This window comes from Mya arenaria, chromosome 7 (assembly GCF_026914265.1).
Source record: "Mya arenaria isolate MELC-2E11 chromosome 7, ASM2691426v1".
Lineage (NCBI taxonomy): Eukaryota > Metazoa > Mollusca > Bivalvia > Myida > Myidae > Mya > Mya arenaria.
In genome coordinates, this window is record NC_069128.1 from 65,957,601 (window position 1) to 66,029,689 (window position 72,089).

At 33.0% G+C, this 72,089-nt stretch overlaps 2 protein-coding genes across 4 annotated transcripts in view; both read left to right on the forward strand.

Moving 5' to 3' along the window:
• The first annotated feature begins 13,818 nt into the window (after positions 1-13,818).
• Positions 13,819-50,971, forward strand: LOC128240804 (uncharacterized). 3 transcript variants are annotated; one of them, XM_052957691.1, is made up of 36 exons: positions 13,819-14,037; positions 28,022-28,594; positions 30,103-30,207; positions 30,900-31,083; positions 31,167-31,385; positions 31,699-31,806; positions 32,564-32,707; positions 33,070-33,171; positions 33,671-33,766; positions 34,426-34,530; positions 34,937-35,050; positions 37,202-37,249; positions 38,489-38,695; positions 38,855-38,917; positions 39,196-39,241; positions 39,392-39,459; positions 40,285-40,401; positions 41,065-41,127; positions 42,605-42,643; positions 42,846-42,884; positions 43,087-43,122; positions 43,323-43,361; positions 44,246-44,362; positions 45,026-45,088; positions 46,565-46,603; positions 46,806-46,844; positions 47,041-47,085; positions 47,286-47,324; positions 47,525-47,563; positions 47,760-47,804; positions 48,007-48,045; positions 48,248-48,283; positions 48,486-48,521; positions 48,724-48,759; positions 49,197-49,235; positions 49,590-50,971. In XM_052957691.1, exons 4-36 carry the CDS (start codon positions 30,942-30,944, stop codon positions 50,075-50,077), a joined length of 2,895 nt encoding a protein of 964 aa, XP_052813651.1. In that variant the 5' UTR covers positions 13,819-14,037; positions 28,022-28,594; positions 30,103-30,207; positions 30,900-30,941; the 3' UTR covers positions 50,078-50,971. The 3 variants fall into 3 exon arrangements, with proteins under 3 accessions (XP_052813651.1, XP_052813650.1, XP_052813652.1); XM_052957690.1 differs by lacking the exon at positions 13,819-14,037 and adding an exon at positions 19,847-20,170; XM_052957692.1 differs by lacking the exons at positions 13,819-14,037; positions 47,286-47,324 and adding an exon at positions 19,847-20,170.
• A 13,968-nt stretch (positions 50,972-64,939) lies between these two features.
• Positions 64,940-72,089, forward strand: part of LOC128240805 (uncharacterized) — an 8,143-nt gene continuing 993 nt past the window's right edge. The window contains exons 1-7 of the mRNA XM_052957693.1: positions 64,940-65,205; positions 65,711-65,785; positions 66,452-66,628; positions 66,904-67,062; positions 67,913-68,869; positions 69,262-69,814; positions 70,441-72,089. The exon at positions 70,441-72,089 is cut by the window's right edge and continues 993 nt beyond it. Coding sequence (XP_052813653.1) covers positions 65,755-65,785; positions 66,452-66,628; positions 66,904-67,062; positions 67,913-68,869; positions 69,262-69,764 — 1,827 coding nt within the window. The 5' untranslated portion in view covers positions 64,940-65,205; positions 65,711-65,754 and the 3' untranslated portion in view covers positions 69,765-69,814; positions 70,441-72,089. The remainder of the gene's footprint in view (positions 65,206-65,710; positions 65,786-66,451; positions 66,629-66,903; positions 67,063-67,912; positions 68,870-69,261; positions 69,815-70,440) is intronic.

Sequence of the window (72,089 nt, forward strand, 5' to 3'; positions counted from 1 at the left end):
TTAATAAAAGAAACGTCATTATATAACGCCTTTTTGTCTTGTATTGATGATGTTACGTCTAAGGTTATATTAAGAAATAGCTGTACAGGGCAATTACGACATACATTACTTATATGATTTGATATATACACGCATATACACATATCCTCATATATATTTATCACACACACACAACACACACACATCATATATATATACTTAAACTATATACTAAATGTATTATGTGTGTATGTGTGAATGAGCGTGTATTATGCTGCAACAACTCAATGTGTTCTAAAAACATCACAAATAAAGGATGGCCGCCCCGGATACCTACTTTTTATACGTTAACGCTATATTAGGCTTACCTTCATAATTGCGACTTTTCAAGTTACAGGATCGGTCTTTACGAACGGGGTTTTGCGAAGATTGAAAATGACTTCAATGGTGTTTGTGGCGATAACTGGGATAATACTGTCGATGTTCATATGTGCAAGTACTACTGGATTGCTTGAGACTGAACTTGGGTGGAAAATTATATTTCCTATGACGTTGTATGTAACGACACCGGGAATAGTTGTGTCGCTCTTTATCTGGCACATCTTTGGAACAGTGCTCGGAATAATCAAAACAATGTATTTCAAAATATATTTAGAACTATGCAGTATATCGAACGAGCTTTAGCTTATATCCCACTGATTTTGGAAAATATAGCTCCTATAGAATCTGCATATCGTATAAAATTAAGACGGATTGTCTTTAGTGACGCTATTTTAAATGCCGTAATTCTAAAAATGTTATACCATTGTTAAAATCAAGATAAACCATCAGAACAAGCAACTCTTAAAAATGATGTTTTTCAGAATAACACTTTTGATGGGATCCGAACGTCAGAAAAAGGAACAAAAATACCTGGCAGAATTAGGTAAATTACCGAATATCATTTCAGGATTGATGCTGCACATTTTGCGGACAATAAAGTGTTACAATTTCTATAATTTTGGTCACAATTTTTGTTTTGATTTCTAAACGCTAATGAATGCAGGATGGCTTGCAACAAAAATCTTTACATAAATATGTCTAATAATGGCGTCTACCGTGTAACATATTTTATCAATGTTTGAAGTTACAGTGCCGATTTAAACAATATGTAGTTAAACTTAGATGAAATACATTAACTACAACAATGTTATGTGATATCTAATGTTAACACGATAAATGCTCATAAACTTCATTATATGAGTTAGATTGAGTATAGACAGACAGTTAATAGAAAGAGAAAATTACTTGTGTTGTCATTAAATACGGGACTTATTATACGTCTTTTGATTTTTAATATTAATTTTAAACAATTTTAATGTATTTCGTATTGACATAGTATTACTGTAGTGATATATCCATATAAAAAATTATGACGTCATGTTATAGGTTATTTATCACGACATAAATAGCCAAAGTGTGCCATTTTTGCTATACATCTTCAATTAGACGATATATTTGAAACATTTTACAAACAAAATGTTTACCTTTTATAATCTAAAGTAAAGGATGGATCTCTTGATACGAACAGAATGATTATTTAACGTTATGTAAGGCTAAACCCCATTATTCCGTCTTTCATGGTTGCTTCACGGTTAAAGGTTCGTATAAGGAAAAATCATCTTTATTCTCTCCGACGTGGGCTTCAGGTGAATTGCCAGTGGTGCCTATTGGATAAGCGTCAGTAGCAATAAACGGGATTATGATGTCGATGGTCATCTGGTTAGTAAAGGGATTTATAGAGACTGCAAGTTGGTCAAAAGTGCAGCTGATTTTAAAGGCGTTCCTGGCGAATGTGGCGATATTGGCGTTACTTGTGTTGATGTACATCTGGATAATTGTATCAGAACCTACTGGATTCATTATATTTATTTGGTTGGTATTTTCAAAATGTCCAAAATTTAGACGAAGTGCGTGTATGTCTCGCACACTCTCAGTTGATATACATATTGCATTCTGTATTTCAAAAACATTGTTTACATAAAGAAAAGAAATATTATACCAGTACAAGCATCTTAAGTGACTGATATTTTCAGCGAAAGAGTATCGCCGGAATCGATTCCCTGGAAAATGATCAAAAAGGCCATAGCTGAAATAGGTAAAGTGCCTAGTTATTGCATAATTGGTCTTGCACCTTTTGAAGCTAAGAAGTAATAATTCCTTTATTTAAGTCCATATTTTATAACTCTTTTTTCGAAACACTATAGATCTGCAGAATACATGCAGAATGTTTTCAATGATCACTGTTGGCGTATGTATGTCTCATCTGCGAGAACGGTGTAATATAAGCAAGCAACAATCTTAATAGCAAATTGTTAATTAATATAAAATTACAATAATACATTAATGTATACGTATGCACTGACAAACCATTTCTGAAATTGATCAAAACGACGAGCTTTGGTGAGTTTTAAAATATATCATTGAACCAATTGAATACACAAGCTTAATGAAGTCCATATTGACATAAATTTGATATTATATTTCAAGTCATTAATGCTGATTTGTTTATTGATAGAGCTTTACACATGAACGTCGATCAAAAGCTCGTTGATTTTAACAGCTTTTGATTGATTACCTCACGTCAGAGGTTAATTAACCAGATTTTATTACTAAGATATGCTTAAATTTAACGTTATATATTAATTATGTTACAACAACTTCATCTGTTTAAAAAATTATAATATAGTAAAGGATGGTCATCCCTGATCCAAACACACATATTTTTAACGCTAGTTAACGATGCATTTCATGATTCTGTCTTTTACAGTTACAGTCTTGCACATGACGAGGGCTTCGTTAATCTCTCCGAATAGGGCTAGACTGAGAAGGAAAAACGTATCGATTGTGACTTTTCTTTATTTTACGGGGGTGATAATGGCGATTTCGACTACCACCTGGTATGAAGAAATACAGAATGCTAAAAATATGTTGCCGTTTGCGTTTTTGATCGTGATCATGAAGACAGTTTTGATAATGTTGTCGACTTTTACTGCGTTAACTTCGGATGGATACAAGTACGTGTATGTATTTCAAAATGTTTCCTAGATCGATTAGATGGATGGAAGATTCATGTTAATTACCGAATATATAACAACTGTATAATAAGCCTGATGTTTTGAAAGTTGACAAATTGTCTTAAGTCAATCTCAGTCACTGTTGATGAATAAAGATTGGATTCCGTATTTCTATTACAATGTTAAAATTACGGCAGCTGGATATATATCATTGGTACAACCAACTCTTGTGATTTTTGTATTTCAGGAATATGTTTTTGCCTGGACTTGAAGACCGGATAAAGATACTAAAAGATTCCATGGCACGAATAGGTAAATTGCCGAGTATGATTCCATTATTGTAACTGCACATTTTGTGGACAAGACAGTGTCATAAATATACTTATTAGGGCTTTACTTTGAAAACTTGAATAGCATATGTGGACCTGCAAAAAGACGCAGACAATTGTTTGCATATGCTTTATAACGACTCCGATTTACTATATTTAAAAATTGGTTGCAGCTAAAGGAAACTATTTTAATAGTTAAATTGATGTAGTATGACTAGTTAAAAGTGCTACCACCTGACTAAGTACATTTAAAAGCGACATACAGGCGCTATGTCAACCTGAATAATGCGACGTTGTAATATTGCCACGGTCTGAAATGACACATTAGGTCAGATAAAGTCAGCGTGCGTTGTAACACCTAAGTTTTACTGTTTTCACTTATTACAGAAGAACTGAATTATTCCTCATCTTTTTACCAAGAAATGGATTCTTGTTTTTCGGCCTTCGTGAGTGAAATCGACAAATTATTAGTTGCCTTTCTGGTTATCAGTTCTAAGTTCAATATTTATTATTTGATGTCGTATTTCTAAAACCAAGAAAGAATTTTGCCCATTGGTGGAAAATTATAAGAACATGCCAAATACGTTTTTTTTAATATTCTACGTATTTTTTATAACAATCAAATGCGTATTACTAAAGTGCTTGTCTGTGTGTTTATTTTTAGGACGTGAAGACAAGTACAGATGATATGGAAAAAGCACGAAGTCGCTTAAAGGACGTGAAGGTAAAATACTCCGAACCTTATTGCCTTATAAATTAGATAAGAGTTACTTCACGCAATGCCAGAATTCTTAGAAAGTTACACAATGATCGTAAAGGGTTTAGTGTAGTAACTAGTTTAGATAATATATATAAGTTTTCAATGGATTATGCCAGGTTCCAATATTAGAATAGTGCTGATTTAACCATTTGCTGCCTATTATAAGCACAATGTTTACTATGTTAACTGATACCCGTTCAGATACGAGCATTTATTCATATTTAAAAACGGAGACCAATATGGGACGGCGTGTTTTTATTCACAAGCATACATGATTATTTTGATCGATTATTTAAATCCACACGAACAACCGTGACGAAATCAATTCCTGTATACAACCGCCGACGTTCGTTGTTTTCCTTTGTTTAGGTAACGACGTTACAGTTAATACACATAGATAACTCAGAATTCATTGTGGGTATTCAAAAAAATATCATAAGTCTCTTTGGTAGAATGAGTTGGCAAAAATATAAATACAGTCAAACTGCAATTGCTCGCCGAGACCAAGCTAAAACTATGAGTGATCCGATGTTTCGAACGACCGAAAGTTCCAATTTATTCTGTTATGAAATGTCTAACAATGTATTTACAAAACTTGAAGTCGTATGATCACTGCTGAATAGATTATGTAGTGTGTTGTAGAAATCATATGTTCAAAAGCTGTCATATACTACAACTTCAAAAAATCCAATAACTGAATTATTAGCAAAGTTTTATCTTTACAAAAAACAACAACATCTTTTCTTAGCAAACGACATAAACATTTGATTAATTTTGTATCATAACGTTTGCACAATTATTTTCTCAAATGCCCTTATCAAGTATTAGCGGTCATTCGTAAATGGTTATATTCGTGTCTTTTTACACTTTTTCAAAATCCCTTTCATCTGTTTGCAATTGTTAAAACTTAAAACTATGTAAACACCTGCCCATTGTTTTCTTATTTTGGAAAATGCTATCGGGAAAATGTGTAGATTGATGACCTCGAGATATTCATGATTTGTGTATCTGGGACCGGCAATGATGCTCGACTCCTCGACTTATTTTGGTTTCGATATCGTGTCAGTATATTATATGTATAGAAGGAGTTTTGTTTAGTACCAAGCTTTGACCTTGACTGACCGCCGGTTGATGATTGATGTCTTCATTAGTCAAGATATTAATTTAAATTAGATATTGTAGGTAAGTAAGTTATTTGAAATAGTGATTGCAATTTGGTTAAAAGGAGAATAGGTCAGGCTGTTATGGAATGTTGTTAGCTTTGATAAGGGATTGTATTAAGCTTCGGCGGTCAAAAAGTTTTTGAATCTAATGTTGACATGGAATCAGGAAGTTTATATTTAATCTCTAAGATGGTGTTCAAATGGGCTATTTCTGAAGTTAAATGGTCTGAATTGGGACTCTGATGAATTAGGGTGAAATCTGCTATTGTGTTTCGATGTCTTGTGGCGTCTGATTTACACCATAGTTACGGCAAAGGTAAGTAGTATTAATAAGGGATCTTCTCTGCGAAAGTGCCGGGGAATCTTTAAACTATGAACTAGATACTGGTGGACATAAATAATAGGGCAAGTATCAATATACCACTGTCTCAATGTTTACTATATCCAAGTATATTTTACTAGACGGATAGCATTGAAGTATACTTGGGGCAGTAATAATTAGCCCCCATTAGGAAAATATGCTAGTTTAAAAATGCGTAAGTTGGATATTACTTTAGACTTTTAGGTTATATAGACCCATGGTGTTTTGCAAGTATCTGAACTTGTAGCTCAGTTCTGTTCACTACAAAAAGTGTATAAATGACTTGTCGTTAAAGTGTATAAGGTTGAAAAAATCTAGAGATGAAAAATTAATTCATTAAATTTATTTGATCAGGTAGGTAGCTTCAAATTTAAAGAATAACAGTTAGTTCTAAATGAAATTAATTATTGTTTTCAAATACAATCATTTGAGATATTAATTTGATAATCAGCGACCTAGGAAGTCCAGATGACTTAAAATTCAAGAAACTGTTATAACTGTATGTATTACCTTGATTCTTCCGAATCGAGCCTTTTGGTGACGCCATTTTTGACTGGAACCAATCACGAGGATTCCCCGTCGTGTTATTGTAATGTTTTATTATAGAATATATAACCAATCCATATAGATAAATGGATACACATTTTATTTCTTTTCAGAGGAGTTGGGAGGCACTGAAAGGGGCAAGTTCCCGGACGTGGTGAAATACAAACATTAACCAATGAATGGACCTTATTGCAATACGATTTCCTTTTAAACATGGTTTCATTCGATACAGGATTCATGACTATTACACAAAATGATAATATCGGGAATTAATAGTCATTTCTTATGAATATATAACAATTGCTAAATGCTCTCTTTGAATGTTAAAGTAATTGTACATTTTTTTTCTTGATTTTTTTATTTATCTGACACGTGGATGTTACTTTATTCATTGGTTGACGGTACATTTCCGAACACGGCACAAGTTCCGAATACCGCTTAAAACACGCGTTTGTATACCGTGATCGATTATTCGATGATCTAAATCAATAGAGAAGTCTGCCTTGGTCAGACTTGCGAAGTGCCAGCTTGTTGTGTTGAGTATTTTTAGTATTCTAAAAATGCCATTAAATGTTCTAATACGTTTTAAGATCAAAATATAGCACACGGAGGAATGCCGACAGAGGGCTTTTTGTGGCCTTGCAGTAATGTTGACCTACGATCAAGACATTTATAAATAGAAATCACGCTTTGCATTTAAATTGCATGTTTTGAAAACAGCGGAATAAATAACATTGCAGCTAAATGTGTATTTAATATACAATAATAATTAATTGCAATTGTATAGACTTTTTTTTAAGTGTTCGATATTAGTGCTCTCCATAGCATAAATTGAAGGATGATTATGCCCATAAAATGAACGATCTTCGACATAAAAACGATAGGATCGTAAATCTGTACTTTAACAAATGTTGTCACATTAACCAAAGATGTTTCCGAAAATTGAAATTACTACAACAAACTCTCCAAGATAATTGTAAAAAACCTTCTTAAAATGCCATTAAATGTTCTAATGCGCTTTAAGATAAAAATGTAACACACGGGGGAATGACGTCAGAGGGCGCATGCACATCTTTGAGGCCAAGATATTTATAAATAGGAATCACGCTTTGCATTTAAAATTCATGTTTTGAAAAACAGCGGAATAAATAACTTCGCAGATAAATATGTATTTAATATAGAATACTTATTATGTTATTGTATGACCATGTATTTTCTTTTTTGAAGGTTTCGGTACAAGGATGTTTCATACGAAATTTGAACTTACTTCAACAAAACTCTCCAAGATAATTGTAAAAAAACATCAAAGTTGTTCGAATTTGTGGCCTCCCAGTATATATACATATCATCATAGCCTTGTTGAATGTTATTTGTAAATTTAATGAAATACGAATACGTTCGTTGACAATATTTCTGTCTGTCTGTCTGTCTGTCTATCTGTTTGTCTGTCTGTTAAACATATATAATCATTTTCAATCACGTTTCTTATCAATTTACGCAATCAATTGTTGTTGTTTTCTTATTAACGTAAAAAATCAACTAAAAGTCAAGTGTTAGATAAAACAACGATATTGCTATTTTTCGATGTTCACTTTTTAAAATAAATACTTTTAATATGTTAATAACTATCAAGTCCTATTAAGAGTTGAAACCTTCAAAACTCAAGGCGTCAATATTTGTGCTGACTTTCGCTTCTTTCAAAGAGGATAATAAATTATTATCTTTATTCATTATTATAAATGGTTATAATTGAGTCAGCTTTTAATAAATCAGAGCAATTCTTTCTTTTATTCTTTAGTTTAATATCTTATTAGTGCACTGATTTTAGAATTCATGGATTTTATTAGATACGTTTTTATACTCACAGACAAAATTGCATCACTCAGTTTTGTAAAGTATTTGGTCAGGTGAATATATCTTCCATTTTTTATTTGACACATGTATTTTGCAGAATTGGATACTTTAAATCCTTTAAGTAAAATCGTCATTCTGTTTTCGATTTGTAAAAAGAACAGGTTTTGCTCTAAAGTGGATATCGGAAGTACTCTGGGAGGCAAGCATTCATTAACGATTTTAGTCGGACATTTAATCGATATATGTGATATGCATGAATAGTCAGTATTGCACCAGCAACCGATGAAAAAATATATATGGTGTAGGGGGTATATAAAAAAATTTAAATTTAAATTTTTGTGATCAGAACATTTATACATAGGCAGAATCTTAGCCTCTTTTAATGAAATTGGGAAATATCAGTATGTTAATTTCAATGACTGACGTAAATGAAATAGCAAAACATATTTTAGGATATAAGAACATATTCACTCTAGTTCTTTAGCAATCGACATATTAACTTATCAACGTAATTGTTAATCTCTATCGAAGTGACGTAGATCAAATTAAACATTTGATTATATTTAGTACCTATTGTGGATTATTATTACATTTCATTTATTAATAATTTGAGATACGCCAGTAAACAGTTGAATGGCCACATCTATGAATTGCTTATCGCCAAGAACATTTGTGCCGTTAATTGATTACTATAATTTTGGTAAACTTGCTTATTTGTCGTATCCTTCAGATGTGTGTTTTGGAAACTTTCACGTAATTTTGTATTTCCCTTGTTGCAGATACATCTTATCTTAAGGATTTTCCCCAATTGTTTGGGATTTCTTTGTGAGGAGATTAGCTACTGCAAGCCAATTGTGTTTGTTTAAAGCTTATTTAGAATAGAATAAGCGTATATGTCTCCAAAATGGGATGATATTCATTTTCATGTTAATCAATCACAATGTACGAATGTATAATATATAATGATTCTGGCGGATTGGATGACAAGCATTTTGAATGCTTGTATAAGTTCCTTTCCGTGTTGAAGTTAACATGTTCTAGATTTTAATGAAATTCGGTACAAAAAGCTAATAAGGATGTGGACTAGAATGTGTCGCAAAACTACAAAAGCATGCTTAGTGGCAGAAACGTGGTGAGTAATAAAAACAATATTTTTATGTGAGTGTACTATATGAGTTGATTCAGTATGCTTAACTTTAAAAAAAGAACAAAAATAAACGTTAAAAAGTAATAAATAATGTCACACATATTGACCGGCCGTTCGTAATCAAGGGTGAGCCCGCACAGCGCTCTCAACACCACACTTCAAACCGTTTGGTTGCAGCAATAAAGTTATGGACACGTTCAGTGTTCTTGCGTCAGGTTTGCAGCAGTGATAACGCCAGTACATATTTATGGTGTTAAAAAGTGAAAGTAATGTATGGATGGTGCCGAATGAGAAACAGCAAGGCGAATGAGTGAGAAACGGACGGAGTACCAAAAACATAGGCCGGTTATATATGTTAATCATTAATTTTATACATATGTAAAAAATATTACTCAGTAATTGAAACATAGATGATGAGATCAGCGCGTTATTTCAAGGAGCTTCAAATAATTTTGACAATTGATGTAATGTTATTATAATATAATTATGTTTAGCAAGGAAATTTTACCTTCAGAAGAGGCAGTATTTATATATTAAAAGTTCATACTAGCTGCGGTAGTTTTTGATGCATTGTGGATTGGTACAAAAAGTAGAATGGGAGACGTTGGTTTGTGTGTTTGCTAATGTGTGAGATTGACAGAATGGCACGCGTTATTTAATCAGTTAATTAATTCGGCGATTGTAAGGTTTATCATTTAGAATTGTTCGAATCTTGAAGAAAATTAGGGTTTATGTGTGTGTGTAAATACAGCAAGCGTATACTCGTTAATCCGAACAAAAACTCCATCATGAAATACGAGTGAGTTATTATGAATGATTGAGATAAGAATGAATATTTTGCGCGATATTCCTAACAGTAATGGCAATATTCCTTTTGAGGAAAGCAACAATAATTAGCAATGATCAACATTGAATATAATTACCCTATGCAAAGGTGAAACACCCAGCCTGATATAAGTTTAGTTAATCTTATTGTCATGTTGTATTTTTCAGAATAAGGTAAGTAAACGAAATTAACATGTAAAAGAATGGCAGAATATACACGGTGGGAGTTTCCTAGATATGTTTAAAAGCACCATGTACAAGTATAAGAAGTCAATATACAATAACCAATTGGTCAATGATTTTTTCTGGACGAGGCTCACAAATTAGGCAAAAAATAAGTGTGTAAATTGCGAATGTGAATATAGGCAAATTAGTGCAAAAATAACAATCAAGTGTATTCAAGACACCTAAAAACTATATAAATTAGATGAGATTTAAACTTATCCAGGTGTATCTCTAAGGCAAATAGAATGTGCAGATTGAGAATATTTGGGAATATTCATTAAATACAATGTGCAGAGTAGGTGTTTCGTATTGAGTAGTTTAGATATATTAACTACTTGAGGGTATTCATGACTACACGCAATCTGTTAATGAAAAAATGTTATTAAGAAATCAGGATAGGCAATAGAAAGCATAAACATGATAGCAATATGAGCGTTATTACCATTGACTGACAATGCGATATTTTCGATCGTTTTTTTTTTTTTGCGATATTGACGATGATAACGCCATCTGCGAAGATGAAGAAGAACTCTATAAGCTATGCTTTCGTTCCAATCCATATCAATATTATAGACAACTTGTGTATGTGTGCATATTGTGTGTAGTTTGTTTGTATATGTTAAATACAATATGTTTAAATCAACGCCATCTGCCGTCCATGCACCAGTGATTGATTTTTTCCTCAACATGTCACGTGCTTGAAAAAAGAGGTCACTGCGGGTGCGCGGCAAATCCTCATTTAGATAGCAAGCAGCATATCATGAGCCCTTAAGCTTGGTCTTCTGTTTGAAAAGTTTTTTTCTGGCGCGGTAACTCGTGAACTTGATAATGATGTCACATGGTTTCTGACGAGAGGGGCCCGCTGCTGGGCCACTGGGTGGTCGTCGCAGCTTTCCGAGTCAGTGCTACCTGTCCTTTTCATCGAGCGAAAGTTTCGCCCCAATAGCGTTAGCAAGTTCGATGATTTTCTGGTACGCCCGAAAGCCTGAGATTGTTTCGACTGCTATACTATTAGGCTTTGTCATGTTGATGGTATGAGTCATCAGCGGGGATTCTAATATATATAACTCTAGCCTTAAGTTGAGAGTTTTCTGTCTCAATGGCTTCCATTTCCTGTTGAATGCCTTGGACAACGCCATCAACTATACGTGTCACAAGTGACGACAACTGTACTTCAAATGTACCTTTTAATAGGTTCCCTATCTTGACTATAACTTCTTCTCGAAAATTGACGCTATGAGTGTTATCAAGTACGTCCGCGCCGTCCATTTCAGTTGTATCGGACGTAAAGGAAATTGAAACAGCCTTGGCATTCTTGAGATCGTTCGGGAAAATTGGGATGATAACTCCATCTTTTTGCTTGCGCCCTAAACTGGTGTTTCGACCTTATCCGTATTTGTATGACTCATAGCCCGCTTTCTTTTCTGTGCAGTGTATTTGTAATAAACTTGAGCGTGGGTGATTGACCGTTGATCGTTAATCCTTTAGGTTAAGTACTGGTAGTAATGGTATGTGACACTGTGCTCATTATTGCATAGACAGGTAAACAGGTATATGTTTTCGATACTTTAAACGTTAAAGTTCGATTGCAATTAAGTACATTTAGACGAACCTCTCAAACACCATCCGATATAGTCCATCTTGATAAACACAAATGAGTAATTTTATAAAATTCCTTGAATTGCAACTTATTAAATAACGCAAAATTAAAGCCCTCACAAAAACTCTTAACTCTTAAAAAAAACACTCTTAGTTTGCCATGTTACCGGAAGGTATTCGAATCAAATTAGATGTTCCTGATAACTATGTTAGTTATATCTTACCTCTGTATGTTATTTCTCTAATATGTTTAATACGCTAAACAAACTTTTTCTGTGATATTCCGTAGGTAAATTGTGTTTATAATGAAATGTGTAATGACGATGTCCTATTATATTAGTATGTAAAATAATGCAATCAAAACTACAAATCAACTAGTTACAAACGCAAGTATAGCACAAGAAGTAAGGACTCAAAAGACACAACATCAGATACTCTTAACGTACAAACACCACTACAAACAGACCACACACGCATCAACATAGCTTTTATCAATAATTAATGGGATGACCGCAATAGAACAGCCCGTGAAACAAGTCAAAATAAATACTTCGATCAATATGACTACTTAAGTAAAGTAAACGTACGAGTTGTTTATACGTATAAGCCTTGGTGTAAAAACTAATTTAAAGTAATTTTAAACATATGATTAATTACGACTCCATTTGATTCCAAACTTAATTGGGACAATTTAATAGTCATTTCATTTGGTCGTCGCAATTCAATTCTATTATTGCATAATTAAGAAATACTTTATTTTCTTACCGATTTATTTGATTTTGTTTTACAATTCCCTGGATAGTGAAACATGAACATCAATATGCAAATTTTTTCTGATGTCACTTTTAGTAAAACCTTTCACGCTGTTTCCATTACAAACGTATAAATAAAAGAACCTTGTACTTAAGGTCAATTTCATTTAAAAAAAAATGGGAAACGTTCCTGCTTTGCACTGGCCATTCCATGCAAGCAGAAGTGTTTTAGGAGCTAGCGATTAATCTACAAACTCTGTAATTTAACCAACAAAGACAGGATAAGGGACTTCAAAACTAAACTTACATAAATGATCTCAGATGTGGTCAGGATAAAATTGTATCTGTTTAACGCAGATAATGCAAGCAAACACGACGTGGAAGAAGGTAATGTTTCAACTAACAAGATGAACGAAATTCACTTAGAAAATGTTGTTGCTATTGAAAGTTTGAAAGCTATTTAAAATACTTAGATGTAATGAGATTTGTGATAACAATTTAATTTCAAGTAAATAATTTAAATAATAGTCATTTTATAGTTGATTAATTTGTCATGACTATAATCATGAAATTGGTAATGAATGAAAAGGCAAGGGAGATAAGCTTTCCCTTTCGCACACTGTTTATTTTCAGGTTTAGCCGTTCTTGGTGTGGGTATATGCATGATCATTCGGAACACCTCGGCCATACTTATCGAAAACAACCTCGGATGTTTGCAGGTAGATCAGTTGAAGTAGTTCGTTAACTTTTGAATTATATCATTAATTAAATGTAGTGTTTTAGAGTTGTATTTATTGATCTAAGTTTAGTTTGATTGTCAGTAAAGTGTACTATTGCAAACATAATTAAGATTCCCAAGAGTTAAGTCATAAAGTTTAACTGCTTAATAAATTTACTACACGATCTACTTGCAGCGGACTTAAACGTACAACTTTTTGAGTTTGTAAACCGTCCAAATACATCCGAGATTGTTTTCGATAAAAATTGCCGAGTAGTTCCGAATGAAGCATGATTCTAAGCGCTATAATTGAAGCTATCGAACGTGAACAAAGTTATCAATAATAAACGAGCTTCACAGAAATTTGTGCATTCATGCAAAATAAAAAAGTACAAAAAACGTCGAAACCATCTTCCTGATACGAGCGATTTAGATGTATTGGAAGATGATAATCAATATATTTGTCTAGATCATCATTAACGTATCCTGTCAATATAGCTTCTCTTTGGTTGTGATTGCGTTCATACAATAGGCTATGCAATAACATGCATTTGAGGGCTTTGAACATGACGTATGTAGCTTCTAGTTTAATGGATTTTCAAACGTCTTTCGCTAAGCCATCTATAGTTGTGTCTGCATATGTAGAAGCTTCAAAAACCAGCAAGAAAGCTAAATACACGTGTTATAAGAATAAAAGTACATACATTATGGATTCATGCTAATGTAAGTATATGTTATAGAAAGCAAATGTATGTATATTAGAATTTAATACCACGCTTAAATATCAGACGAACAATTTAAATCAGTATATCTAGGTCAATAGAAGGGAAACCAACGTTTCATTATTCTCTATTGAGTCATGCAAATTGTTATATATTTAAATCATTTTACGCGTTCTTTCAAATAGATTAATAAAAAAGTGACAAGAGTTTGTTTTTCTGATGTTTACAAATTGCATTAACATAATCGTTTAATTCGATGGTTATTATCTGTTATGCGTTGTTATTATTTGTAATAAGACTTGATATTCCCCTTTATTTTGAATAGTGTTTTACTTAAAACATAAACATAACATTTAAGATATTAACTCCGCTCTCATATTGTTAGCTATGCATTGCATTTTAATGAAAAGTTTGTTGAAGGTTATAGTGACCTACTTCCTATATATGACTTGTATATACCAGTTCAAATTTAGATTGTAGTGACTAATAAAGGAATGAATACTTTAGATTTTGTTTTTGTCATTTAAAACCTTCTGCTTGTATGGAACAAGCATGAGCTGGCAAAGCGATTACGCCCCATACCCCTCCCCAAACCACCCAGATACACACACTTAAAAGTTGAAGTGACTTCAGAAGCTGTAAATAATCCATATACTGATAAAAACTAATGTTCCGACTATGTTATCTGTTTTTATATATAGGTATGTGCCCTGTGTCCCTTTATTCAATATTATATATACAGAATATGTTGAGTTGAGTGAAATAAATGCTTAACACATATTTATGTTTATTTGGTAATATACAAAATAAAACACTTCTTAAAAATCTTTGACGCTTGATTTAAGCAAAGGATTTGTGGAAGCAATCGTTTCCTTTTTAATTGCTTAATCAAATTAGAGCCACCGGTATACACAAAGTTAACAGTTTTGAAGCGACATTTGGAACTTGATTGAGGGAAATATTTTTATCGTACAGTTTACAGATGCTGCGAAAGGATGTTGAGTGGTCATTACCGGCATATTCAAATTGATGATATAAACACAGTAAAACCTGTCTGGTCGAACACGCAAGAAGATTTAGTTCATTTGCTGTCACCAATCATTTTCAAATGCAGCATGTACTAGTTTATTAAATACAATAAGTTTGCATTAACAGACACAAATAATGACACTCAAATTGCCTTATTGGTATGGCATGTTATTAACATAACATTGTTAACTGTTTTATTGTATTATGCTCAAACTTTTTAAAACAAGATATGTTTGTCAAACAGTATGACCCCCCCACCCCCGAGCGCCATGTCGTCAGGATTATTTGAACAATTTAATGAAATATGCATGGACCCCCAAGTCAAGTTCGAGGGCTATTGGTGCAGGCATTGTCAAGTTATCACACATACAAGCTTTTTGTGTTCAAGGTCACTGTGACCTTAACCTTTGATCAGATGACAACTAAAATCAAATGGGGTCATCTACAGGTCACGCCAAACCCCCTAGTCAAGTTTGTGGGCCATGGGTGCAGGCATTGTTAAGTTATCACTCAAACAGCATTTTTGCATTCAAGGTCACTGTGACATTGACCTTTGACCCAATGACACCTGAAATCAATAATTGTCATCTTCTGATCAGTCCCAGCTTTCATGTTAAGTTTAATTATCATAGGCGCAGGCTTTGTTGAGATATCACTGGGAGAAGCTATGTTAACTTTTCGTGTTTAAGGTCACTGTAACATTGACCTTTGACCCGATGAAACCCAAAATCAATAGGGGTCATCAACTGGTCAGGCTCGACCTTCATGTCAAGTTTGATGACCATAGGTCCAGGAATTGTCCAGTTTGCCTTCAAGGTCACTGTAGCCTTTACCTTTGACCCCCCAAATAAATAGGGTCTATCTAATGGACAGACCCAACCTCCAATTCAATTTTGAGGGTGCAGGCATTATCGTGTTATCACTCGGACAACTTTTTATCATTCAAGGTCAATGTGACCTTGACCGTTAGACCGTTGACCCAAAGATCAAAAGGGTTCATCTACTGGTCAGACCCAATCTCCAAGTCAAGATATAGGACCATGGGTGTAGGCATTGTCAAATTATCAATCGGACAACCTTTTATCATTCAAAGTCACTGTGACCTTGACCTTTGACCCCTAAATCAATAGGGGTCATCTACTGGTAAAGCTCAGCCTCCATGTAAAGTTTGATGACCATACGTCTAGGCATTGTGATTTATCTCTCGGACAAGGTTTAAAATCCTTCAACCATTTAAGGTCACTATGACCTTTACTTTTAACCCAATGACCCCTTAAATCAATCAAACAGGTTTTGTGACCATACGTCCTGGAATTGTTGAGTTCTCACTCGGACAAGTTTCGGTGTACCGACGGACCCACCAACCGACCGACCGACATATACAGCAATATACTCCTCTTTTTCGAAGAGGGGAGGGGGCATAACAACCAGTGTAGCTGAAACATTTGTCTTAAATCATTTGTTCATAAGAACCGTTGTTTTCGATATTTCTTCATTAGTTACGGTAAATTAATTTATTGTGGTACTGCTTATTTAGGAGTAAGAGTGCATCTTAAACATCGGGTTGTTTGACCGATATTCATCAACATTGTCGAAACTTGATGATTATTCTGATCCATCTGATTTAACATGAACTGTGGAACTATGTGAACGATCTGGTAATAATAACTAAGTTGAATATATTGTGTTTAGATTCATTATTATAGTATATATGTAAGAGTGAAGTTCTTGTTATACCGAATCCTGCTTTGATAATTCGATTTAATAATTATTCAGGTTTTGACTTTGTTTTAAAGCGGTTTTGCAATGTAATCCCGAATAAAATGAGAAGAATGATACAGTTTGCATCCATTTTTTACCACCCCACACGCACTCATTTTCAATTTCGTATAAAAATAGACAGATTACGGAAATCCGAAAAATATTTATAGAAACATATCATGTGAAGGAACCCACCGACTACCTGTAGAATTAAATAGGAGAATCTGATAGGTAACTTGATATTCAGTCAAAGCTTACGTACTCTGTAAACCTTCGGTGTGCAACTTGCAAGCTATACAATTATACAGTATTGATTGTACCTAAAGACATTTGCTACAGGCCCCACTGAAGATTGCATAATAGAATTCGTTTTGCTTTTAAACCTGATTGTCGCATATCTTCTTATTTATGTTTTTTTTTCGGTTTGGGCGCACCATATTCTCGTGGTTATGTACTAGTGGTCGACTAAAATACTTTTAAGGTTAAACTAAAAATATCTCAGATCTAGGTTTAAGTCAAAGACGCATCGAGTAAATATTACTTCTGCAGAGAAATTGATTAGAGATCACAAGGTTTGTAAATCGTTAATAAATGCGATACATAAGGAGGTCGACAGGATTTTGTTCAACCATGACATTTTGAATAAGGTATTTTAAATAAAAGCATTGATATTGATCGGAAATAAAGCGAATACGTGAATGCATGATATTTGAGATAGTGATAATTAAGTACATATATGTTTAATTCAATATAACAGAATGAATAAAGAATTTAAGAGTTTATTGGCGAATCGGCATGTTTGCCTTTGGCCATTTAGAAACTATATACCTATGGCCTAGACAAAAAAGTATAATGATTTATAAATCAATTATGTGATGACATTACATATATATTTACAAAAGCAATATCATATTATATATACGAAAATATACCCAATAGAAGCAGATAAACTTCTAGCTTTTCTTGTCTTAATTTCATAGCACGATATATAAACTTAGCTAATTTAAAAAAAAATAAAAAACCCTTTACTGACATTAATGAATAACAATATAATACTCAAATATTACACAAAATTAAGCATTGCAGTGGTGAAATTGATCGGTCAAGATTAAAAGTAAAAAAGTATGTGTTAATTTATTAGAAACACTGATTGAAGTTCAATGCAACAAATGTAATAACAAAACGTAAATGTGACGCCAATTTAAGACTCTGACCGAATAAAAATCACTTTGGAAATAAATTTTAATGTTTTATTATACAAATTCTTATTTTTGAGGTTAGGTAGCTAATATCTAATTCAAAAGGTATTTTACCTTGTACTCGGATGTAGTTTATCTGTAATTATTAAGGATTTTGTAGGTTTTAAAGTCAATAAATAAACAATTCGATATAACTTGGCTTTATCACAGAGAAGTTATATGATACCACTAAATACCTTATCTTTAATACATGCTATGAACGAGGCCATTCATTCCTTTTAAGTTAATATTACATTAACCGCAAATTGAGGTTTAATCAATGAAAGCAAATCACTGGGCTAACCTTCTCCTGCGAGACTATTTATACGGATAAGTGTCTTTTGAATCTTGACATTCTGCGTTATATTTATATTATTATGATACATAGCACATTCAGAAGTTCATAAAAGTACGGTTAAGATAATCTTTATCGTATGTTTTGTGTAGTTTATTTTGTGTCCGAGACTACTACTTCTTAATAACATTTGTGCTAGCAATACATTTGTACAAAATATGACAAACTGAACTCTAGATATACTTTAAGGGCCTTCCACAGTGCAAACGTTGGTGTGAAAGGCCACAAATTAAAGCGTTTCAAAAGTTTATGTTTGATACAGTACAGTTTTGTGGAATAGTCTGTTTTTGGAGTAAAGCAAACTTCCTTTGAGAAAAGGTTCGGGATAATAAGAAGTTATACATTTCAAATGACACCAAATTTACGAATAAAGATTGCATTATACCTTGAATCAAATAGCAGTTGCATTTTTCGGAAATGTCTGTCAGCAACTCAGAGTTTATTGGCGAATCGGCATGTTTGCATTTGGCCATTTACAAACTATCTTCTATGGGCAGACAATAAGTATAATGATAAAGCAATTATGTATGATAAAAACATATATATTTAAAAAAAACTCAATTATTGCGTCCAATAGAAGCAGTTAAACTTCTAGCTTTTTCTGTTCTCAATTGAATAGCACTATATACATACTAAGCTAAGTTTTGAAAAAATAAATCCGTCTTTACTGACATGAAATATTTAAATCCATCCATATTCTGCCGATTATATTTAATACAATTTTTGTTTCTAATTTCTTAATAGACTGTAAAGCATAGTAGAAAATGATATTCAGACTCAACAGTATTTTGTGAACGGAGTTTACATTTCCTATTACATACTAATATTAATATAATGATCGACCATTCTCTAATTCAAGTACATGAGATGATAGTCTTAGTCTTGATAAATCTTTACGATGGTTGTCATTTTTACAACACGTTAAATATACTTCAAATAAAAATTCTTGTTTAAATCGTCAATAATATTCCATTTTTGGGCTGAGATGTTAAGTTATCATACCATGTTTAAAAATATATGTCTCTTTATATTTGGGTTAACAAAGGTATATTATTGTAATCTATATTAAAACCAACTAACAAATCACAACTACCCGCTCTGTTTCCTGAAAATTGCATTGTCATGTGCTTATTGATACGAAATCTAATAAAATTGTCTTTCGTACAATTTGCTCAACTCCTTATTACACCTACACATGTCGCAGAGGATTATGCTTGCTAAATATTGAACCTAAATCTAAACAAAAGTTATTTATTTGAAACGTTTTATGTTTTGGTTATTCATACGACGTTTGAACAGTGGAAGGCCACACAAGTTAAACATGGTATTTAAAAGCAACCCTTTAATGTTTGGGATTCCAGATTTCTAACGGCAACTACAAAATAAAACATTGTACGAGTATTAAACCTGCTCGGTACCGCCATACATTGCCATCGACAATTTAACTCAACGACTGCCTACGGAATTAGGCTTCTTTTAAATCAGCTGTTATGTAAAGGAGGGAATATAGTTTCTGTTTACATTTAGAAACCGGTTTTTATTTGTATTATTTTAATAATTCAGTTTTACAATACTTTAATTAGATTGAAAACAAACTTTCCATGATGGATATATCAGTGCAATTGCATTTGATCGGATGCCATTTAAAGTGATGTCATTCAATCATGAAAGAGGAATTTCTTCAAACATTCGTCTTAAACGGAGGATAATTATCGAAATTAAAACAAGACAATACACGTTCTTTTGAGCAGGTAATGATTCAGATTTTTTAATTGGTAGAAAATTAAAATTGTGTTGTTCCAATTTCAGTTTGGATTTTAGTGACCCCTTTATTTTGGTATCGTTTAAAACCGGTTTGGGGTGCTGAAAAAGTTAATATTAAGAATGAAATACAGACTATTCAACAACAAAAAAGTCTTTTAGGCCTTCAAAGATTGCAAAAATAGGTCAATTTACATCCTGTTAAGATTTAACTAAAGAGCATATATAATACCTTATTACGTTCTGTATAATGTATGGACGATAACTGGTTTTAAATATTAGTTATAAGAAACAAAATACCTTTCAAATGATACCAAAATTGTACGAGCTCACCACCCTTTATAAACTTTATAAAAGAGAAGTCTTAATATTAGCTCTAAGCTATCTCTCCAATCCTTTTTCGTGTATACTTGTTATATGCATCATATGAATTAATACTGTTTACACCAATCAAAATAAAAAGAAGTTATTCTATTTGATGATCTTCAACCCGACTTTAATTAAAATGAGCTTGAGTTCCTTATATCAAAGATACGATTGTTTTAAATATGATAAACTATTTAAGATCAATGGCTGTCAGCTGGTGTAATAGTACGTATTTACTGCTCTATGAAATTTGTTAATTGGATGGTTATGTTTTTTAATCTAATAAAAGGTGAATTATTTAATATCAACGGCCCAATGTTCCATAATTGGGTGTTTACTTCAACAACTCTCGGTTATATCAGTGAGGTGTTGTCATTTATTGCCAATTATGTTCGTTAATCATTTGACTTTGAAGGTAATTCATCAAATGTTGGGTGTTTCAAACACTTATGAATCTATTCGCACTACACTGCAAGCAGTCAGAATATGCAGTGAACCTTTTGTTAACCTTGTGTATAGAACACTTGGAATCGTAGCCTAATTTCGTACCGAAGTTGGCTAGCTTGCTTTGTGATGATTTTACTACAAATGCAGAAGCAGAGACACACGATCCATTTGTAGTATTACCCCAAACGCGATGGCATATTATCGTTACCCTTACCTAAGTTATACATCTCTTCACAACTTTTAATGCGCAGTAGAGTAAACAATACAGAAAATACGGTCAGCGGCACTCACATCCGGATGACACAGATTACACAAGTATTGACAGCTTATTCAATCACATCGACAGTAACAACATTTGAGTCTAAAAATTGTTTGTCCAATTAAAACCTATTTACCCAGATCACATTATCAATCCGGATCAGGCATGAGTTACACTAAATAACACAATAATACGACTTTACAAGTAATTGTTAGTATAATTAGCTTTCTTCCTTTATCACATGTCATGTTCATATTCAATACTTTATTGATCTGAATCAACGTAACAGCAATATTTAAACTTCTAATCACGACATATTTCTTTGCTCAATATCTGACTTATTTGGATTTTGCACCCTTCAAATAGCTGTTTGTCTGTTGTCTAGTCTAATGAAATTAAATGCTAACAAATGATAACACAGTGCATCTGGTTGATACAAAAACAATCAACCAATGGAAACAGAATTGATATTGTTTAGATAATGTGAACTGAATATGGATGACACGTATGCGTCAAAATTGTTTTAATCGATACAGCATCATCGTGTCCTATTTTCTTACTTAAAATTTAGTATTGGTATGCTTTATAGTTTCCATGCGTGTATATTGTACTGACACTTTTGTGATGAATCATGTCAAAAGTCACTTGGCATGCTTCGTTGTGATTTTAAACTTCGATCATACAATAACTGTCAGTTGAAAACATTTTATAATATCTTTAAACTGACAGCCCTACTCAAAGTGTAATTTTATCATTTCTCAAGGTGATATTTGACAGATACACTATTTGCAATATCAAAATCCATTTAAACCAGCTATTATTCAGAAAACCGACACTTTTAAAACATAAAAATAGGGTACAATTATACGTTCACCCTGAATTCAATGGAACAAATAATTAACAGTCTTTTGTTAAAAAGCCAAATTATCTCATAGTTAAAACTGTGAAAGGGAGATCAACGGGCGGAAACCGGGTAATTAGACTTATTATGTCTTTTTGCGGCGGTACGGTAGTGTGCTTTAGACCATAGGTTTTCGCTCAAAAAATTCAGTTAGGATCAAAGTGGTCAAAGCCGCAGCTACTTAAATTTGAAAGCATGACTTAAACTCAAAACTTTTGTTAGCAATGATGTTCTGCAGTGTTTTGACCATGTGTATGGCAAACTCTTGTTTGAAAGAAACTGTGAAGATTCAATAACGTTAGTTTCGAGTGGTTTATCGTCAAGGTTATCTGCCTGAAGTAAGCTTATAATGAGTTAGGTAAACTGACTGTGATTTTTATTGTAGCATCTATATCTCTACCTGCAGTTTTCATTGTGTTATTATTTCTTAAGATCATTTGAAATCATATTGTGTTAAGATATAAAGGATGCCTTAACCGGCAATTTATTATTCGACTACGTTTAGTCCACAAACTAGTATTTGTGGAATTAAATTCATAAGTCGTTTTGTGTAAGAAGAGTATATGTCATTTTAATTGAAAGTTATAATCATTACTTCCCACTATGTATTTATCAGATTTCGAAGTACTAGTTTTATTTACTTTAAAAACGTTATAAAAATGTGTTTTTATGTATGTTTTTAAATTCGTTAGTTAACTGATTTTAAGAAACATTATAATAAAACATCAGTTCTATGTCTTAATCATCATATTCACCTTCATCAAATATAAGATATAACCGAATGTTTGATAAAAGCACAATTTGAATCAACTTGAAAATTAAATTAGTCTACCTTGGTAAATATATGTCTCTTGAAAACTAGTGTCATATTAAAAATCAACTGCATATACCACCATCTACTAAATATAATTTTGTTGTGTTTTTAAAAAGGTAAATGAGGCATAAGATGTGTTATATAAGCTATATTTTTGTTTAGTTATAATTAAATTTTTCTAACAATAAACACCGCTAGAATAAATGGCCGAGTTGTTTGCAAACGAACGATGCCAACGGCGAAGGCGATAAGTGTTTCTTAAGAAAGCTTAAAGTGTCAAATAAAGAAGAAAAATCTTGCGTCGGCGGCATAAGGATTCGTACTTCTAGTACGACTTTGTCAACTGGATACATATGCTAGATTCGGTAATGCACTTTCCGTGGATATTATGACATTCCCTCTAAGCCCCTTTTTGTAAGCCCGTGTTCAAAGCAGTCTCCGGGTTACAAACTGCAGTAGTTTGCGTAGTTAATGGATCTTTCACGTTTGGGAATTGTACCATTCAAAAAGCATATTTTTTTCACATCCACCAGGCTAAAGTGTTATTTCTGTTCATTGAAGTAGCTTTGAAATAAGAAAGTTGGTCAAACATTAATTGCTTAAATCATCTTAGGAATACCTAAATAATCATGCACAACAATATTGCAATGCCGGCTAATATATCTGATATTAAGAGTTATTTTTGTCTTTCACTCTAAAGGACCCATATTCACAATAGACCTATGTAGTATCTCAATTAACGTTCTTCTACTCAAGTTTCATAAACATTTTTACGACAAGTTTTGACACAATTGACATATTAACCTAACTTTTAACCGGGGTATTTACCTTCCTTTTAAGAAAAAGATTTTGATCTAGATTCAGAGTTGGTGGAATATATGTCATTTTCGAAAACGACAAGTAGTGATCTAGATTTTGATTTGACAGGACCAATACTCAAATGTTACCTTGATATGATGGAGATGAACATTTCGACCAATTTGCATGACATATTACTTTAACATAAGGCCTCCATACTTTTATAACAAACATGTCCCAGCAAATTTGAAATATCCCAAAGACAAACCTTTATAAGGATTCACCAAATCCGGATATATAAATATGATCGTTTACAAGGTATTCTGTAATATGACTTAGTGGGGCATAGACTGTTTTATCTTAAAGAACCAGCACCAAATTCGTTCGAGATGCTACTGAGGCAAGACATTTCTGACAAATTGTCATCGAGAATTAATAGTCCGGAATGGTTTTATTTTTAAAAGAGTTTAAACAAACAAATTGTTGAAGGCGAACGGATGATGGCGTAAGGCCACCAAACGATCTTAATGAACCTTTCATCTCGGGGGAGAGGTTGGAGCGATGTATGATCACATAAAGGACTATGTAAATGAGAGGTTTGATTTATTAATTGTCTCCCGGAACGTCAATACTTCTGTGAAAAACTCCTTAGTTCGACTTAATTTGATGTTAAAGTTTATCTTGAAATAGTCTACGGGTCCCGGGGCATAACCAACCATCGGGGTTGGAGACGTTATATGCTATTTAAAACTGATTGCATAGTTAAATCCAGAATATATAACTTAATTATTTGGAACATAAGGTTTGTTGTTCTTAATCGAAAGATAGATCTTCCATTGACTTGATTGCATGATGTTTAAAAAGTGTGTTTTTTAATTATGTTTCCCGTTCTGAAATTAAATCTTTACCAATGTAAATGAGGTAAAACAATTTCAACTCATTAATTAATGAGTATTAGTATAGTACAACTTTTGCATGGTCCAAACACTGATTAGAAGGTCTTTGTCGGCGTTTCATACTAATAGTAAATCATCCTATGCTCTGTTATAACATGCTTAAGTACACCAAAGGTGAGCATGTCCTAAACACTGACACATACGCTATTGCATGCATGTCAGGCCACTATGTAAGATGTCAAAGTCTTGCACGATTCAGACATTGACTAGTAAGGTATTTTCGGCGTATCAGGAACATCTCAATTCGTTATTCTGTAAATAAATGCGCTTAAAGATAGCACAGGCATGCATGATCCAAACATTGACCAAAGGTTAAATTTGGCTTATCAGACCAAGGGTAAATCTTTGTATAAAGCTCTGTATAAAGGGATTCAGAAAAGGTCCAGGCTAGCATTGTCAAAGTATTAACGAGATAGTTTTTTTTTATTGTTTCCAATCAAAGTTGAATACTTTTATGACATGTATTGATGGGAAAACGATCTCACCAGAAAAGCAAGGTCAAAACAATGGCCATTACGATATTTATGGTATGATTTACCAAAGAAATATCCTTCCATGCTCTATATTAATTGGCATTTGCCGGTCGTAATTAAAGAATTTTTGTTCAAAGAGCACAATTGTAAATAAAAATAATTCAAAATATTTACTTCAAAAAGTGATTCGTGTGTTATGCGGGATTGTATCACTTCTCGTTGTAAGCTATTAACACATACCACATGAAAATGGGTTGAATAAATGGGTTCAAATGAAATGTACGCAATGTCAGATTTTGTTATTGCATGGTCGGTCTTCATGCGAAATGCCCCCTCCCCTCAATATGGTTAGTCCGTTTCTATGCATATGGTCATTTTGTCTCATCCCCGCCTGTAGGGAATCACCTGCTTGGAAAAGTCCCCTTTATGACACCACACCCTTCTGATGGCGCAATATGTTGTAGGAGGTTATATATAATTAATAACTCGAAAAGGGGACTAGGTTTACCCTGCGGAAAGATGAAGGGTGTTAAATGATGAGAGGGTAAGGAAGCATGTAATCGGTCGAAACCTGATTGTCTTTATATGTTCATTTCTAATAGACTTAGAACTACTGTTCGGGTGTAGCAAAGGCGGACCTTTTGTTCATGACTTATATAGAGGACAATACACAGACAAGCTCCGTAGCAGAAACCTAAACCGAGTTACACGGATAGCGTATAAAAGGGAATAAAACGGAATACACATAGTGTTATAAAACAAAGAAAACAGTTACCGCATCAATATAACTATCTGTAATTATAAATGTTTGCGGTAAATGAGCTCTTAACCTGACAACAGTTTTTAAAGTGATGGAGCTGAAGATATTGATTAAAAAAGATCGGCATGTGATTGTAGACAAGAATGCGGTCAAACGTAATCTGTTTCTTTCAGCTAAAAATGAAAATTATTATTATTATTAATAATAATAATAATTATTATTATTATTTGAAAAACGCAACAACAACAAAAAGACAATACAAATTGTCCGATTATATAATAATACCTTAAGAACTGCACAGCATAACACTCAAATCGGAGATCTGAAGACAACATAAGGCATTAAAAATTTAGATCAATACACAAACGTTGTGTACTATATACGATTTTATTGTGTGTGTTTGTGTGTGTGTGTTTTTTGTTGATGTTATTTTGGGAGGGGAGGGGGGTGTTGTAGGGTCACTTATAGAAGGCTTAAACTAGGCCTTTAAATAAAAACACTAGTTGCTTGCTGCAGATTGTTTTTCTATACTTCATTTCAATGTCATCTAATTCAATTGATAATCATATAATTGGTAATCATATTCGATTGTTAAACCTCTGGTTAAGACTTTCGCTACTAATACATACAAGTAAGTTATCGCACATCGTTAAGTCTCCTTTTAAAGTCTCATTAAACATTGGTTTGTTGTGTAAAACCCGTACCAATTGAACAATAAACCACGAGTTGATATTCCCATATCTTATATATGAATGCTGTTAATTTAGTTCGTTTTAAGATCAATAAATGCGAGCAGATGTGCTCTCTCTGGCGAATTTCGTAGTTTTCAGCCTTGATTTTATTGTGTATTTAATGAAAGGTAAATTATGCAATATAATTTCCTGCCGAATGTTCGTCATAATGTAAATTTCATCACATCTTGGTTAGGGAGGTGTCGTGCCATTTATTTACATTCATGATCATTAATTGTGTGAAGATTGATTTAGTTTTGCTTTTTTTAGACATCGATCGGTCTTTAAGATACCAAGCGTAGTTCCTTAGCTTTTCGTTAACTTTGTAACAATAATTTAATCATAGAAATGATGTATACTGATGTATAAAGTATGTTCGAATAATACAATAAAAACAAGTGCGCCGCGCAGTGGCACCAAGTGTCCCCTACCGGTTTAAAGCCTTGTCATGCTTTTAAAATGAGTATAAGATAATTAAATAGGCAACTGTAGCCAAACCTGTTAAAAACTGACGGGGTACGCACAAATCCCTCAAGGAAACTGATATTCTCCCCAGTATCATCGCACTTTGATAGATCCATGCATACGGTCAGTATTTTGATAATTACAAATCACATTTCATTCCTTTAATGAACTGCCTGACGGTGATTGCAAATATTTTCCGATGAACGCAATATTTTCGGATAATTATGTATCTTGTTATTGTTTGTTGGCCCCGAAAAACTTAAATCAACATGTTAATTTATGACATGTTAAATGTATATTTGTCATTAGTGTTTCAATTTTACGTTTTTGAAGTGATTGAATTTCCCAAGTTATTGTTACCTCATTCGATAAAGTGCTTTCGGTATGGGTCGGGTCGTTCTATTTACAAAATGGATGAAAAGTAAATATGAAAAATAATAATGAAGGTTTTGTGAAATGAAGTATTTTTTAACAAGTTTTGAATGAAATAATGAACTATTGGTAAAATATATTAAGTTTTAGATTACTTGATGTCATCACCCCGATAATGACATCAATCCTTTGATTCATTCCTTATTTTATTTTAACGCACCATATAGTTGACCTGATGGACATGAACACCATATTGATTACTTTTGTAGTGTAATGTTGGTTGTTATGTGGCCTTGTGCGTCTCAGTGAGCCTTTCATGGTTAACATTAGGGCTGCTGGGCTTGCTTCTCATCGTAATATTATTATTTGTTAAGAAGGCTTCGGACAGATATTGAAGGATTCGCAAGCTGTCGATGTCCTTAACATTCTAACAAAATCGGTTTTGATTTTCCAGATTTTAATTGCTTAAACTTTGCTAATTATATTGTTTTTATTGCAGTTTTGTAATTCAAAATGGCGTGTAGTGGAGAAGAAGGGGAGCAGAATCACGCAAAACTGATACAGCTTGAGAAACCTGTTCAAAATATGCTGAAAGCTTTGCTTGAAAACGAAACAACTAAGCAAGCAACAACGATTGACCAGTTATTATTTAATCACAGGAAATCTTTTCGACGCATTGGAAAGTCTGCTCAACATTTGCTTTTCCCCCAAGGGAATCAGCCACCAAATCTAGAAGCATGGGATCTATCATTGTTCTGTAATGTTTTACGTAACTGCTTTTTGATGCAAACAACCCAGGAAAACGATGTTAATGCTGTTCGTACTACGCGAAACGACATTCATCATTTGGCTAAGCCATTTATTAGCAATGCCGATTATACAAAGTATGCACATGTCTACAAGAGCTTCATCACAAACACGTTGAATTATAAAAATGATCAAAATTTAAAGGCAGTCATAAACGAGCAAGTGCAAGAAGCAGAACGACCCGTTACCAAACAAGCTATTGAATTGTGTCAATTTTTTCACAAAAGTTATTTCTCTAATGCTGACGACGTGAACGGTATTAACGGTAAAAGAGTTATTTATTTTGTAGATAACATAGCTATTGTTTACAATTAATAACAGATAAAATACTATTATAATAAAAAACAAAACAGATGGAACAGTTTCAATTCTTTCTTTATTTTTTACGTATCATTTTAGAATTATTGCTTCATGTTCTGTTTAAGTAAATTAATAATCTATTCTATTTCCAGCTTGTCCTTTTTTGTCAGTAAAATATGACAATTGAAGTAAAAATATACATACTGTACCAGTATGCTGCAAATGTGTCAAGCATAAAGTCATTACCACGTGTGCCATGTTAACATGAAAAACTTTGAATGATAGCCGCATTTGAAATACTAAATCGCGATCGGTAAAAGGCTTTTATACCGGGTGTTCCATACTGTTCTGATTCTGATACTCATCCAGTATATGAAACACAATACAGAAACAAGTTCAGTATTGATTTCATTGCAGCGGGTGAATACCAATTACACTGAATGGAAAAACAAGCAATCAGAAATATGAAAAAACCAGTTCAAAGCTCTACAAACAACACACTACATATATATTATATAACATTTGAACTGTTTATCAAAGATTATTAGGTACCGCACTGGAACGGTCAGGAAAATGTTAAAAAGATTTTGTGCAATACCTCACACTTATCCCAACAATACCGAATAATGTTGAAACGTAAATGGTAGGTCTTATCAAATAATGCATTGATTTGTGAAAACTTAAGGATAAAAATAAATATAAATAACATTAATAGGTGAACCCCAAGTACTTTTATCATTAGGGATCCCAACTATTTATGCAAACGAGAAAAACAATTCAGAGTACCTAATGCAAAGAAAACTTTTCAAATATTTGATATTTGTAGTTATTGTATGAAACGAAAAAAAATCCACACAGTCTACGGTTTAAAATGTCTTATCATGAAAAACGAAATAGACAGCAGAAAATATTAAAAATAAAAAAACAACAAATATTAGCTAAATATTTTTTTCTAAATGATAAAGTTAAGTAATTGGAATAAATTGAAGTCATACACTGAAACTGTAAACGAAAACCGAACGGCTGGAAATAACGGTTTTAAAGATAACGCATATCTCGATTAATTTTAAAAGGACGGAAAGCTTAGCTATAACGTGTAAATGCACTACATTTAACGTTAATAATAATAATCAAAAGACAAGTCTTTTGCTATCATATCCACGGTTAAAATAAGATCCCAGCAATTCATTTCGTCTATCTGCCTAACCAGTTGCTGGAATTGTTTTATTTTAACGTTGTTCTTTTTAAAAACAACATCATATAAATCGGGTAGAGATGTACTGTCAGCAATCAGCGATTACTGACAACTAGTATACATAGATATAATATTAAAATGACCTTTCAAATAACGTTACGTGAGACCCGATCATCAGTCGGATAATTCCGACTGTTGGTGCCATAAAAATATCCCCTGTGTATTGTCTTTTGTGTAATGGAATCTAAATTGAACATATTAGTATTTAAACTTTTCAGAGAACATCGATGAGAAACATGATATTCTTTTCGAGGAACTTCAAGATATGAAGAGAATTATCAGCACATTGCCAAAAGAGTCGCAGTTGAAGCTTAAACCTCCAGGTATACTATATTTTGATATACATATATGCACATTACGGCCAGGGTCATGGATATTGTTGTACACATGTTTATTGGTTCAAGCAACATTAATTTTCTTTGGTAGTTCAGTTAAAACAGAGAATTTTCAAGTGTATAACGAAGCTGACGACGCCGCCGAGGACACGAAAGCAAAAAATACAGTGATTCGACATTTCTTCGAAATATATATATATATATATATATATATATATATATATATATATATATATATGTGTGTGTGTTAATAATGCGAATCGCAAAATCCGTATGCTGTATAGACGCCATATATGTATTATGTCTCTACCTTCACTAATTTTCATAAGTATGTTCAAGTTTAATACAATGCAAATGATTAATGATATAAATAAAATTTTGGGTTGGTTTGGTAGAAACCAATAGGTGCTTCAATTGACCTTTAGTTTACCAAATATCTCTTTTGAGAGGCGGAGACTTATACGATAAATGAACTAACAGTTAAAGTTAAATATTGAGCAGTATTTTATGTCATGTGGATGAAGTATTAATAACGATTGCCGTTTTAAGTACAACTTTCCCTGGTCAATCAGCACCAGAATAACACGTGTTATGTTATGTATGCTTATCCAGTCAGCTTTAAACTACAGATAAAAGAATGCATTCCAGATAAATTTACACGTTTTCCGTAATGTTTGCAGATATAGCCAGCTTTAAACTACTGATAAAAGAATGTAGTACCGATGACGAAAAAAAAAATATCGCAAATCTTGGTTCGAATTTTTGGAGAAGAATTAGGAAAGAAATGCAGCACACTGCCGGATGATACATGTGAAGCGCTTAAAGATGTTGTGGGGAAGCTAGTTAAGCGTCTTCAAGAACAAGGTAACCAGAAATATTTGTTTCACTACAAAAGTGGTATATGGGATATGAAATGTTAAGAAATAAAGTATCTTATTCTATTCCAGCTGAACTGATAGACGCCGAGTATGGATGTGTGTGTATCTTCACCCGTTTTTACGACTTTTTATCCTACATGGATTTTTTGGACGATTTGGTGAATGGAAAGCTAACAAAAATTGCACTTCCACTTCAAAATGCTTTAAGATGCTGCTTTGGAATCGAAGACTTACAAGTAGAGTTGGTCATGGAGGATGAGCAGTTCTTACAATGCTTCAAAAACACACGTAAAACGCGTTTACGATTCCAACGCGTATTCTATAATCAACCATGCCACGGATATATAAACCATGTTGCATATGTCCTTGACCGTGCTAAGATAAAAAAATACGTGTTTAGAAACAAAACAAGCTTCTGAATATTGCATTTCAAGGAAGAGTAGTAAAACATGCAATTTGTTTAATTTTGGAATGCTGTAAAGTGAGTTATGGTACTTACAGACCCAAAAGAAAGCAGTCATTAAATAAACTTTTTTTCGCATTACCTCTTTAAAAAAATACAAAAAAATCTAAAAGCTATTTATTCTTATTTAATTTTCAGTGGAGTGCGTGAAGAATGTTTACCCCTTATTAAAGAAAACGACACGTGAAAGCGACCAAGGTGACAAAACGTTACCAAACAGTGCTACACAAAGCTCAGTGCATTCAGGTGATACCAAAACCCCAATTGGATGCAATTTTAAAATTCTAAACAAACAGTAGTAATAGCAGTAGTAGTAGCAGCAGCAGCAGCAGCAGTAGTAGAAGCAGTAGCAGTAGCAGTTGCAATAGTATGAGTAGTTAAAGCAGTAACAGCAGCAGCAGCAGCAGCAGCAGCAGCAGCAGCAGCAGCAGCAGCAGCAGCAGTAGTAGTAGTAGTAGTAGTAGTAGTAGTAGTAGTAGTAGTAGTGGTAGTAATAGGAGTAGCAGTAGTAGAAGTAGTAATAGTCAGAATGTCATCGTTTAATATCTATACATAAACAACTTATGATTACTGTGTTATTGAACATACACTTAAGCAGCATCACATAAGAGTTATTGTAGTTAAGTACTTTGTTTAAACACCGTGGTTATCAAGAACGACAGAAAAATAACCTGTACTTCAAATCATCCAATGAAATATTACCAAATCAAGTAAATTTATGACCTACTGTTATAGGAAGTCAATTATTAATGTTACTTACAATTATTTGCTATTCAAAGTATGCCACGATAGTTATCCCAGGTCTTTTCCTGGTCAATTCGTGCATTTCCTCTTATCAATGCTTTAGTCCGAAAGCCCGAGGAATAAAAATGCGTCTATTTGATTAATATTCAGATATATAGGTAGATCGATCCATTACTTTGTAACATTTTACTACCAGATTAAACACACATTATTTCATGGTTATTTTCTTTTACTATTCAAGGGCATTGTTGTTTTCCAGACGCACCTGTTGCTGATGTTCCAGACATTATAATGTCGACCTTTTACACTGAGCTTGACAATAACATCGATTTAACTCTATCCAAGAATGATGCAAACAAATATGGAATGGTTCTAAAAGATGCCATAGAACTATTTATAGCTGGTAAATGACATGAAATATATATTCTATATATAACTTAGATCCAAATGGCTCTATAGTTAACCGTTTACATAAAACATAAATAATTGCAACTCGGGGTCAAACGTGATTTCAAATTGTTTAAGCTCGAGGCTTTATTCTCAATTCTATGTACACTATTGTTTTGTGCATTTTTTTTTTTTGTTTCAATGCATTACGTATTTGGTCTTTTTTTAATTTTGATTATGCTCAAATTTGTAGAACTTAACTAATTGTAAATATTATATCGAAATAAAAACCAAATTCTTTAGCATGCCTGTTGTATCCAATGCCTACCGAAACATGCTTATACACATTATATTTTGACCCCGACTACCTTCACCCAGGTCAGAGTCAGAGACAAGCCCCTGCAGTAAGGGCAGAACGAGAGGTAAAACGGTTGACAAAAGAGTCCATCAAAACCGAAGAAGAGTCCATTTCGCCGACAGGTTTTTACGAGTTTCATATTTAATACATGTTCTGTCAAAACAATAACAAAATGGTGTCAATAATAAATTATTGTTTTGTCCAATGTCTAAAATATGGTCTGCAATGTTACAATGCCAATTTCATTTGTTACACCAATCCAACATAAACCGTAAACGCTACTGCGTCTTCCGTTCATAATACTTTGCACGCTTGATTTTATAATGTCGGTCATAATATTGTGATGAAATTTGTATTGATATTGTCATTGTGAAATGTGTTCTCATGCAATAAAATATTATTAAATTAAAAAGTTCATAAAACGTTTAATGTTTTTTTCTTGGAATTTAATTTAGGGTTGTGTTACAATTTAAGCCCATTCTTATGATCAGTGTTTAAAAAAGAGAGAAAACGATATTGCTACCTGTATGGGCCTTAAATGTTTTTATTGTATGTTGCTACAAATTTGCATTATACGCAATGCCTAAGGTTTCTTTTACTTTGAACAAATTATTTAATCAGGAAAGGATCAGGTACAATCTTATCCAGGAGAAGCAAGGGCCGTTCGATTAACAAAACAGGATGCCGAAAGTGTAGACGAACTCATGTTGCAAAAAGGTATACGAGATAGTTTTATATTAAGAACAAATATTTTGTGGATATATTTATCAACTGCTATTTCATACGTTAACCTTTTCTTTTTACTCGTTAAGGGGTATTTTAAGTAAACATATGGTATTATCTCAAACTATAATTACTTGATTGAGTTATTTCTGTCGCTTAACAATAAAGCTCTCTTAATATGTTTAAGGTTTAAGAACATGTTCTATAAACAGATCAAAGTGACTGAACATGTTTTCAGCAAGAGTTAACTTCACTATTTTTGTTTTCAATGCCGAAAAACAACGACAACAACAAAATCCATCCACAATTGAGCTAGAAACTTTGGTACCCCGTCCATGCTATTTCGGTAGAAGCAGATCGCCATTAACAATTTCATGACTTACATGTCCAAACATATTGGTTTAAACAATATTTGGCCATATTACAATCATCATTTTACAAGTATACTGAATAAAAAAATGAAGATAAAGCTTAGCGCAAATATAAGAACTTCCATAATAATCCCTTTTCGGCTGTGGTGTGTCGTTTCTCTTTCCTGCCATCTACTTATCATTCTCTATCTTGACATTCCTGGCGTAAATACAGTTATCTTAAGATCCACCATATTCGCCTCTTTATTGTTCCTTTTTATTTTAGTTCTTTTGTTTAATTAGGAACGGACCATGTTCTATCTCCAGCGTTGGAAAAAGGGGAAGCAGCAGAAGGACATTTTAAACAAGAGTCCACCCAAAGTTTTGATAAAGACTTGTTGCCGAAAGGTAATTTAAAGATTTTTCGTGGTTATGACAGCCGAGGAGATGCATGGCTCAAAGAACCTGTCACCCTGAGGGGAGACGAATCTCTCCCGCGACTTATTTTATTTCTTTTTCACCTTGGATATATATATGTATTTAGAATTTAAATACGTGCAAATGCAAACAATCGCAACACTTTTATCGCTATAGTTATAAAATTGTAGAACATACATAAAGGAAAACACTTTAAGAAGATTAATGAAAACATATTAAATATAATTGACTAACATAGCTAAATCAAACGAAGTATAAAACGCCACGTACGTATATATTTTACCAGCCGAAGTTTTGTTTGATAAAGATGGTTACGTTGGTTGTAGATAATCATATTTAGAAATAAATGTTAACCCACGTTATAACTTACATTTAGATTCCAAGATTCTACCAAGAATAGATCTGAAGCTTTTGTCTCTAAGAAAGGCAGATGTCTTTCGTTCAACGAAACAGAACGAAGAAAGTGAAACCCTGTTGCAAAAAAGTAATGGTATGGATGTGTTTCAGCTAATTCTTTTTGTAATATGTGTATAAGTCAAGGAACATGATCGTTTATTTAGAAATAAATAAAGCAAATCTGAGGATCGGACAATTTAATAGTTCACAATAAAATGCAATGAGCAGTTTAAAATGTAATTTGACACACACCAACATCTTCTGTATTTAGTTATTTTGGTATATCCTATTATAATACGTGTAAAATGTAAATATGTCCAATATGTGTAGGACTCAGATATGTAGTCATCCACACATATGTGGCTAATTACACAAGCATTGCCAAGCATGCATTACACACGGTGATGGGGTAATAGGTCTTATTTTATTTTCAAATAAGATTGTTTTTCTTAAAATGATAAGCAATATATTCATAAAATACTTGTATTTGTATTTTTTTAAACTTTCTAGTTGAGGAATTCTTAGCAATAATTTTAATTGACGCTAGTCCTTCGCGTGCATCTTATTTTCAATTTATTACTTTATGTCGTGTAAAAAACTACCGAATTTTCAGCCATAACGTTTTCCTCTATGGTAAAGACAAAATATCTTTCTTTGAGCTCGCCGACAAAAACCTAAACTGCTTTGGGTGGGATTTCGTGTGTACAGCCTGAAAATTATGTGTTTATCGCTCGAAATCTGCTCCTTTTTCGTTCTGGTTTCTTTCCTTGTGAATTATGTTACTGAATCAGCACGTGTTTACTTGTTTGTTTCTGACGTATAACGAATTCAGGTGAAAGTTACATTTTCTATCCATTGTCTCCAAATTGCACACCACTGGAATCAAAGTTAACGATTCCCCATTTGCAAACTTAAATTACCATTTTAAATCAAGCAAATTCCGCTACTTGTAGCAGATAGTAATCATGTACCGCGGTTATCCGACGATGGATGGAAAATTCCGATTCCTTTGCTTGTATGGTTCGTCTTGCTATCTAGTTTATGGAATGCATCTGTTTCTACGCAAATTAAGTTTAATATAGTCTTTTTCATTGCTCTACTCTCTGTGCGGTTATTGCCTTGGCTTGACAGTTTACGTTGGAAATGCCAAATCCGAATAATCTGCTCGGACAGACGAATAATCTCATCCAATGACATACAAGCAAAGGGTCAGCACTGTAGAACATGTTTGCACAAACTTTTACCCTAGTATAAGTTCAGAACGACCTCAATAGATTCATCCTTTTTGTATACACACTTTCCTTTTGCGAGGAAACGGGGCATCTTGGTGACGAACTGAGCACCGTTTCGCTTAGTTGTGCTGTTCAATCTCAAAAGGAAATTCACGTACTCCTTTCATTGCCGACAAGAATTGCTAACGGAAACTATTTTATTTATCCCCTTTCTGTTGGCATATATGTCTACATTTTATGTCGTTCTCTTCTCTTTCGACTCGGGTAGCTTAGGTCATTTCTTCGATATTTTTCGAACACTTTCTATTGAAAGTAAGCTTCTATTTAGAGTCGCACGGGCTCCAACACTTCTCGAATTCCTGCCTACTTCCTGCCCTCTCTTAAGCATTTTCATCTTATACTGCAAACTTTACCCAGCTTCCCTTTGCTGCCATGCAAACGCTCGTTTTTTTTTTCTTTTCTGCTTTTTCTCTATCTTGTCTTCAAACTGTTAAAACTCGGACCCATCCGGTACAATGCGTGAAGTTAACTATACCCACTTCTAAGAGTCAACGTTACGGTTCAGACGTTGTATCTACAACATTTGCGCGAACCTTCGATCTCTCAAATCGATGATTATTATAACAAAACAATCGCAAACTGTGTCTCACTGATTTACTTTATACTTTTGTTAAATGTGCGATTGAGTAGCCATAAACTAGTGTACTACCGCCCCCCCCCCCCCACTCCACCTCATTCACATTCACAACCCTTTTCCAGTGTTGTAACCCCTATGTTTGCTAACAGTTATAGTTCATAGCACTTGTGATATGTCTACACTGTCTCGTTTACGTTATTTCAGTTCTGTTCTGTACGTTCCGTGTCTCTATTATGTCGGTTTTATTTGACGTGTTTTAATTCTGGATTGTCCTTGTTTTTTCATTGTTATTATGATCAATAACCACGATGAATAAATAGCAAAAGTAACAAAATTACTATATAATTGATATCATGCCTTTATGCTCATATTTTAGATCCACCATCAGATCAGGACCAGTTGCTTCCGGTTGAGGCGGAGGAAGGTATTTTACGTTATTTTTTGAACACACGTTTCAAATGAATACTAGACATAACAAAACGCTCTGTATGCATTTACATTTGATTGAAAATTAGGATATGGTCAGTATAAGTTGCTTCCTATTTAAGAAGAGGACGTGATCACACGTGTTACTTAACATTCTTTCAAACTCGTAGACGGAACCCGTTCGCCGCTTGGTAATTTTATTTTATTCGATGAACACTTGTTTCAAATGAATTGACATTAAACATCAGTTTGCATTAACTTCGGACTGATGCTATTATATGTAGATAGCGGAAGTATTCGCTTGATATCAATTTGATCGGAGTAAATCTAGAAATCATGAAAAATCGCGTCTCCTACATATTTCCATCAGTCTAGTAGCAACTTTATATTAAACAGGACTAACGCGTGCACTATCGGATATAGTTCTTGAGTGAGTGTATCGTACTTCTGATGGTTATGTATGTAGCTGGTCGGTGATTATCTGTATCTGCATTAGCATATATGATTAACATAACTTTGACTTCCTTGTTTTCAAGTTCATGCCGGCTCCAGTTAGTCTTTTAATCTTTATTTTTTGCATTTATGAAAAAACCTGGTGGTAAGTGTGTGGTTGAGTACTCATCAACTAATTTAATTCTCATCTCCCATATCCCTTTAACAACGCGGTACCCCCTACATTTGATATTATTTACAGTTGATAGCACTTGTGGTGTGTATGTGGTATTTCTAAGCTGCTGTCTACGGTCAGTTTCTCTCTAATGTCTGACTGGCTTTTATATTGTGCCGTTAAACAAAGTCTTCGAAAAGCGTTCGGCTTTTAGACGAGTCTTTGTATTCGTCATTGTTATATTATGAGGCATGACTTCTGAACAAATAACGAAAGTGTCATAATACATGTATCATGAATTTATGCTCATTTCTTTAATCCTACAATATAATATGGCGATTATCAGTCCCTTCCGATAGAGGCAGAGGAAGAGATAATTCGTACGACAAAACAGTCCTTCGAGTCCGTAGACGAAGCCCTTTTACCGCTTGGTAATATTAAGTTATTTGTATTAGCAATTATTTTAAACCATTTGGCACTTAAATCGTGTTTTTATCTATAAATTACAGATTGTTATGTTTATAGAGCAGAGCGTAAGTTTTTTTGATAATAAAGATTTTTTATAACTTAATCAGAATAAGTAAATGTTAATTGGTTGTGTTTGTTACATTTTTTAATATGTCATTTCAGGATTATGCCTTGATGAAGTTAGTAAAGGTTCAGTTATATTTAAATGTAAGCCTACCCGGCCAAATGCTCTTGAGACGCTTACATCGTTTTGCAATTCTGGGCGGATAAAAGCAGTGATTTCGGCATTCTTTAGTGTGCCGAGTGCTCTTGAAAATCTACCACAAGCAGGATTTGTACAACGACTTACTATAGATGCAGCATTTGTTGGTATATAGTGAACAAATTCTGCGTAGTTGTTGCATTCATTTTGCGTATTAACATCACACAAATATATGCGTTTTTACAACAAGAATGAAACTCTATTTTTGGGGCGATGTGGTACATTTCAAGTATTATATAAACAAAGAAAATTCATTTTTTTTTCAGATTACGAAAATGAGAGAAATTTACAAGATGTCACTCTTAAGTTTCAAAGATATTCAGAAAATGGTAAGAACATGTTACTACTGAATAAGCATTTTATAATGTTATTGAAATTGATAATGTTATATCTCTTATTGTTTAGCACAAAACTATTTACGCAAAGTATTTTCAAAAAGATTTAGTAATTCTTTATCAGGTGTGTTTATAATCATGTAAATTGAGATATATTCATCATTAATTCCATTCAGGAAACATTGTCTATTACAAATAAAACCTGCATGCAGTCATAATCGTTTGCATTGTTTGCATAAAAATGAACAGAATATAATTGTTTTTTATTTAAGATACCGAAAAAGAGCAAAAAGACCCGAAGATCAAAAGTAGGATGAGGTAAGTTAAGCTCAGTTGCAATGAAAATTACCAAATTAAACGATTTGAAAAACAAGTAGAGGTTTTTCTAAGTTGTATTGATGTAAGGAATTATTTATGTTACATCTCTTGTATATAGTAAGCATGTTTTAATATATGTTTTCCTTGCAGTGACAAAACTTTACGTTCAACAGAGCTTATATACCAGGGAATTGTCCGTTTTACAATAGAAGATAAAGGTACGCTTGTTTAGTTAACGTCTAATTATATCATATTCTTCGCTAAAACCACTTACTCGTATCAAATAAGTATATACACGCAATACCTTGAACGGCGTAAAGAGAACTGTTTGACGTGTATGTTGTTAATTAATACACTCGTAAAAATTATCTTGCATATGTATTTGATAAGTTTATTTTCCCATTATACTTAACTTTACAAATTAATGAATCAAATAGTGACCTCAGATTTTTTCAGAAGTTCAGCAAATGCTCTCTTAAAATTTGATGATTTTAACGTGACATTTCTATTTCGCATTTTATTTTAAACGTCCATTGTAAAATCTATAAAAGTATATGACTCTGATATTTTTGAGAAAATTTTGTTGCGTCAGAACTGAGTGACCGTATTTCATGAAATAGAGCACTCAATTTTTTAAATATTAATTTCTGCCACTGTAACTCGGTAAAGACAATTGCTATATAATATGTATTACAATATCATCATAATTATACTAATTGTGAGTGTTTGTTATGGTAAATTATCTGTACTAAATGAAACAGAGTCAATACCGAAGATAGGAAAAGCCTTTCGGATACCAAGAGAATGCTTTAAACACAATCAGTAGTTCACAACAGAATCGACTCAAATTACATAAATATTAAAATATCTTAACTCATAAATGTTGGTATTTCGATCATTGAAAGAATTAAGGTAGTACTGAATGTTTTGTCTACTCCGCTTCTCCCTGTAGTATTCAAGGCATTTCCTTTCTTTCGGTTCCTTAAAAATATATATAAGATTTCTGAAATTAACTCGTACCTGTTTATAATTTCCCATTTAAGAACTGAAAGTACAGACAGTTATGCCCTTGGTGCGTTCAGGTCAGGATCAAATATGGAGCAGCGGTATGAATGAAATAAGACGTCCAGTAGGCGCACGTATTGAGAGAGAAAAGAGCTGTGAGTAAATATATATGTTTAGCGTACTAGTATCAAGGATACAAAGTAAGGATGCATCATGGTGGTGTTCTTTATCGAGGAAAAAAGGCTTATATTCATAACATGAATTGGTCTATAATCTCAAACATTTAATACAATGAAAGACAGTGATTCATCATAGCCTATATATGAACTATGCAATACTTCTATATTCCTTTTAAACAATACCTTAAAGTACCTGTATAATTCTACATTTGAGTCGTTTTCTGAAAATGTTAATGATAATAGAAATAATAATAACGAAAGAAATTATTCATTGCAAACGTCTACTAAAGATAGTGTGCAGAGATACATTGAATTCATTTATATGGAAACTTTTCTGACTTTTTACTTTCCCGATTGATTTTAATATGAAATAACATAGGTTGACAATACAATGTAAACTAAACGCAAAGTCACAAACGATATAAAAGAATGTTTGTACTTATTAATCTCTAGTTATACATCGGTGCATTCTTGACGTTATTGCGCTTCAACACACGGACCAATAAATACATTCTACACGCATTAAATTTCTTGCAAGGCATCATATTTCTTTTAACTTATGATAATTATTTACAAAAATATTCAACAAACTGTCATTTAAACAGTCCTCTTTATATTTGTTTATATATGGGGTTTCAGTTACCGAAATTTCATCCTGTGTCCAACCTGATGTTGTGAACAAAGACATTTCCAAGAGACAAGGTAATATCGTCAAAGCTGTTTTATTTAGAATACTTTTTTATATATCACCTACGTACTACGGCAAATGGCATACCAACAATATTTCACACTCAATAGAAGATGTCCGATAGTATATGGACCTCTACAAAAACGAATTTAGATAATTAAATGTATTAAATGATTTAACACCATTGACATTTAAAAAATGGGTAGACTCTAAAACAACTGATATATTTGTTGACGTGTTCTCATAAAATTTGGTACACAATTTTATTAGGTGATTCTGGTGAAGAGAGTGCTAGACAAATATACTAAACGCATTGACATTTTGATATTTTGATAATTTGTTTGACAAAACGAGGCGACCCCGGAGCACGCAGCATTAAAAATTGATTGATGTATTAGTGATTCAACCATATGTACATGTATTTAACGATGACTAATTTTATAACAGAAAACTCTAGTCGTTAAGTGCCCTTTAATATAACCAAATCTGAGAATCAGGCTGTTATTACCGAAGGTAGTGAAAAACATGAAGTCGAAAAGTGCTTGTAACAACATTCACATTTATATTTTATTATTTTCATTATATATAAAAAAAATTCATAACAATCCCATTTACGTCAAGTGTTTCGTTCAAAAAAGGAATAAACTTACATCCATGTGTCGCCATTACAATTATGTATACGTTAAATGTTTACCCTTGAAGTGACATTGCACATTCCTGCTTTTGTACATCAAAACAATGACTGTCCATGTTAAAATTGAAAAACATGCAATAGCGTCGTTACTTCCGCGTGTTAGGCGTCATATGCGTATGTATATGTTATGGATTTAATGTGTTGATTGTTGTGTTGCTGAAACATCGACAACTGTCATTTTTAGTATAAAGCTGAATTATGGGACACAAGAGAACAACGTCATTGCTCTACATTAGCTTTCAAATTGTTGAAATATAACTACAGCATGCTAGTTCAGCGGCCTATGTATAAAACTAGTGTTTAAATAAAGGATTGATTAGCAATGAATTTTAACCTTAAACTTACTTTGTTATTTTTTGCGATCCGTTCTGTGATGTATGCTTTTTTTTAAATGCAGAAGTTTCTTCCCGGTATTTTTATGATGGATTGAGCCTCGTAGTCGACAATATAGTTGGAAGATTCGAATGTACATTCCCCCATATAATCCCTACAACCCTTTGTTATTATCCATTCAAAATAATAATATGCATTTAGTTGCATTTTCGAACGCATAAATTTAACAATGACAATTGAGAGATTCAACGGACTATGTATAAAACTTGTGTGTTAATCACGGATTGATTAACAATGAATCATACTCGCAAGCGATCTACAAAGCTTATGAATTTAATAAACATATTCCTAGCTGCGTCACAACGCTATATAAATTAATATATTATCGTGACAATTGGTGATTTTTTTAACTTCAAACAAAATGCTGACACTTGTACATGTAGTGTTCATTTTATTATTTTTAGATTTCCGAAAGCTTCAACTACTTCATATATTCAGCCAAGGTAGAGTCACTAATACACCTATTGTCAATTGAAATCTGTCTAATAAATGTTATGTGTTATGCTGCTGCGTTATCTATTGCCTATAATGAAGGCAAATAACATAATATAAATTAAAATATCATCGTGATTGTCGGTGAAATGTTTTTAACTTTAAACAAAATGCTGACACTTGTACATGTAGTGTTCATTTTATTATTTTTAGATTTTGAAATGCAAGAACTATTCCATAGAAAGAGACCAGGTAGAGTCACTAATACACCTATTGTCAATTGAAATCTGTCTAATAAATGTTATGTGTTATGCTGCTGCGTTATCTATTGCCTATAATGAAGGCAAATAACATAATATAAATTAAAATATCATCGTGATTGTCGGTGAAATGTTTTTAACTTTAAACAAAATGCTGACACTTGTACATGTAGTGTTCATTTTATTATTTTTAGATCTCCTAATTGAAGAACTTCATAGAATGAGACAAGGTAGAGTCACTAATACACCTATTGTCAATTGAAATCTGTCTAATATATTATGTGTTATGCTGCGGTGTTATCTATTGCCTATAATGAAGGCAAATAACATAATATAAATTAAAATATCATCGTGATTGTCGGTGAAATGTTTTTAACTTTAAACAAAATGCTGACACTTGTACATGTAGTGTTCATTTTATTATTTTTAGATCTCCTAAAGGAAGAACTATTCCATAGAATGAGACAAGGTAGAGTCACTAATACACCTATTGTCAATTGAAATCTGTCTAATAAATGTTATGTGTTATGCTGCGGCGTTATCTATTGCCTATAATGAAGGCAAATAACATAATATAAATTAAAATATCATCGTGATTGTCGGTGAAATGTTTTTAACTTTAAACAAAATGCTGACACTTGTACATGTAGTGTTCATTTTATTATTTTTAGATCTCCTAAATGAAGAACTTATTGATAAGTTTATTTTCCCATTATACTTAACTTTACAAATTAATGAATCAAATAGTGACCTCAGATTTTTTCAGAAGTTCAGCAAATGCTCTCTTAAAATTTGATGATTTTAACGTGACATTTCTATTTCGCATTTTATTTTAAACGTCCATTGTAAAATCTTTAAAAGTATATGACTCTGATATTTTTGAGAAAATTTTGTTGCGTCAGAACTGAGTGACCGTATTTCATGAAATAGAGCACTCAATTTTTTAAGTATTAATTTCTGCCACTGTAACTCGTTAAAGACAATTGCTATATAATATGTATTACAATATCATCATAATTATACTAATTGTGAGTGTTTGTTATGGTAAATTATCTGTACTAAATGAAACAGAGTCAATACCGAAGATAGGAAAAGCCTTTCGGATACCAAGAGAATGCTTTAAACAAAATCAGTAGTTCACAACAGAATCGACTCAAATTACATAAATATTAAAATATCTTAACTCATAAATGTTGGTATTTCGATCATTGAAAGAATTAAGGTAGTACTGAATGTTTTGTCTACTCCGCTTCTCCCTGTAGTATTCAAGGCATTTCCTTTCTTTCGGTTCCTTAAAAATATATATAAGATTTCTGAAATGAACTCGTACCTGTTTATAATTTCCCATTTAAGAACTGAAAGTACAGACAGTTATGCCCTTGGTGCGTTCAGGTCAGGATCAAATATGGAGCAGCGGTATGAATGAAATAAGACGTCCAGTAGGCGCACGTATTGAGAGAGAAAAGAGCTGTGAGTAAATATATATGTTTAGCGTACTAGTATCAAGGATACAAAGTAAGGATGCATCATGGTGGTGTTCTTTATCGAGGAAAAAAGGCTTATATTCATAACATGAATTGGTCTATAATCTCAAACATTTAATACAATGAAAGACAGTGATTCATCATAGCCTATATATGAACTATGCAATACTTCTATATTCCTTTTAAACAATACCTTAAAGTACCTGTATAATTCTACATTTGAGTCGTTTTCTGAAAATGTTAATGATAATAGAAATAATAATAACGAAAGAAATTATTCATTGCAAACGTCTACTAAAGATAGTGTGCAGAGATACATTGAATTCATTTATATGGAAACTTTTCTGACTTTTTACTTTCCCGATTTATTTTAATATGAAATAACATAGGTTGACAATACAATGTAAACTAAACGCAAAGTCACAAACGATATAAAAGAATGTTTGTACTTATTAATCTCTAGTTATACATCGGTGCATTCTTGACGTTATTGCGCTTCAACACACGGACCAATAAATACAGTCTACACGCATTAAATTTCTTGCAAGGCATCATATTTCTTTTAACTTATGATAATTATTTACAAAAATATTCAACAAACTGCCATTTAAACAGTCCTCTTTATATTTGTTTATATATGGGGTTTCAGTTACCGAAATTTCATCCTGTGTCCAACCTGATGTTGTGAACAAAGACATTTCCAAGAGACAAGGTAATATCGTCAAAGCTGTTTTATTTAGAATACTTTTTTATATATCACCTACGTACTACGGCAAATGGCATACCAACAATATTTCACACTCAATAGAAGATGTCCGATAGTATATGGACCTCTACAAAAACGAATTTAGATAATTAAATGTATTAAATGATTTAACACCATTGACATTTAAAAAATGGGTAGACTCTAAAACAACTGATATATTTGTTGACGTGTTCTCATAAAATTTGGTACACAATTTTATTAGGTGATTCTGGTGAAGAGAGTGCTAGACAAATATACTAAACGCATTGACATTTTGATATTTTGATAATTTGTTTGACAAAACGAGGCGACCCTGGAGCACGCAGCATTAAAAATTGATTGATGTATTAGTGATTCAACCATATGTACATGTATTTAACGATGACTAATTTTATAACAGAAAACTCTAGTCGTTAAGTGCCCTTTAATATAACCAAATCTGAGAATCAGGCTGTTATTACCGAAGGTAGTGAAAAACATGAAGTCGAAAAGTGCTTGTAACAACATTCACATTTATATTTTATTATTTTCATTATATATAAAAAAAATTCATAACAATCCCATTTACGTCAAGTGTTTCGTTCAAAAAAGGAATAAACTTACATCCATGTGTCGCCATTACAATTATGTATACGTTAAATGTTTACCCTTGAAGTGACATTGCACATTCCTGCTTTTGTACATCAAAACAATGACTGTCCATGTTAAAATTGAAAAACATGCAATAGCGTCGTTACTTCCGCGTGTTAGGCGTCATATGCGTATGTATATGTTATGGATTTAATGTGTTGATTGTTGTGTTGCTGAAACATCGACAACTGTCATTTTTAGTATAAAGCTGAATTATGGGACACAAGAGAACAACGTCATTGCTCTACATTAGCTTTCAAATTGTTGAAATATAACTACAGCATGCTAGTTCAGCGGCCTATGTATAAAACTAGTGTTTAAATAAAGGATTGATTAGCAATGAATTTTAACCTTAAACTTACTTTGTTATTTTTGCGATCCGTTCTGTGATGTATGCTTTTTTTTAAATGCAGAAGTTTCTTCCCGGTATTTTTATGATGGATTGAGCCTCGTAGTCGACAATATAGTTGGAAGATTCGAATGTACATTCCCCCATATAATCCCTACAACCCTTTGTTATTATCCATTCAAAATAATAATATGCATTTAGTTGCATTTTCGAACGCATAAATTTAACAATGACAATTGAGAGATTCAACGGACTATGTATAAAACTTGTGTGTTAATCACGGATTGATTAACAATGAATCATACTCGCAAGCGATCTACAAAGCTTATGAATTTAATAAACATATTCCTAGCTGCGTCACAACGCTATATAAATTAATATATTATCGTGACAATTGGTGATTTTTTTAACTTCAAACAAAATGCTGACACTTGTACATGTAGTGTTCATTTTATTATTTTTAGATTTCCAAAAGCTTCAACTACTTCATACATTCAGCCCAGGTAGAGTCACTAATACACCTATTGTCAATTGAAATCTGTCTAATAAATGTTATGTGTTATGCTGCTGCGTTATCTATTGCCTATAATGAAGGCAAATAACATAATATAAATTAAAATATCATCGTGATTGTCGGTGAAATGTTTTTAACTTTAAACAAAATGCTGACACTTGTACATGTAGTGTTCATTTTATTATTTTTAGATTTCGAAATGCAAGATCTATTCCATAGAAAGAGATCAGGTAGAGTCACTAATACACCTATTGTCAATTGAAATCTGTCTAATAAATGTTATGTGTTATGCTGCTGCGTTATCTATTGCCTATAATGAAGGCAAATAACATAATATAAATTAAAATATCATCGTGATTGTCGGTGAAATGTTTTTAACTTTAAACAAAATGCTGACACTTGTACATGTAGTGTTCATTTTATTAGTTTTAGATCTCCTAAAGGAAGAACTACTCCATAGAAAGAGACAAGGTAGAGTCACTAATACACCTATTGTCAATTGAAATCTGTCTAATATATTATGTGTTATGCTGCGGTGTTATCTATTGCCTATAATGAAGGCAAATAACATAATATAAATTAAAATATCATCGTGATTGTCGGTGAAATGTGTTTAACTTTAAACAAAATGCTGACACTTGTACATGTAGTGTTCATTATATTATTTTTAGATCTCCTCATAAGTGACGAACTTTATACAATAAGACAAGGTAGAGTCACTAATACACCTATTGTCAATTGAAATCTGTCTAATATATTATGTGTTATGCTGCGGTGTTATCTATTGCCTATAATGAAGGCAAATAACATAATATAAATTAAAATATCATCGTGATTGTCGGTGAAATGTTTTTAACTTTAAACAAAATGCTGACACTTGTACATGTAGTGTTCATTTTATTATTTTTAGATCTCCTAAAGAAAGAACTATTCCATAGAATCAGCCAAGGTAGAGTCACTAATACACCTATTGTCAATTGAAATCTGTCTAATAAATGTTATGTGTTATGCTGCGGCGTTATCTATTGCCTATAATGAAGGCAAATAACATAATATAAATTAAAATATCATCGTGAATGTCGGTGAAATGTTTTTAACTTTAAACAAAATGCTGACACTTGTACATGTAGTGTTCATTTTATTAGTTTTAGATCTCCTAAAGGAAGAACTACTCCATAGAAAGAGACAAGGTAGAGTCACTAATACACCTATTGTCAATTGAAATCTGTCTAATAAATGTTATGTGTTATGCTGCGGCGTTATCTTTTGCCTATAATGAAGGCAAATAACATAATATAAATTAAAATATCATCGTGATTGTCGGTGAAATGTTTTTAACTTTAAACAAAATGCTGACACTTGTACATGTAGTGTTCATTTTATTATTTTTAGGTCTCCTAAAGAAAGAACTATTCCATAGAATCAGCCAAGGTAGAGTCACTAATACACCTATTGTCAATTGAAATCTGTCTAATAAATGTTATGTGTTATGCTGCGGCGTTATCTATTGCCTATAATGAAGGCAAATAACATAATATAAATTAAAATATCATCGTGATTGTCGGTGAAATGTTTTTAACTTTAAACAAAATGCTGACACTTGTACATGTAGTGTTCATTTTATTATTTTTAGATCTCCTAAATGAAGAACTTCATACAATCAGACAAGGTAGAGTCACTAATACACCTATTGTCAATTGAAATCTGTCTAATAAATGTTATGTGTTATGTTGCGGCGTTATCTATTGCCTATAATGAAGGCAAATAACATAATATAAATTAAAATATCATCGTTATTGTCGGTGAAATGTTTTTAACTTTAAACAAAATGCTGACACTTGTACATGTAGTGTTCATTTTATTATTTTTAGATCTCCTAAATGAAGAACTTCATACAATCAGACAAGGTAGAGTCACTAATACACCTATTGTCAATTGAAATCTGTCTAATAAATGTTATGTGTTATGCTGCGGCGTTATCTATTGCCTATAATGAAGGCAAATAACATAATATAAATTAAAATATCATCGTGATTGTCGGTGAAATGTTTTTAACTTTAAACAAAATGCTGACACTTGTACACTTATTGTTCATGTTATTATTATTAGGTTATCTTGAAGAACTACTCCATAGAATCAGACAAGGTAGAGTAACTAATACACCTATTGTCAATTGAAATCTGTCTAATATATTATGTGTTATGCTGTGGCGTTTTCTATTGCCTATAATGAAGGCAAATAACATAATATAAATTAAAATATCATCGTGATTGTCGGTGAAATGTTTTTAACTTTAAACAAAATGCTGACACTTGTACACTTATTGTTCATGTTATTATTATTAGATTATCTTGAAGAACTACTCCATAGAAAGAGACAAGGCAGAGTCACTAATACACCTATTGTCAATTGAAATCTGTCTAATATATTATGTGTTATGCTGTGGCGTTTTCTATTGCCTATAGTGAAGGATAATTACATAATATAAATTAAAATATCATCGTGATTGTCGGTGAAATGTTTTTAACTTGAAACAATTGCTGACACCTGTACACTGATTGTTCATTATGATTAATTTTTAGAAGCCGAGGAAAAAAGAAGCAGATATATGCTGAGACAAGGTAAAGTCACACATCTTTTAAAGGAAAAAAATGATCTCTGCATGTTATCATCTTTTTGCGTATGCCATAAACATGGTGGATACACAATTCCTGTTAGGAAAATGTATCTTAAGGTCCCAAGTGTATTTCAAAATTTCCTTCGATCGCAATTATAATTAAAATTTACAGTAGTTTGATTTGATCAGCTTTTTACTCATGACTTTATAAGATGGCATAACTTGTATGTTATTGTTGTAAAAATAAGACATTGAACGAATCAAATCAATACATTTCGTGGGTAACTTGTTGCGTTCAATGAAATAATATACTTTGTTTTCAAAATGTATTTTGAAACGCTGTGTTTGCATCTTTCAGAGCGATTACTTGTAAAGGAACCCTGGAGACAGAGTGTGGCTATTTTTAAATGCGGCAGTGAAATCATTACGCTTCAAAACACTACGATAGAACCATTGGGGTTTGCATCGCTCGATAGTTCGACATGTGTACGGACGTCAGTGCAACCTGTTGTGGCTCCTTCTGAAGTCCCATTGGCGACCCGAAGTAGAAATAAAGTAGTACTTTTAGAAAGCGATGCAATACCTGGAGTCTACCGTGACAAAACTCTATTAGGTACATATGTTCAAAGAATTCCTCGGGTAGTTTCCAATGCGGACTTGTCTTTGGTTACAGAACAATTTCTTTCGAAATATAGTATGCGGAATGGAGTCCACAAAAACAGTGTCTCGAAACGTTTTGATCTCCGTGTGAATGCTCCTGTGTGTGAAAAAAAGTTCTTAACCCATACGATAGAAAATTGTGTTTTACATTTACGCGGAAAACACGATATGTGTATAATCCAATAATTTCGCGAACTTTGTGCAGCAAGTGTTTTAGAACGGAATTGCACCTGGTACAATTATTAGGTGTTTGTAGGTCCGAATCGGGAACAGTGCAATTAGTCAACCGGTCCTGTAGGGCAGAATCAAATGTGAATCAAGTATGTAGTCATTGCAACGGATCATTAGCGATCGTTTACGCTGTTTTTTTGGAGAGCATTAAAACACACGCGAAAACTTGCACTGAATAAACATGAATGACGACACAACAATTGAAATATATCATGTCTTACCTTTGAAACTTATTTTTAATATGTGTTGTAAATATTAAGAACGTTCGAGGTGTGCAATTTAGTTTTGTGATGAGGAAAGAAAATCATGAATTGATTACCAATGACTGCATGTAGTGAACTATTTATGTAATTACTTGTTGCTTAGTTACTCTGTTATTTACATTTCATAGTTCTTGCATAATATTCATTGAACATAGTTTTGTCTTAAGAATATTAAACAAATGTCACTACAAGAGATGTCTCATTTAAAATGTTTATGTTACTATAATAGGTGTATAACACGCTTAACAATGTGTCAACAAATATTCATTGTACATATAGTATTGACTTTTGTAATTATGTTGTAAATAGTTATTATAGCGTTGTACATACAGGTGGATTAATAAATTGGAATGTACATAGAGTCAGCTTATTGAAAACAGGAATATTATTGATTGATGGTATATATTATTGTACACATTTTGTTCAAGACAATGCTTTGTTTTGATATTATTTTGTTTATTATGTTTATGTTTATTTAACGTTGATGAAGTTTATGTTTGCGTCTATCAAAAACCACAATCATAAACGCATTTACTGATTAAATGATTTAATGTGTTATTGACATGTTTTCTTTCACTGTTTATAATTAAATAAATCACTTGAAAAGATGTGATTATGTTCGCATATTGAAATGGGTTAGATCGTTTGCGTTATTATACTTTTTACGTATCCGACCCAAAATTATGTGAGTTGTTGATTCCTTATCGACCTTTCTTATGTTTTGTTTTCATTTAAAAGCGTTCTGTGTTAACAAAAAGCAGGATATACAAATACTGAAAATAGTCAAACGAATAAGTAAACTAAGCCTACTTAGATTGTATATAAATGGTGTTAATTCTTTGTCAGTTGAAATAACGAGAACATGTGCGAATTGTCATAACTTTGTGTATGCTGTAGATGCGATCATTAATTGAACATGTTTGTTATCAGCAAGCAAACACCATACAAATGAAACCAAATATGGTATGGGTCACCATGAATCAAGGCCTGGGCCCACGCTTAAACCGTCTAGAAAACTTACAATTAAGGAGACTGAACAAGGCACGCACCTGTCAATCCGTACTCCTGTTGCATGGTCGAACAATTTGATCACATGCACCTAAACTTTCATACTTAATCATAATAAAAAAATTGCCAAATTTGATGATGATGATGATGATGATGACGATGATGATGATGATGATGATGGTGGTGGTGATGATGATGATGATGATGATGATGATGATGATGATGATGATGATGATGATGATGATGATGATGACGACGACGACGACGATGATGATGACGACGATGATGATGATGATGATGATGACAACGGCGATGATGATGATGATGATGATGATGATGATGATGATGATGATGATGATGATGATGATGATGATGATGATGATGATGATGATGATGATGATGATGATAATGACGACGACGACGACGATGATGTTGATGATGTTGATGATGATGATGATGATGATGATGATGATGATGATGATGATGATGATGATGATGATGATGATGATGATGATGATGATGATGATGATGATGATGATGATGATGATGATGATGATGATGATGATGATGATGATGATGATGATGATGATGATGACCTGAATAACATCACATGTTTTATCGACATCACATTCGTTAAACCGCTATAGAACGTCAATTGACCGATCACACGTGTAGAGTTTGTAGAATCCGAGTTATTCCTACGACGTTGCGTTCATTAAAATTCGTTGTTATGATGAAGCACAATTAGATTGCAAATATTATCTGTAGATAGGAATACGTGCTTTCAAATATTACTGATTTATAAAAATAAATGAGCCTTTATTAAATCGTGTTTATTGCAAGCCATACATGTATTGAGATAAACTCAATCACATTCCAAAATGCAACCATTAAAAACATTAGAGATATTGCAATGGTAGTTTGTATTATAATCGAACGGAATTTACAGATGTTTCAATGTATCAAGGTCGAAACAGCATGTTTGAAATGTTTTCATTGTCATGAAATGAACTTAATTATCCTATATATATTACGCTTTAAATGGTATCAACAAAATATGGCAAAATCAGTAATCAAAATTCACAATATTGTTTATTAGAATTCTTAACTAACTCTTGTAATGAAATGTCGATGTACAGTTAGATAAAGTTCCTCCCTTATGGTTTGCATGTCTTTCCGCATTGATTTCGGCTAAGAATACATTTTATAATTTGATAAAATAAATTTGGATTAATAAATAGTAATAATAGGCAGTTCTGGAAAGTTAACATTCAAACGTCAGGCAACTGAAAGGTTGCAAAACACTACCTGCTAATGTACGTGTAAGTGTTCAAGTTTAAGGAGATTAGGGTCAGCTGCAAAATTTCTATATACTGGCAGCTATATATACAAGTATTGTTTGGCAACTTCTATCTTTTTCGAAATGATGAGCGCATCACACATTTTTATAAACAAAAGACGGCATTTGGGTCGATATATAATGTAACGAGTTTGTTGGTAATGTTCGTGGTTGTGAATTAATTGTACACAATAGTATGTAAAACATATTTTGTATTTATCCGGTAAGTCATGTTTTTTGTAAACAAGTCTTAAAATGGAAGTTTCAACAACAAAAACTCCAATACCTTGACAACTGCATGGAGTTAAGAATTAAACTTTACAAGGCGGTACCCTACCTATATGTTTCTGCATATATTTTATAAATGTTATTTTTACTCTCACTACCTATATTTAAAAAGATATAAAGGTAAGTTAGTAGTTATAATATGATGAAAACTACAGAGACAAGCCCAGTATTTCATATACAACCCCTATGTAGAGGCACAAAGTAATGGTCAAATGACGCTGAACGCAATACACAAACACCACTTAATAGTTAGGTGACATGAAGTAACAACTTAATGATAAAGAATGGGCGAAATGAACATAGCAAACGAGCCCTTTTTAATCATTACTTAAGGTCATCTAACTGACTTAGAATGAACCCTCATTGGCTGACACATTGTCAAGGTTTTCAGAACACGTCGGCTTCATGATCGTCTTTCTGGATGAAGACTAAATATCTATGTAAGCGAATGACCACTAAAGAGAAATATTCGACCAATTTAGTCGTAGATATGTTCTCACTTTATGCACTAATCATGTTAGGCCGCTCTCTCTATAGAACAAACTTGGCCTGAACATGAAGCCCACCCATATTATTTCCAAGTTTCAAGATGAGTGGATACTTATGCTCTTAAATATTCTCTGCACCCATACATTTTTTAACTTAAAGGGGACGCGATTTAATGAACGCGATTTATCTCATTATCCAGCATGACTGAGATATAAGCCAATAACAATTTCTCCGATTAACATCAAGATTATATTACAAATGCTAAGCCTGGACACTGACCATACAATTGTTACCGCATTTCATCTTAACTGAGTAATAAAACATTTAGTGTGTAAAAAATACATACTTTTATATATAAAAGAGAGCGATTTATTCTCAGATTTGGCTTGCCTGAGACATTGTGACAAAACACATCGTGGCGAAGCATCATCACGAATGGATGATACATACTTTCGTTATTGTCTGTAGAAGGAAGGTTAAGCTGACGACGCCGACTCCAACGCCGACTCGGACGCCGCCAACGCCGAGCCCGCCACTGATGCCAAAAGTCTCCTTTACAGACGGCACAAAATCACGACCATGATTTTATTGTGATTGATGGTTATATTGATTTGGTGCGGCTATTATATAAAAAGCTTTCACTATGTGTCGGCTTTTTTTATTTAATGCTGTTTCATAGCTTCATTCAAAGTACATATTTTTTAACATAAATAAGATATTTGATTTTAAAAGATTCATTTGTCTCAGCTGATCTTAATTATGTGCCAACACACAATTGGTGTAATAAGAGACGCAAAATTAATTTGATTATCTTCAGAAACGAAATAAGTCATTTGTAGCTATTCAAATGATGACTGATTTATTAACCGATTATGAAAAATAATGAGGACTATAAAGTATCGAACGGAATACATTAAGCGTAAGAATGAAACGAATAGTCGACGATACATTTAGCATTACGATGGGTTCCTTGACCATCTCGTTGATTAAACCTCAATCCAGTATTTATGTTTTTGCTGGGTAAAGTCAGTGTAATATTAGATAATGCTTTGATAACTTGTCCACATGTTATCTTTGGCCATTTTGCACATCTAAATTATTTGCTTGGTAAATAGCAATAATTGGATAAATATTGACCAATCAAAAACATTGTTTGGTTCACTTTGAACAAACCAAACAGTTATCCAGTTTTATACAACTAGCTGCTGATCACTAAAACGTTTTATTGATTGGTGTGGGAGATAAAGATATCTATCTACATTTCGCTTAATTATGCGCATTTAAATGTCCCTTGGCGAGACATGGAGCAGCATTTGTTAAAAATTGATGTTTTTGGTCAATACAAACCATACCATTACCAAAATGTTTACCTATCCCACTGCTTGCAAAACCACCTAATGTACCCGTAGGTAATGGAGCCAATATTTTGAAGCAAACTTTAATGCCATTGGAAGTACTGTTTTTGCTAATAGTCCTGCTAAAGCCCCCGAAACTCAACAATTTTATGATTGTGCACTTCTTTGTGCCTTTAATATTTTTTAAGTCTATCCCAATTGTATTTGTTTTTGATTTGTTTATGTTATTTATGCGTCTGTCCGTTAACATAAGTGGAAAGTTTCTGGCCAATTGTTCATGTTTTAATCTAAGAGTTATTGGACTTTTTTGGTTATATGCTTTTGCTAAAGACTGTTTTGGCCCATCCGTTAAATGTATTTTATATAGTTTTTAAGTTATTATTTGAGGGTTTTTTTTAAACTGTGACAAGTTTGTTTCCAACTGTATCCGACTGCTTACCCTTTCTTCGTATAAAATTAATGCAAATACCTTGTAATCTGCTCCTGATTAACTGTTTAGTCTGTATCTTAAAACCAATTGCTTTGGGTAAGGATGAATGAAAAAAACACTCTAATATTGCAGGTTAAAGTAAATACAACCAAACAAACTCTGAGAATTTGATATATTAAATAATGTTCCTGTATTGTTATTATTCTGTTTACGGTCGTAATTAATTGCAACTCTAAATATTCTTGGCATATCATTACTTGAAAACTAAACTTCAGGATAAAATACACCATTTCCAATCACAAGTCTAGCTGACTGTAAAGAACACTTGGAATTAGCAGAACTAACATAGCATGTATCAAGTGTGTGCGGGTTTCGTGTTTGAATTGTACTTTGATCTATTCTTTGTAGATAGTAGATAAAAAATCATGTTTTAGGCTTTTAACACCCTCTGCTAAATGTTAATTGTATGTGTCTTCTGCTTTGTGCTTCTTGCACTATTTCGCGTAGGTATATCCACTTTGATGGTTTCATGTAATTTTCCATAACATATGAAAGTCCGTTAAATAACATTTTGGGAATCCATATTACCAGCTTAAACAGTTAAAAATGTTATTTTATTTTTTCCATCCCGGTTTTTACTTGTTTTGTTTAATTCTTTAAGTAATCTTTTTCAGAAGCTTTGTCAGATTTTTCAGCATCCGTGTGTGCTTTAACTAGTCCATCTATTTGTTTGTTTATACTCTCTTGTTTGTTTTTTTGAATAATCAATTTGTTACACTGTATATTTGTTTGCAGTTTTGTAATATCATCATTTGTCTGTTGTGTTAAAGTTGCAATCATATCTGGTTACTTCTCAATGTCGTAATTGTCCAGGGTTTTGCGAAAATGCTTGTGGGTCCTCAGGATCCCCAAGAGTTTCTATTTTATTATTATGCATGCCATTATTACTATGTCGACTATTTACCTTGTCTGTTTCTTTGTGAAGGTAATTAACTTTTTTTCATTTAAACATAGTTTAATAGTACAATGTCGTTTCTATAAATATTTGATGTAGCTCTTGCTGTCTAGTTGATTTGTGTTTCTACGGATATATCATTTAATAACCCAATTATATTATATTCCATCAAAGTTTCTTTAACTTAACTTCCTTGGTTTGTCTAAATAAATTAAATCAAATGGTTCCTTAAGTGCAGAAATGAAAAGAGGTCTATGATTATTTTGATCAGTGAAAATTTTGTTTGACTCCCTTTTCGATGAGGATTTAAACAGCATATTATGGGGAACCATTTCATCTTTTGTCTTTTGGTGTATTGTAATATGATTGAGAAAGATAACAAGCGCAGCAGCTTTTATCCCTACCCTGAATAAAGTAATCAATTATGTTGTTTTGATTTTTTCTTGCAAACATAATCATCAAATATTACTACTTTTTGTTGATCACAATTCATTTCTGTGACAGGTAATATTTCATCGCTTGAGGTGTGTAATATGTCTTCTAACAATATTTCTTTATATATATAATATATCTTGTTCATTTTATTAATTAAGTGTTGATATTTTGACTGCTCCATGTTCTTTGCATACACATAAATTTCACCGAGTAAAAGTATGACAAAAAATGAAAAAAAGAAAAACAATTGGAATGTGCCGTTTTGAGTATTAAATACTAGTGATCCAGTGGTTCTAACAAAGGTGTATGAAACGTCTGCCATTTGTTTTATACTGAATCTTGGAAACTCTTTTCTGAATTATCACCTAAATGCACATCCATGATCTAACATATCTCTACCATATGTCTACATTAAATATATGATAGGTTCACTTGTATTACACGCTGAATACCCCTTGCATTGTTCACATGTATGTAGCATTTTTTTGAAAGCCATTTTAATTACAATTTATGTTCTGATACCGACTGGTTGAGTTGAATAGTATACAGGGAGCCATTAAATATCAATTGATTCTCACTGCCGTTTGGGCATAGCCGAGGTTAACATGATATTTTTGCCAGTGAATATCAGATAATATTTGAATGTTTACTAGTTGATATGGCAAGCTTATTCTTATTATCTTAATACATCATAAAATTTAAAAACAATCTAGATACATGCAATAGCTTTTTACGGAATACCAAAAGCATACCAATACTACTCATCTTTGTACGACGTTATTTCCTAGAAAACATTTTTTGAGACATTACACCGGAAATAGTTAGTCAACATGACGGGGTCGAAATAAAAAGTCACATTTTGTGTATTTATGCAAGCTGCTTAGACTTACTTTCACTGACAAGCTTCCAGTCGTGTCTAAGGCTCTTCTAAGGCTCTTTGAAGCTCAACACATTCGAGTCCCAACTTTGGCCTTGAAAGTAATTTAAAAAAACATAGTTTTTATTAAAACACGTACACTAGATACATGTTTGTGATGTATGTGAACAGTGCAAACCAACTTTCATTAAATATATTAAACATCTCGTTTACCAAATAGTTACAACACGAGTTAACAACTCCCTTTGGGGGCCTATTTAACTGTATCGTGTGTAAACTTTTAATGAGTCATGGCTATAAATGACAACCATATAAATAGTTATTATAGTCAAGATAATCGCGATTAGATTTGAGAAGGGTCGACCGCGTAAACGTTTCATTTTTACTGCTGAAACGTGAATCAAGGACAAGCTATTTAAATACCATGAATAGGAGTATGGTACAGCCCAAACTAACGAAACATGAGAAATATTTTTTTTTCTTTGCCGATCGTGTTATGTACCACTGTGGAACTGTGTATGTATTGGTCATACAATAATGAACAGTAAAGGTCGATGAACAACAAACTCATATATCTATCCGCAAACTTTGCTTTAGCGTAACAGTACTAATCGTTATTCGATATGTATTTAATACTTTTTAAAATTTATTGAAGAATTCCGATCTTATTCTATTCACAACTTCATTGCATATATGCTTGAATATTTTAGAGCATAAATGAACACACATGAATAAAAAGAAAAACAGTAATGTACAATGATATGATATGCGCTCAAATATTTTTTAACGTGACAGCTACATTATCGGAACGAAAGAAAAGGTGGTCCCTACACATCATTAGTGATCGATTAAAAGTAAATGTAGATAAGATTTGAACACGTAATTGTTATTTTCGAACGAATTTCGGGAAAAAAACTAAAATGGGGGTTTTCTACTAAATAATACATTTTCTACAAATTAAATCAAATACTTTAAATGGCTTTGGATCAACTAAAAGTCCTCGGATCAGATATATCGCCTGGGTGCCTATTATATACATTTGACGTTATAATCATTATTGATCGTTATTAATGGTCCTTCTTATTTTATATCAAAATCAAATGCATCCATCACGGGCAAACTACAACGAAGTATGCAGTATCTTATGTCTTGACTCTGGCCAGATAAATGTTATATAATGAGATTGGACGATAACAGTTTGCAACTACTGTTAACTGTTTTCTTTCAATGGATAAAATCAATCGAACTGAGGTTGATGGGTTCAAATGTTGGGTGTATTTGGTGTTTCCTGAATTTATCATAGACTGGCCGATCAACACCTCTATTTTAACTGTACAATTCTTTATTATATTTCTGGACTTTCAAACCCCACTAATGAATTTCGATGGACCCTTAAAGGGACTAGAATCCAGATGGTCCCAAAATCGGAAAATACAGTATTTCTACAACACCAGCTTAAAATTATCAATACGAGCTAGTATGCGGCCGATAATACATCATTTTACACAATACAACGAATATCTTGTCGCTGTCTCAGCTGAATTTACCTGTTAAAAAATTGGGCATAATGTCCAGTTTATATTGTGTGTATTTAGCATGTGAATGTAACGTGATTAGAACAGATACATATTCCGACGCTATTTTATTTTCTAGGATTAATGTTGTAGACAAACCTAGTAAATTTCGAATTGAAAAGAATACGCAAAAACTGCTAAAGATACATGTGTCGTAAGCAATGTGATACATCTGTAAGTAAGATTCAATGCGTTGTACACAACGATCTCAGTTTTATGTAAGTTTTTGACAATTTTCATTTTCTTTATTGCAATGTTACCATCTGAGGACTAGTCCCTTTGATAAGAGGTAGCGTCCCTACGTAAAATACCTTATTTAAGCGTGTGACCCTATAATTGATCCCTGTCGGTATAAGGAGACCTTGGAAGGTCTTTACTAACCATGGCTGCTGTCAATGAACAGTTTAATTGAGACCGAAACGTATGTTAAAATACGCTGATCCATAAAAAAGGAACGGTAACGACTGAAAATTAAATGGCGAATCCGGGGTTGAAATAAATTGTAGTTTGGAGATCTATCACAATCCTTAGATACCTTTGAGGAACAAGGGGTTAACGATTGTAAATTCAGTGTAAACGTTAACGTTTGACGTACATCACTCGTATAAGCCAAGGGGAGTCTACAAGGCCGTATGATCTCTCTTCCATAATGTATTTAATTCATTTACACTATAAATATTAAAGCTATCAATGTATTTTATTGCCAAATTAAACGGTATGTTCATCGACGTATATGTAGGGTTTTTATTGCAACAATTTCAATCGATTTTAAAGGTAGTACTAATGACTGAAATAAATGGTTCAAAATTATACAGTTGCATTTGGTATACTCCGCATAATTAGATATATTTTATAAAGCACTGATATTTAAAGTATCTTGAGTAGGAAACCAATATGTTTTACTTCATAAACAATATCAAATAGATAAACTGTTAAAATTCAAAATATAATAATAAACACTGCGTTTTAGTCATGCTGAGTAGGAATTCCAAAATCATATCACAAACGTGATTAAAACATGTCTGTTACGTCATTCTTTTCTCCGTATTCTATAAAGGTAATCGTACTGTGCAACGCAATCTATTTCTTCTAATTGTCCATTGTTTTGTTTTTATCAAAAACATAGATATGAGGAGTGTAACGCAGTACGATGACCCAAAGTCAGGTGAATAAAAAATGTATAATCGAGTGCAAGGGCGTAGCTATTGCAGTCCCAATTATACACACATGGCGAGCTCTTTAAACATGTGTTGTTTTTTTCTCTTATATGGTATTGCAGATTAAGGCTTTAAGTTAAACATTGAAGCTGACATTAAGAAAATATTGAGCAACATCGAAATAAAAACATTTACTTTCACAACTGTCAAGTGAACACATGGTCTGTATTTTAAAGTTGTTTCCCAGTTACAGTTACTTTACAGCTACATGGCAAAGCTGATGCTTTCTTAATCACTGTGAATAAACAACAGAAAAAGCGATCGTATATTAAGTTCAATTTTAGATGTTTAGTAATCATATAGATCTATTTAAATGTGGTTTATTATACCAAGTTTGTATCACAAGTAGATCCATTTTAAATCATAGTATTAATTTAGTCGTTTTGGTTAATTTCAAATATATTCGTTCGTGCTCACCACTGATAAGAGAGCAATTACATAAGACATAGAAATGTTAAATACATTAACAGATACATTCATTATAGCGAACTAAGCAAGGTTACGACCAAATATCAACGAACCTCTGAGTAATTGTGTTTATTTGTTAAGCATCTTAGGCTACCTGGATTCATTTTGACTCAAGAATTTGTCTTAATATGTTGATTGAAATAGTGCCCCTGACAAATGTTTTAATAACCAAAATAATAAAACGTACTTTTAATGTGAACTGGTTTGACTATATGATATCTCCTGAGTCTAATTTTGGAAAAACCCAGATTTCAAGTAACTTGGGTATAAAGGCTGTTATGTTATCATTTGTAACACGTCGCCCTCGACAACAATCCGCCATGGCTGATCAATGTTTTTGGAATTAAGCTTGTTCGGCTTTCCTGTTTTAAGACGGTTAGTATTTATAATATAATTTATAATATATGGAGATGGTTTTAACGATATTGACAAAATAATGTTATCAAAGCTGTTGCAAACGCATTTTAATTTCAGAACAAGGTTGTGTTGTGTTTTTCGCCATGAAGTTGCAATGAACTATATCAATTTTAATGCGATTAAGGTTGTTGTTGGAATTGTTTGCATAATTAAAAGGTTTACATTTAAGATCAAGAGATCAGATAAAACTGATAAAAGATGTCAATGATCGCCTGTTTCGCGGATGGTTCCAAGGCGATAACCCTTACATTTGTTAATACAGTTGTTCACCGTTTGTCCGAAATCGTAGGGACACAAACATTTATTTCGAAATAGCGATATTTCGGATTAACAGTTTTCAGAAAATGACAGCGTTTGCAAATTATAGATTCAGTTACACGTTACCAATACGAAACATTCGTTTTGAGTGATCTTTCGTATACATGTTTGTTGAATTATTGGTTAATAAATGACAAATAATTTGTTAGTATACCTTTTTATTAAAACAACATCAAACATTTAAAACAAAATGACAGCACCGGTATGCATTTGGAGTAAAGCATAGTTCATAAAAAGCATGTTTAAATAGCACATATATCCTTCCGGGTTGGTTACCGGGGCCTTCTCCGGATTGTTCGGTAGCAGGTCGAGTGAGCAATGCGGCGATCGAAACTGATAAGAAAGACATTTTCGAATCATATTCAGGTTGTGTACTAACAATTATATACACACTATGTCAGCCAAATGAATCGCTAATTTTCTAACATCGATGTTTCTACCATACGCGTGCCCATTCTTGAACAATTGAGCTCCATTGTCACCTCAAGCCGATGCCTGAGTGCATTTTCAGTATGGTGTGAAAAACTATGAGATGATCGAGTTCGAAAAAAGGATTGATAAATAGGTGTGAACTATTAAATCGTGACTTCGGAATAGCGATTTATTCGGAATAGCGATTTCGTATTATAGATTAACATTTTTGTTAAAGCTGCACTCGCACATATGTATGATTTTTACACCTTTTTTATCTTGGAAAGAGCAAATTTTGGGTATATATCTGCTAACCAATGATATGATTGATGACAAAAGATCAGATCGCAGATTAAAAAATATAAAAATCTGCGATCTAATTTTTGTCAGCAGTCTTATATAACTGGTTTCCATGGATTTTCGCAAAAATTGGCTCGTTCCAAGACAAAAAGTAAAAAAGTTGTTTAAAGGTTCTATCTGTGAGACTGCAGCTTTAAACAAAGAAGGAATAAAATCGGAACCGAAATAGCGATATTTTCGGATAAACGGTGTTCGGAATAGCGGTGTTGAACTGTAATTATATATTGTTGTATGTTCGGTCTGTCTGTTTTGTTTTGTACGTCGTGTGTTCCTCGTTAAGTCGTGTGTCTCAATATCTGCTTCTATTTTATATGCAGTGTTTACGTTACTGCAAAAAGATGACGATTGGTAGAAATTTAAGCTACTAGGCTTGTTTTTGTATGTGCCATTTTATTACTGTTCTGGACAATAAATACTTTTGAAGAAAAAAAATTCACCGTATAAAATCAGCTGTCTAGTTATGATTAACAGCAATGATAGGTGCAACAATGAACAATGGTAGGCGGCACACTCACACATCTTGATATTCCACTGACCCTTAGCCTGTAACACTTGATCTACTAGTGTAAAATCTATAAAAACGTTCGAATATAGATATAATATGTAAATGATATCAATGTCAAGCATATCTGTTTAATCTGGAGCACCCACATCGAAATTATCTACTGTACTAATTTAAATTAACAATCATATCAAAATGCCTCGTGCATAATATCAAGATCGAATCTCATATCGCCAAAAAAACGATTATCCAGATACTATATATAGATGGGAAATCTCCTACACAATCTAGCCTCAATATTGATAACCAATTGTTTATCAATCTTAGTCGGATGGTTGTATTCATAATGTTCAGTTCGAATAGCGTTCACGTTCCGTCATAATCTTTGTCACTCGTTGATGACCTTATATCATACGACTTATATGACAAGTCATATCAAAATAATCAAATCATATTTAAGCATATGAAGATACATATATATGGTCATGGTTGATTCCATATCGGAGCTCATTGACTCGATAAACTATTTCTAAAACAAACATCAACACTCGTCTTGTATGAAACCAACAAGTATTTTATATGAGGCAATGGTTCGACGATATTTCTTCCCAAATTACATTCCTGTTGGCTGCACAAGGATTGGGCCCGTTCCGGAGCTGATAGTTCCAACAGTATACGACATGTCTAAGTGCTCGTTTTACGGCTTTGTTTCAACATTTTTTACAATAATGTAAGCCTTGTTCTTACGGACATCTAAGGTTGATTGTTTCACAAAGGCGACCAGCGATTAATAATAAAATCTAGTTTTTGGCTAAATTGAACGTTATATTGGCACATTATTGAAAATAAATAATTCCAACAACAACAACAACAACAACAACAACAACATTTAACGAAAACAAATCACAAGGTAATGTCGGAATGGGCTTTTGTCTCTAATATTCGTAAAATGCTTGAGTTAAATATAATATATAAAATTCTTTTTAATTTTGTTTTATGTCAGAAAACTGTGTGTACAATGTTCTTTCTCTCTGCCTTCATCTATTGCTCATTAATTGTTTTTATTTAACAAATGCCATCAGTCCTCAAATACGATACTGTTTTACTTCTGTAAGGATAGTAAACAAAATTCAGTTTGAACAATTTAAAACATTTATTTTGTTTAGTAAGTTTTTATCATCAACGCAAAATTAAAAAACAGAAAAAATGGATAAAAAATCCGTCAGAAGTAGGATTTGAAGTCTGAACCTCTCGTCATCACGCGTTATCGCTGGGTCATAGAAGCATACTGTATGTAAGTGATGGGTGTGATGAACTGTTTTAAATACGTATGTCACTAAATATATTCAACAATAGTGTAGGTTTTTGAGGCCATAAGGAGTCTTTTAGCCATAAAATGCGAATTCGGCCGGCAAAATATGCAAATGAAACTTGCAAGTGATGACAATAGGTTAATAGCAATGCCGAAAAGAAATGTTTTAATAATTATTTGGTTGTCCCGTGTTTGACCTAAACAAACACGAGCGTTTGCGTTCACTCCACGGCGCTCTCGTTTTATTGTAGAGTAAAAGGACCACTTTTGAATACAATTGTAATATTATTTTTGGGTTGTTAAGTTTAATCCATCGATAATACAATTAAAACTACAGGGACAAGGCAAGAAGTCAGTAGTCATCAATCTAAATGACGTTTCCATGTTGTTGATTTTTGCTTTTGTTCAAAGCTTTCGTGTATATATATATATATATCAGAAGTTTACGATACCCAAGGGGGGGATTGGGATGTAACACTTTCACACAATCGGTTTGATTTCCCCTTTTATAAACACGTAAAAATAAACTAATATAATTATATTATTCTATTTTTTCAGTTTCATAAATAAAAATGGCAGGTGGTGAAGAACACAATGCGGAAAATTATGCAAAAGTGATTCAGCTTCAGAAACCTGTTGTAATTACGCTGAAAGTGCTGCTTAAAAAGGTTACAAAGAATAAAGGAATAGCGATTGACGAGTTATTGTTGAAACACAAGAAAAACATATCAGAGTATGATGGAAAACCTGCTGCACTTGTTCTCTTCCCCCAAGGGAATCAGCCAACAAATCTAGACGAATGGGATATATCCTTGTTCTGGCATATCTTACGGAAATGTTGCAAGTTGCAACAATCCCAATATGAAGATATTGAGGCTGTGCGAACTACGCTAAACGACATTCATCATTCTCCAAAGCCTTTTATTAGCAAAGAAGATTATGCTAAGTATGCCGGTAATTTCAAGACCTTCATTACGAACACATTGAAGTACATAGATGATCAAGACTTAAAGGCAGTCATAAACAAGCAAGTAGCTGACGCAGAGCTACCCGTAAGCGAACAAGGTATTGAAACGTTTATAACTTATCACAAAAGCTTTGACTCCATAATAGCAGAAGACGTGAAAGGTATGCAGTAAACGGCTTGAAAATGCGGTATTCCTTTGATAAATTACATGCTAATTGTTTACCCCCCGTTACGGATCAAAATCGTTATGATGAAAATTTTACCGATTAGTATCTCTGGTTGATATAAATCGGATCCCAAAAATATCTTTGTGTATAGACCTCACTTCGAATCAAAATACATTTATTGTGCTATCCCTAAACTACATAATATGTTGTACAACACCAGGTTCTAAACTAAATTCTAAAGATCATGGAAGTTCTAACGTAACGTACGTCACATATCATTAATATGAGAACTCATAACTCACGACCGTTCAATGTTCTTACTTAAAGCAGGGAAGCAGAATTCGTAAGCATTTTAAAACAAGTGTCCCATATTGATAATTCGTTGCTTGTGTAACATTACATATTACGCTCACATGAAAGTGTGCATACTTTTCAGAGCACATTGATGAAGAACATAAGCATAGTGTTGACCTTCAAGAGATGAAGGGATTGTATAAGACAATGCCACCATGTATGTTATTTTTTCATATACATTTATGCAAGTTTTCAGCGTTATTGTAATCCTTAACAGAATCAAAACGCTTGTCTGTTGTTTATATAAAATCAAACATGCAGCATTACTCGACACTCACTAAGACCACAGTGTTGGACATTGATAGGCATATGAATATTGGCTCAAGCAAAATGTGTTTCATTGGTAGTTCAGTTATGACAAGGATTATGCAAAAGGATGATTAACCGATGATGACGACTCCGTGGACATCAAGAATACTGGCACAATTCGTCGCCATTTCTTCGAAAACTATACGAGCAAGAAATGCGAATCGCAAAAGCCCCATGCCATACAAACGCACCATATTCGCTATGTCTTTAGCATAACTTATTTCAGCTAACATTTTCGAGTTTAATTAAATTCAATGTGTATTGATATGAATCAAGTTATGAGTTTTTTTCCTTGTCAGAGTGCCTTTCAATCTAACAAATATTTAGTGTGAGAATCAGAGGAAACAAGACAAACTCACACTCCGAATCTAAAGACGTAATCTCTATATGTATTCGTGGCAAATGATCAATACTTTATATTTTACGGCTGAACTGTTAAAATGGTTGCATTTCTAAGGATAATTTTCACTTGTCAAACTGTACCAGATACTTTTATGTTCCATTATGTTTGCAGATCAAGCCAGCTTTACACTACGGCAAGACTGTAGTCCAAATGACGAAAAGAAAATATCTCAAGTCTCAAGACTTTTTGGAGAAGAAATGGGAAAGAAACGCATAAACTTGCCGGAAGATACATATGAAGCACTGAAAGATGACGTTGGTAGTTTTGGTCAGCGTTTTCAAGAGAAAAGTAACCAGATAATTTTTCTTTACCAAACACGTTACATATGTGGTTTGAAATGTTAAAATAGTATGTGATTGTTTTCCAACTTCAGGGGAACTGACTTGAGCCGAGTTCGGATGTGTGTGTATTTTCGTCCGTTTTTACGACGTTGAATCCTATATGAGTAACCCAATATTCAGCTTATTCTAAAATTTGGTAAAGGTTCAGTTGTATTTATTCATAAACATATATATTCATATAATAATATCAACTTTTAACTTTGCAACCAATATTCAAAAAAGATAGGTATCGGTCGCTGCCGATGGAGGCAGAGAAAGACAACATTCAAACAACAAAACAATCATTCGAAACCTTAGATAAGGAGCAGTTTCCTCCAGAAAAGGCAGAAGTGGACATTCGTTCAAAAAATCAAAGTTTAGATGAAGCCCTAATGCCGAAAGGTTTGTCTTGTATATGAGGTTTTTTTTGTTTAAAAGCTGCACTCTCACAGAATCACCGTTTTTGAAACCTTTTTTGTCTTGGAATAAGCAAATTTTTGCGAAAATATCTGCAAACCAGTGATAAAAGACTGCTGACAAAAGATCAGATCGCAGATTCCATATTTTCGTTCCAAAATTAAGGTTGTATGGCTTAAAGCGTACGGTTTAGGAACATGCATAAAACATCATTTTTTAAACTTCAAAACCTTCAATCGGGGAGAGTGCAGCTTTAAGAGTGTCATTATTTATATTTTTGTTTGTATTTGTTAAACGAGCAGTTTCCCAAAATTGCAATTGACCTCTCAATGTGAAATTAAACACACAATCTGCAGTAAAGCATTCAAACAAGAACAAACAAATTTTAATTTGTATTGTCATGCAAAGCTGGCGTATTGAAGCAGCAACGGGTGGTGTCATAAGTTATATAAAACGGAATAATTCCTTCACATATTATTTTATCAGATGCCTTAAAAATTGTTATCAGTGTAATAAAGGCAAATTTCATTTATTACACCAAACCTACATATAAAGTATGTGTTTTCTTGTTTTAAAAAGTTTGATACATTTTCTATGCATTTAAATAAAAGCTGTGTTGCAATGTAGTTCCGCTCTAATGACAAGTGTTTGAAAGAAAGAAGAAACTTTAGCCATATATTTTGCAGAACTTCTTTCTAGTTCCAACTAGACCTAACTGTTGACGTTTATAATCAAATCATGCAAAACTAGCCTTTTTATCAATTTAAAAGTATAAAACAGCACATTTAAACAAAGACTTTTTTTAAATTTGACAATTCATTGAATTAATTTGCAGTGACAATTACATGGAGAGATTGTTTACAAAGAAGGGATGTATCAGCAGCAATGACGTTAATCCATCAAGGCGTTACGCCTGACTCGTATTCTACATTTAAGCAAGCAATTCAGTTGCTTTCGTCGGCGAACGAAGCTCAGAGAGATTTGTGTAAAGTGGTATGTGACAACATACAGCAATTCCGAAAAGCTGAAAACATGTATGTCGTTTTTGACTATACGTCTCAAAAACCTTTGCTTGTAGCTATACCACTATCCGACAATAAGGACATATTGGGGTACCCCTTGCTTTCAAAAGATAAGAATGCCATTGGTGACGAAGATCGAAGTGTGAGAGAAGAGGAAATAAAAAACAAAAAACGTATTCTAACCAGAGAGTCCGAAACAAAAATGAACGCTGCTATACGAAGTGCTCAAAGACGTTTTCACGAGTGGCCGAATTTTTCAAGAATATCGCACAGTTTTTACAGATCTAAAGGATATAACACCGATGAAAGTATACTGGAAGAAAAGGAATGCATTGTCTTGTACGTTTTTGTCAAGGGATTGATTCCAATTGGTTGGGATCCCTTTCCTAAAGAATTTGAAGGATATGAAGTTGATGTCAGAGAATCAATGCCCATAATGCTGTTCCACAAGCCAATCAGTTCTGAGATGTTATGCAGTCATTGTGGAACGCTTCAAAGTCCAGTACCTGGGCATACTGATGAGCTTCTTGCGATGACTGCCGGGCACGTCTTTCTTTCTACAGATGAAATAGAAGACAAAACAAGACCGGTTTATGCAAGTAGAAAGAGTAAAGGGTATCGGCAATTACCGGAGAATTCAGATATTGAAATTGCTTTTGGAAATGTTCCGATAAATATGGAAGGTGACGAAGCATTTGCTGATGTAGCAGTCGTTCAGTTAAAAACGTCTTTAGCACGAATACTTACGGAAACACGGTGGAATGACCTAGGTTTGTTTATCATTTTTCCCATCAAACATGACGTGTCTTTGGCTTAAGCATTCAACAACGAAATCATGTTTGTATCTCTGAAAGACCAAACAATTGTTTGTTTCCGATTTCATTGCCGAAAATATATGGTCGGTAGGTCGGGATTTATTGTTTTTGGTAAAGCTGTGTCTGAATATCATTTTCACACTTTAGATATAAATTATATTTCATATATTACATGTAAATCACAATATATACGTATGGTAGATAATATTTAAAACAAGAAATGAATGTCGCAAATAAAGCTTAATTTTAAATGTTCAAACACAATATTAAAGCTCAGTTTTCAAATATATCTTAACATTTTCCCTATTGTTTTGAATCAAAGTTGATATAAAATTTGTTGGTTTTAGGTTTTAGAAGAGATCCTATAATTGACTTTCATACAGAGAAATGTATCGATGTATATAACGGTGACATCGTCATGAAATATGGAGAAAGCACACAACTAACTCTAGGTCGAGTAAGATGCACTTGCAATGGGTATAAAGATAGACTCAATATGATCGAGATAGAACCATATTACAAGAATATGAAGTTTTCTGAGCCAGGAGATTCGGGTGCGTATGTGTATGTTCTAAATAAAGACATTCTTGGAGAACAAACTCTGAATGATGAACGTTTTACTGGGGGAAAAGATGCTTTTCTTATAGGAATTGTCCAAGCTGGAAATGAAGATACCTTTTATTGCACAAATATGATTGCAAATCTTGTGGGATTGCGACTAAAAACCAGGCCAACTTTCTCCTCCGAGGCTTACTTTACTGGGAAGAAAATTGGAGAAGACGAAGGTAACGACGTTGATGACGTCGATGAAGAACGTAATCAGTGGGGATCTCAGGATGACAGTTCGTGATGAAGCCAACGTCGTCGGGGCGTTATACGGATGAAGTGTTCTTCGCAAAGGTATAATTATTTTTATTTTCCATCATTATTTATTATTTTAAGTAGTAGATGTATAAGTAGTAGTAGTAGTAGTAGTAGTAGTAGTAGTAGTAGTAGTAGTAGTAGTAGTAGTAGTAGTAGTAGTAGTAGTAGTGATAGTGGTAGTGATAGTTGTATTGGTAGTGGTAGTGGTAGAGGTAGTTGAAGTGGTAGTGGTAGTGGTAGTGGTAGTAGTAGTAGTAGAAGTAGTGGTAGTGGCAGTGGTAGTGGTAGTGATAGTTGTATTGGTAAAGGTAGTGGTAGTGATAGTTGAAGTGGTGGTGGTAGTGGTAGTGGTAGTTGTAGTAGTAGTAGTAGTAGTAGTAGTAGTAGTAGTAGTAGTAGTAGTAGTAGTAGTAGTAGTAGTAGTAGTAGTAGTAGTAGTAGTAGTAGTAGTAATAGTAGTAGTAGTTGTAGTAGTAGTAGTAGTAGTAGTAGTAGTAGTAGTAGTAGTAGTAGTAGTAGTAGTAGTAGTAGTAGTAGTAGTAGAAGTAGTAGCGGTAGAGGTAGTGGTAGTAGTAGTGGCAGCAGTAGCGCTTTAATTTGAAATAATATCGTTACAAAAATGCACTGTTATAATAATATTATTTGTTTATCATCTATTTAAGGTTATTCGAAGAGAACTGGGACAAACGATCGCTAATTATACCCTGTTTAAGTTGAGCCTGTACGACTTCGAACCCAATACTCGCAAGATCTCCCGCCAATTTTGCCGCACATTATTCCTAGAAATCAAGAGGCAGCTTAAAGGACATCGTTTTCATTCCCTCCATTAACTGCAAGTAAAGGTGTACAATTAGATATCCACGTTCTGAAGGGATTGGTATTTGGACGATTTTACGCTGTCGATAAAACGCAATGAAAAGTGTGTCTGTGCTTGTGCAAAAGACTCCAAAAATATGAGCGCAACGTCAATGACGTTATTGGCTTGCGCCGGTCGGGTTCAATCATATGCCGCTAGTTCAGCGAAACATACATGTATTGTTATGATTATCCACAACACTTTCAAGAAGATATTCGTGAATGTTTTGTATGTAAGGTTTATAGATTCTGTGTGCACTAATATTTGATTTATTTGAACCCTCGTAGGTATATGATTTTAGATATAAGCACATAATTGATATACGCGTGGTGTAATACAATGAAACAGTAATTTGTTTAATTTATTTTTCAGTCATGTCAATGAAAAAAATGTATTTTGGAAATGCTTTATTTTTTTATTTCAAAAGAGATACTAAAATAAGGACTTAAGTGACTTAAGTTAGGAAATGACTTGGGAAGTTTTATGATACCGCCCAGTATCAGACTAAAGGTGTTTACTTAGAAACAGCTCGTGTTACTCGTCCCATTTAACAGGCCAACTTATAGGCCCAGTTTTTTTAATTTCATTTTGGACCATGAATGATTAAAGTGTCAACTTACTATGCCTAAGTCCGGATGAACTTATTATAGAAGGCATATGTATTCTAAGAAATACTAAATCTTTACAACATTGTTGATATATTCTTGAATAAAACTTTATCAGTGCCAAAACTATCTTTTTAGTTGTACACTTTTTAGTACACTCTAAAATTTTGAAAATATATAATGTATTAATTCAACCAAATAAATAGATATTTATTCAATCCATTAAAAACTTTCGTTCAATTTTTGCCATGTGATTTCGGAGGCTATTCAGCGGAATTTTTAAATAGGAACGTTTGGCTATTGCTCAGTAGGATTTACTATATGGTTCAAAACAGTTACTTTACAAACTCTCGTGATTGTAAGTAAACACTACTCGTGCCTCGCGCTCAAATAACTCGTTTTATGGGTGGAGTAACTTTAACAACTTGAAATAAAAATATGAATCTCTGACACAGAGCAATTAGAGCGTCTTCATCACGCAGTTATGTGTACGTCGTAGAATAAATGTGTGTTGTCGACTGGACATATGTTAAAATTATGATGTGCGCAATGCAAATTAGTACGCTCTTTCATGATGAACGGTTAGAACATCTATGAAACACGAGGAAAGCGTTTAATGCAACAATTTGTCTACCAGTACACGTATAACGAGATATTTCGCAAACAATAGTTTAGACCAACTGCAACGTTGACGTGTACTGGCAGCTACGCGTACAAGTTCAAGTAGTATTTCGTAATTAACCACGAGCATGCATTAGTTGTTTTTTATACTTAATGTACCATATTCATATTTTGAAATTGTTGACTAGCTTGAAATGTACAGATAATCGTTTTTTCGTTGAAGTGATTT

Bases quoted from the DNA above. Each gene is read 5' to 3' on its own strand.
- LOC128240804 (XM_052957691.1), top strand. From the start codon at position 30,942: ATGACGAAAAAAAAAATATCGCAAATCTTGGTTCGAATTTTTGGAGAA. The intron at 31,084-31,166 runs GTAACCAGAAAT...ATTCTATTCCAG, and splicing joins TAAGCGTCTTCAAGAACAAG to CTGAACTGATAGACGCCGAG. The intron at 46,604-46,805 runs GTAGAGTCACTA...TATTATTTTTAG, and splicing joins ACTTCATACATTCAGCCCAG to ATTTCGAAATGCAAGATCTA.